Below are 72,089 nucleotides of genomic sequence, written 5' to 3'. Positions count from 1 at the left end.
ATGCATACATGAACTGAACAATGTGGTTCTCACAAATTTGAAGCATTTTTTGTGTTGTGTCTTTTGTGATACTACTGAAATAGGTATTTTCCTCTTAAAAAAGAGGAATTGTTGAGGTATTTTCCTCTACATATAACAAAGATATCAACTGAACACATCAATAGTGTTGCTTTCTTGCTTACTATGTACTGTTCTTCAATAGTATATTTGGTAACATGATAGTAATATGCAATATATAACTTCTGGGTAACCTGCCTAGTGCATCAAACCACACAACAGCAGGAGAAACATGTCATCTGCTAGAAACTGTTCAGTCTGAGCCTAAGGATTTTTTTACAGAGACCAGCTTTATCAGACAAACAACATTCTTTATTCTTGATTTGTCCTTTTCTGCGGTTTCCTGTGACTACCACTAAGAACACCAGCAGCATCCAAACAATGAAAGGAAAAGCAGTTTCTCCATTCTAGGTATTGCTGAAAACTTTGTTTAGTCACTTCCTTATCTTCTGCTGTTACTTGTTCCAGGTAACTTCTTAGGAAAAAGACAGATCTGATCTGACTTACCTCATAAAATATCAAGTTCTTGTATTTCAGCTGCTACCTAAAGTCACAACCAGGAAATATTTTAAATATTGTATGAGAGTTAACCAGCAATCCCCCCGGGTCTAAGGATTCCCTCTTGAAGCTGGATGCAGTGGGATTTTCCATGGCAGAAGAACATATCTTCTTTCTTTCTCTCATTTTCTTATCTCCCAAGAATGGAATAATAAAAATACTTCTGGATACTTACAAAATTCTTTGAACATTGCTCAGAGCCAATGGCTGGTATGATCTAAGACTCTGAGAAGAAGAGACAAAATGTCTGGTTTGCAAACATTGTGTCAAAGGCCCAGTTATATGCAGATTTTTGTCTCAGGTTGTCATGTATCTCTCTCTGATCATTTTTAATCAAACTAGCTCTGCACAATTGGTATACTATTTTTGCAAATATAGATTACAATCTAGTGAGGCATCACAGATAAATGTAAAAGTCTTTCACTTCGTTTATTAATGTATACAAAGCCATGATAGAACAAATTACATTATTGATTAAAAAAAAAAAAAAAAAAGGTGGGGGGGGGGGCAGGGAGAGAGGCAGGGGGACTTGGAAAAAAATGAAGATCTGTACAACTCTATTGAAATCTGACACTCAACACATTCAGTTCTGTCTCTGCAGCAGAACTCCTCTTAGATTATGAGAAAAAAATTTAAAAGTATCTTTTTTAACTCCTCGTTTCCCAAATATCTCTTATGAGTATTAGTAAAATACTGTAAATTGACAAAAACTGTCAGTAAAAGTGGTTTTGTTCCAGTGTCTATAATTGCTACCTCTACACACAAAGAATACACACAAAGAATAACACACATAATGAATAACACATTCACAAACACTGTGAAATAAGGCTGTCATACGTATATATACAGCCACCTGAGCTCTGCATTGCATACTGAATCAAGGGATTTCTGAAAACTCTCTGCTATCAATTTCATTTGCATGAAATTAGAGAATGATTAAAAGAGTGCTTAAGTGTAGAAGTTTATCCTATGTGCATGTACTAAGAAAATTTGTTAAACATACTAGTACTCATGCACAAATATGTATAAATTTTATGTATATATAAATTTTAAATATAAATATATGTGCATGTACACATATATATGTATATGTATGTTCATATGTATAAGCAAATAAAAAATAAACTACAATACATAAAAATTATCATTGTTTTTATGATGGATATCCCACTTAGAATACCCTTATATACTGTCTTTCTTAAACTCTCAGATTTCAACTCAAAGAAGACAAATGGAATTGTATTCATTTTCAGTTGTAGAAATTACTCAGCATTTTTGGTTACAGAGATAGGATTGGTACTTTGTCAGAGTAGTCATTTAATGTATGCCCTGACACAGAAATTCGGACCAAAAATGCTCTATCACCAATACAATATTCCCTCGTGCTGCTGTATAACTGAACTTCAATTCATTCAAGCATAAAGGTGATTCACTTGGAAAAGATAAGAAATTATCTTGACTTGAGAAATATTTATAACCTTAAAGATTTAGCATGAAATCCAAAGTGATCTTAAGAAACTAAAACAACATTCAAACGACTGAGCTACATATATCCGAAAATATTGCACTGCAGTCACTTCAGTTGGAAGTTCAGCATCCCCTCTGTGATACTTGAGAAATGTAAGGGTATTGAAAGCCTCCAATAGGGCTGAGTATTCTTTGAACTCCACTGACTATAATAATTCTTAAGATCTTCCACTGTCAGCAAGATTCGTTCTTCAGCACAAGAAAGCTTCACAGAATTACACAGAATTCCTACGTTATCTGAGCATCTTACTCAACAGTTCTTAGAGAGATGTGTATAAATGCATAGAGATCAGCCTGTAGTTAATTAAAAAAAAAAAAAAAAAATGTTTGGATAGGGTGAATCATAAAATGTAGCCCATGGGGAAAAAAAAAAAAAAAAAAAAAAAAAAAAAAAGACAGCTTTATATGGTTATTTCAGGACATTGATTAAAGAATCTTATTAGCACTTTGTTGTGAATACCCCACAACAGAAGACATGCACAGTAGACAAGTTGCCCAAACAGCTGCCAAATACCATCTAGGGCTATCCATTAATAAAAAGAAACTCTCCCACAATCCTCCTAATCTTCTCCCTGCACATATATATATACACATATAAATATATCCTTTGCTACTAACTCCATGTTGTGACATAACTGTTCAATACATTTTCCATGAACATATCTTGTGCCCACACATGAGTCCTAGTCCTCTGTTTAGGTGTGTACACGTTTCAGCTCAAGATCTCCAAGTCTCATGGCTCAAGGGAGCCTAAACTCTACTTAAAATTTGTGTCTGGTTCACATTGCTGCATTTCAAGAAGCTTGAACTCAGACTCATCTGTTACTGAAATCTCATTTTTGCAGGACTTTCGAAGGTCCTTTCAGCCTGAATCCCTTGCTGCCTATCACAGATGATGTCCAGCATCCTGCAAGATACTGTTTTTAGGAGATGCAAAAAATCTCCTCAGTAACTCATTACCTGAAGTGGCAGCTCAAAATTTGCCAGACATGCTGTCTACATACTTTATTCAGGTGCTAGGAACACCAGGCTCTTGGAAGAAATGAAGCTTTTCAACTCCTTGTAACCTGAACACAAGGATGGAAGAGTGTGTGTGTCCCTGTTTTTTTTTTGTCACTAATTCATGCAAACAATGTTGTAGCTACATATGAGCCTCCTCTTCCCTTCATCATGCATGCACTGCACTGAGGAAAGCTCAGTACCTAGTGGAAAATGTTCATCCTGCCAGCCTGGGACAAGGACTTGGCAGGAAAAGGCTCAGATTCATCTGTCTGCTAGAAGTGTGTTCGCTATTTAGTAAGAACTACTCACAAAAGTGAATATGTTCCAAGGTTAGATAGTACAACGGATGCTTGTCTGCACCTTCAATTAAAAAAGAATTAAAAGGGTAATGACAGAAGGGTTGCGAGAGCTCCCAAGCATAACGAGGTCCTCTATAAACAACATAACCTGGACAACATAACCTCTGATTGCTAATGATGTTGCTATACTTGCAGCCTGAGGCTGTATTCAAAGTACCTGGGATGGCTTATCTACCTTCTTACTTCTGCAACCAGCCATCAGCAAAATCTGTACCTATGTTCATAGAGCAGCTGTTTTTAGTGAGCTGTTTTCAGATACCAGCCAAAATGTGTGCAGCCCCAAAACACCCTTCAGAAGTGTCTAGGAGTCACGTATTGTACAGATTTATTTATTTTTTTTTTTATTTTTTTTTTCCAATGAGTCTCTTTTATGCTAAAAAGGGCAAGTTAGTTCTGTAAAGATCTGGTTTCCTTTCTAGGATCTTCAGGCTACCCAATCTGATATCAGAAATTCACCAGTAATAAGAGGATTGGTTTGCAGGACACTGAAGGAAATGGGATGCTCAGCATTAGGATAGAAAATGAACAGACTGTGAGGCTACAGCACCATCAGGGATTGTAGGAAGACCACGGATAAGTCAACAAAAACCAGTCTAATGCTGATCACCTACAATGCCTGCAGGACACCTACATGATCTTTCTGTCCCAAGCATTCCTAATTTATTTTTTTTTTCTGTCCACGGACACAGCTACAAAAGAGAGATGAATTTCAGATTAGGGCTGGCCTGGAAGCTGCATATTTGAACTCACTCTGGATAAAGGGTAGTTCAGACTTGGCTATCCTGCTTCCTACTGGAGCACTGTAAGCATTATATTATTAGTTGTAGTCAATTATCACAGAAAGACTGCAACCAGATTCCCCAGTTTTCCTGTCTAACAGCAAAGCTGTTACTGAGTTTTCAGAAAGAGTCCAATGTAGTTTATGTATTTTAAGTGTGTCCCATGAAATGAATTTCCTGAAAATACACAGAACTCCAGTAGAAGAAAACATCAGATGAATTTCAGTATCTTAAGCACCTGAATCACAGTATCGTATGATAGAAAATAAATTTAATGGCTTAATTATTGAAGGCACAGCAGATTTATTTATAATTCACATACAATTCACACAAAAAAAAAAATAATAACTTTGTCAGACACTGACCCTATAATAAATCACATATTGTGATCCTTCCTTTCTTTTTAGTAATGCCTTTTTTGCCTGTAATGTAAATATCATTTGTTAATGTAAGGGTCCCAGAATTTAACACAGGATTGTATTACTCTAGACCAAGTCATGTGGTTGATTTTACCTCGAGCCGTGAGATTAAAGATAGAAAATTCGCTAACAACCACAGAGAAAAAATACACAAAGAAAGAGTAATGTCAAAATTTTATTGGTGTTGAGGTAGCTTGCCTTACTGTGGAATAGTCAGCCAAGATATTTGCACAGTTTGACTACTGTTAATTTTCACTTTTATTGAGATTTTACACAAACAGAGCAAGAAAATAACAAGCAGTATCATTTACATATCATAACATATCCAGGTTACACAGTGGCAGCAGCAAATGCCAACAGGCACAGTATGGAGCACAGGACCCAAGAGCTCAGTCAATTATACGACTAGTGGGAGATGTGCAGGCATCAGATGAATTATGTTAAAAAAGTGATTGTTGAGGAGGAAGTGCTGGGTTTAATGTAAGCCTTCTCCTGACAAAGAGGAAGGATGCTTTTCAGTAGTGAAAGGGTGGTTATTGGGTGGTGAAATGGGAATTGGCAATAGGCTCTACTGGTGAATCTGGTGACAGGATCAAATCTGTCACCACTCTCCCCTTCATACAACTTATGGATTGTGATTGTTTCCATTAAACAGGCTTGTTGCACAGGCTTGTTGGCCATCTGAATAGAAAAGTGCTGCTTTATCCCTTCAGGAAATAAGGAAGATTTTGTCTGACTGACTTTATGGCCATGTCAAATCCAATCACAGATGAGTCCTCCAAGAAATTAAAGATGGTTGTTCTATGATGAAGACAAACACACCTTTAAAACAGAGGGCAGACATCTACAATTTAAAAACATAATTTATCTCACAGCTCCCATGACTTACTGGAGGACGAAAGTGAAAACAACTACAACATTTTACTTTCTTGTTTGTTTTTGTAGGTGTTTTGTCTGTTTGTTTGTTTGGTTTGGTTTTGGTTTTGTTTTATTTTTTTTGCAAAGGAAATGATGCAGCTCATGTTAGTTTAGTAAAATTAGAATGTACATTGTCTAAGCAGGAGAACAAGAATATGTAATTATATTTGACTGCAGAACAAGAACATACAATCGTGGTGTGTTTTTTCTTTTTCTTTTTTTTTTTTTTTAATCTCTTTTTACATTAAATAAACAGTTTTTTTTAATTTTATTTATTTATTTATTTTTACTGCCAGTGTATCTTCGCTGTTTGGAAAACTAAATAAATGGTTACAGATAAGCCATAACAGAACTTTTTTCAAACTAAGCTACAGAGAATAAACATTTAAATGTTCTCTAGGTACCAGTAGTAATTCTGGGTAAGACAGAGCATGGATGGCAACCTTTTGTTCCAAAATTTTCCTCTAAGAATTGCTATATTTCTAAAGCTCCTCTATTCTCCCTCCCTTCTGCACAAACTCCTTCCCCCTCTACATTCAGTTACATCACATGTTCATACATGTAAATACGCATATCAAACAGTTCATAAAACAAACACTGCAGAAGAGCTAGTGACTTCTATTTGTAAATCGTAACTGTAGAATGGGTTGGATTTTTTTTAAAGGGATATTAGCATTCTCTACTGATAATTCTGAAATAAATAAAATGATAAGAGGTGGAGGAAATTCTGAAAGGTTAAGTAGTTCTCATTTGATTACACATCTGAAAATCCATACTTAGATTACAACTTTAGAAACTGAACTGGAAATATCCCTATATTTACAGCAAATACTGATTACTCTTAGACTAGAATTAATAAAGAAGTAGTCATTTTTGTGTTTTGTTTTGTTTTGTTTTGTTTTTTTTCTGAACATCTATTTTTGATCCTTATCTGGACAAACAAATTTTTCACTGAGAAACAATGGAGCAAAGAAGTAGCATAGCCAGAGTTTTAAACGTCATTATTTCCTCCATTTCTTAGCTACTGCTATCCTACATTGATCTGTTCCTCTGCAAATAATGACAATTTTAGAACCTAGACACATTTTAAAGCTCTGGATGTGGGTTTTGCATAGGGATTATCTGAAGGACTCCAAGGGAAAGAGGATCTTCAGTATGCTGGTTGGTGCTTCAGCATGCTAAACAATTTACTGACCTATCCAGAAGTGTTCAGTCCATTACCATCCATGCAGGACATACAGACTTTCTGGAACACTTGTGTTCATATTTCAGCATCAAAAGTGTCCTTTGTATCCACACACATCTTTCATTACTTGGATTTGTTATTGCACACAACATATAAAAAACAGATAGAAATGATATGGCTTGCAAAGCTGGCAGAACACTACTCATAGGTGCACTGCCATCTTCTGGGAGAATCTATCCAGTTTTGAAGCCAGATGAATTAGTTACTTTGTCCAACTTCTGCCCACTGTAGTGAAAATGTTTTCCAAGCAGCTGACAGTACAGCTAAAAGCTTTGCATTTTAGCTTTATAATGTCTTGCTTCATTCAGGACCAAGAAACAAACATCATCACATCCTACAGTTATGAGTACTAGCACATCAAACTGCTTAAGAAAATCTCTTTTATGGCCAAAGAAGACAATATAACATTTGCAAAACATTATCTTCAAAGTAATCAAGATTTTTAACTACCATCTCTTTAAGTCCTACTCCTATTCAATAATCCAAAGGAAAACACAAAAATTGGTTGTGTTCCATTCACAGAGATTCATTATGAGTTTGAGATATATCAGCCAATCTTCAAATAATTAAAAAGTTACTTCTTATCTATTTTTCATCTACTGACGCACACTGACCCTTTGGACCAGGCTATTAATAACCTGATTTACGACATCTTCCATGTTTAGACAGATAAGCAGGAAATCAGCTTCAAGAACTTGCATGTCTCTCTAAAAATATTTTAATAGTTCTAACAAAAAGCTTGGATGTCTCAGATGAAAAGCTACCACTCCAATCATTTCAAATATTTTTCCATATAATAATTTTGTTGCTTTTTCATAGACTAGAAAAACACTGCCTGAAATCTCTTTCAGAAATTGCATCGAATTTAAGGGTAATATATACCAAATCTCCACTGCCTTTTGCAAGAGCAGAGGTAAGGAAGCAGAAAAACTGTTTATTCTGTGAGCAAATGTTATCAAATGAAACGTGGTTAAACTAAAACATCTGTCTAATTAAACCTCAAATTCCCAAGTAACAATATATTTTGCTGCTTGTATTGATAAGCCACTGCCATTGGCATTGACATGCCAATGATTATCAGCTATACCCAAGAAAAGAAAAAAAAAAAACACGTATTACTGTAATCACTTATAATCATCAAAGTCACCAGGTCTCTTAACTTATCCTCTTTCTATTCTACCTCTTTTTGTCATAGGCTAGAAGTATGTCAGAGAGAGAGGAGTTAAAAGGATTACCCATTAGTCACTACTGAGTCTCATATTTAATATTTATGCTAATAAGCTGTTCCCAAGCCAGTTTATCAGTTAATGCACTCAGACTGTCTGTCATCCTACAAGCAATAATACTCATCAAAGCAGATTTTAAAGCAAATGCTTTATGCTGAAATGAAACAAAACCACTACTAGCGCTGATAAATGCTGGTAAGCCCAGGACAGGATGCAAAGACTTCAGAGGTCAGCAATTCCTCCGCTGCCACCACCCTGTCACAGCTCAGACTGACTGCTACAGAACAATCAGTCAGTTTAGTGTATGGCTGCAACCAACAGCTTTTTGCATGTCCCATCTAACTCTGACCTCCAGGAGAGCTCAGCTGTGGCTCTCCACACAGTATTTGGAGGGCAAAAGTTAATTGAAACCAATTAGACTGCAACTGTGTTGTCTAATGAACTCAGACCAGTGATGTACAAAGACTACCAGGCTTTTTGTTACCATAAACATCCTTGGTGTTCAAAAGGATGTAAAATACAGGTATTTTCCAATCTCTGTTTACTCTGCAACTTGGTTTGACCATTTTTAGGAACATCTGAGAAGCTCACAAGTATGAGAGTTAATTAATGAAAAAGTGTGCCTGATCTAAGTAGCTGACTCTTGTCATAAAGCTTCTTATTCTCCTACTATTATCTACACAGCTGAAAGGACCCTGCAAAGAATGGCAGTTACTGGACAAAAAGAGAGGTTCACTGACATCAGTAATGCAATTCATCTTCAGTAATCCCATGAAAATCTTTTGCATACAAATAGGAGCTCACAGAAGGAGGCATGTGCTTCCCCTGCACAGTTCTTCCACACTGTAAATACTCTTTGGAAAGCTTACAACGGACAGACAGCTACAGTAGAGAGATATTGACATTTGTTTTGGGGCTGGGAGTGGACTGGTTGAGAGATTTCTTCTTGGACTGTGATGCATAGAAATGGAATTATGAGCTAAGTGTTCACACGCATTCACGTCAAGTAAAAATGAGGCAATTCAATTTGAAATTGGGACCAGATGCGCTTCCAAGATCCAGGCAAGTTTCTGGGGCTACAGATGGATGGAAATAATTTGCTGACCAGATAAAAGAAATCTATGATTTTGTCAAAACCAACAGTCACAAAATAACAAAGTAAAAGACAATAGTCTTTTAACAGTTGGTTGTTGTTTTTTTTTTTTTTTTTTTTTTTTTTTTTAATGCTGAATAGAGTCCTTCTATCCCATACTGTCTCAGGAGGAAAAAAAATAAAAAATAAGGGGTGGGGTGGGGGGTAGAAGGGGTTCAAGAAAATTTTCAGTACAAGAGAGACATATAGATATATACTATATAGACATAGTGGATCTGTCTTCCAGAAAAAATGAAGGTAAGCCATCACTCACCTCTCCTGAAAAAGCCAGAGTGCCCTGTGGACTAACTTTAATATAATTGTCTGTGTAGAAAAGATGCAGGAACATAACCTTGAACATGGGACGTATCCAAAAACAGGTTTACAAACATCTCCCATCCATGAGGACCAGAAACAGAAGAACTGGAGGGGCCTGTGGTACAGGGATTACTAAACCTCACTGAGCATAGCTGTGACTACACTCCATATTTTCCTTTGATGGCCCTTGCTTTCTTCTGTAAAGCTCTGATGATCTTTGGGAAAAGAAAAGACAATAGGAAAAAAAAAAAAAAAAAAAAAAAAAACTGTTCTACTGTAGATAGCAATAAGCAAGTGGAATTCCAGAAAGGCTGTAGGTCATAAATTTTTTACAAACTAATATTCTGTTCTATGGAGAAAATTAATTCAGGATGTCATCACTTGTTACACCTGTCATTCAAAATAGATAGTTCCCAGAGGAAGAAGTGCTTGAACAGCTCCTTCCACTTCCTTGCCCATGCACCTCACCCTCCTCACAGTCTGGGTTTAGCAGAGGCTTTCTTCTGGGCTTCCCAAAGTCATGTTGCAGCTTCCTAGCAAGACTCCCTCTGACCAGGAGCCACAAAAATGCTTGTGTTTGCTGGTAGCCTCCAAGGAACAAAGAGCTTTCCCCAGGCTCAGAGAAGAGCCTCTCACCTCTCTCCTATGCACATGCTCTTGCAGATGACTCAGACTGGGTCATGGATTTTGACTTTCTTCCAGCCCAAATCCATCTGAAGTCCATAGACATGTTGCAGACAGAAGCACATCTTTCTGTCCTCTGCAGCAGTCATAACTGCAGATTTCTAGCATGCTCATAGTAATAATTTTATGGAAGGGTTCAGAAGAAATAAAGATGATTTGATACAAGTTATTCTCAGTTATTCTAAAGCCCACAGTATTTTTTAAGGATGCATATTCAGTTTGGGACACAATAGAAACTCTAGCTTTTAAGAATTATTTGAACACCCTCTATTTCAATATGTCATGACATGAAAATGAAGCATTACAAATCATTGAGTATATCAGCAATGATAATTAAATATGTCAGCAAAAATATATTGCTGGCATTTGATTTTATATCGAAAGTATCCTTGAATGAATATTAGAGAGACAGGTCTTTTAGCTGAGTTGGGGAAAGTGCTGGAAATAAATGTTTCTCTATGCCCTCAGAATTCAGAAATGTTATTTCAAATGTTTACAAAGTCATATGTGTTAAAATACAGTTTCTAGTGAGCTAATCTATGAATCTCAAAATGAACAAAAATGATTGCTCACTTTCCCACAGGAAGAAATCATCAAGTTTCACTTGTGCTCCTTTTCCTGTATGATTAACTAATACTTCTGAAACAACAGATGACCTGCAGTAACCATTCACAAGGGGATAAAGTCATAAATAGATACAGTCTCAAAATATATTTATTTAAAATGTAAACAACTCTCAGATCAGCAGAGCAACATGATAGGTTTGCTCAGCACTTATAAAGATATAAGTATCAAATCAAATATTAATATCTATGCTAACAATGAATACAGGCTGTCTATGTTGCACTGACTGGAAAAAAAAAAAAAGTGTATCAGTTTTATTACAACTTGCAAACGAGCATTCAGAGACATAATTAAGCTCAGATCTCAACATCAATGGAAAACTCAATTGTATCAGCATCAACAAAGCCTTTCTGATATAAATATCTATAAATAATGAGAAGCAGCTACACCAAAGACATGGATAAATATAGAAAAAAAAAATCTATCAATAAAAAAGACTGCACTGCCGAAACAGAATCAAATAAAATGTTGTGGAAGATAATCTTATTAATGCTTTAATGATATTAAAGTTATCTTCTATCAGCAGACCATTTTCTAAAAGGTTAGGAGGCAGCTGGAAACACCTAGGGTACCAGCCATCCTCTGAAGATGCTATCTTCAGAAGCTATGCTCCACAGAACATCATCTCTTTCGATTCCTTTGTAGAGTTCTCCAACTGTTATGGTAAAGCAGAGTTCAAAGGTTTGAACTGCCCCATTAATTCATCCAGGGCTTTATCATGCCACCATTTTCTCACATGTCAGGGATGCCATTACTTTTCTCTTTTAATCAAAGAGAGGAAGGACTGAAGATCTGCACAGACAGTTGCTGTGAATGCTGCCTTATTTAGATTTGTGTCAAAGGGTCAAAGAGCAGGGGAAGCTGTGGGGACTAACAAGAAATGCATGTATATTCCCTCCAGTTAAGGAGTCATGTGCATAGCCAAGCTCAGCTGAAGGCAAGGATGAGAGAGAGAGAACTAGGCTGGGCTCAGAGAGTGGCTCAACAATATTTTTACTCTGATTGACAGGTGAAACACTTGCTATTGGGACACAGAGATGCCATTTTTCAACAATACTGATAGAAGCTAAAAAGGTAGGCAAGGAATAAGGCTGACTTTCTTTCATTTATTCTTTCACAACCAAATTTATGAGGCTGCTTGAATTTGAACTATGTATCTTGAAACTTTAGAGCATTTATAATAAATGATTTTGTGGCACATGTGAGGCCAGTGTTAAATACCATGAGATTTCATTGCTCATTCCATGAATGATCACAGAATCACAGAATTTCTAGGTTGGAAGAGACCTCAAGATCATTGAGTCCAACCTCTGACCTAGAAGTCTGACATCTATTCAGAAGTTGATTGAAATATTTTGTTCAAAATTACAGGAGACTTGGTACAAAGTTTAAATATTGTGTAGCCATTATATTATTCATAAGGCACTCTTTAAGCATACATGAACTGGCTGATCAGCATGTCAAACACAGGATATTAATGGAGACAAAACATAACAAAGAAAGGTAGATCCTGACTTTAAAATGATACAGTGAGGAGATTATATTCCACCACCTTGAAATGAAATCATATTTGAAAAATTAAGAAAATAAGGAAAATTTGTTTTGTCAAAGGAGAAACAGATAGGGTTTCAATGAACTAAACGGAGTTAAAGGGTTAAGGAAAGAGGTTCAATATACTAACAGGCGTAAAAATGTATGCTGATTTATTCAAAAGAGGCCAGGGAAATCAGGTTTTTTGTATGCAAAGCCTGTCAGAAAACAAAATTTCCTGTTGCTATGGAAATTGAAATGAAACCAAAAACTGTTCCCAATCACAATGGAAGGGTGGGATTTTGAAATTTCCTTTGGAAGAAACTTGTTTTGGGAAAACAATTAATTTAGAGCTATAAAAATATGTAGCTTCTGACATGTGAAATGCTTTGTGTAGATAAGGACCTGGATTTCTTTTCTATAGTTCAGCTCACTTCTGTTTACATAGTGAAAATGTTAATAGCTATATAATAACATATACACAAGATACAAGAAAAACTTTCTCACTACTACATGCAAATGTGTACATAACAAATCAAGCTGATCACAGAGCAGATGATTAAACATTTCTGCTTTACACTTTGACTTTTAAAATCAGAAATGAAATAGAATTATTAGCACTTCCTTACAAGGGAAGCTAGGAAGACAAATCAAATCTGTACAACACTCACATACATACTAAAATGAGCTCTATCAAAGAAAAGGAAGGCAAATGTGACAGAAACTGAGAGTAGCCCTAGAATTTTGCTTATGACAGACTGGCAATGTCTCCCCATCCTGTTCCCAAGGATCCGTTTACTGCATAAGAAAACATTTCAGTCTCTATTGAAACATATTCCTGGTCTCATCCCTGAAGACCCTTCCTATACTTCTGCCAGAGAGCATGGGAAATATTAGTTGACACCACAGAAGATATCAGCTTCTCCCCTTAAGCTCAAGACAGTGTCACAACAGCAATTCAAATGTGTGAGGCTAGGTCCCATACTTTGTTTTCTCCTCTTCATATTCCAATACTCGAGCCAGAGAAACTTTTGTTACACAGGTATCCAGCCCAATAGATTCCTTATTGAAACCACTGAACTGGGCCCTCACTGGAATGAATTCTCCCATCCCCGGCAAACTCACAAAAGTGTTGGGTTGTTACCACAACTATGGAGTCATGGAAAAAAAAGGGCTGGGTCTCTGTCAAGAAGACAATAATCCAGGGGGGTTTCAAATTGGCTCACAGCTCCCTTCCACCCACTCAGATTTTGGTGATTCAGGAGATAATTGCTTTATTTTTTAAAACCCAGCTGATTTGAAAAATATGTTTTATCTTTACAAAGATTTGTATCAGTGTCACTGAGATAATGACCAGCTGGAGCAGGGCCTGAGTAAGGGGCCACAAAGTAGCAGGAAGAATCCTCAAACATCAAACCTTCACTCTCCCCAGCTTGAACTCAGCACCCTTACTGCCTAAAGAAGAAAAAAATAATAAATAAATAAATAAATAAATAAATAAATAATAATAATAATAATAATAATAAAGCTTTTCCTTCTTGCAAGCCTTTCACATATATTAAGAATTATATATCTGTCCAAGTATTGTCTCCTGTAGACTAAAAAGCATAAATATTAAACAATAATATTAGAACAATTTCTCTCTTGAGCCCTTCTGTCTACTTTAGTACTCTACTTCTGCTTACCAGCCACTAAGCAGTTACTGGTTGATGCTAGTTTGTTTACTGGAAAGAGCTCTTTTTGAAACACATCCACCAATTATTCCAGAAGAACATAAATATCCATTTGTAAATACTATTTAAAACAAATAATTTTCTCTGTGATCAGATTTCAGGGCTAGATTCCCATCAAAGGAATCACATAAATTGATGGGGTCCACCAGGCTTTTCATGTGCTGGTTTGTTTGCTTTAAGTATACTTTAATAATGAAGCTCTCACTTGTAAATTTGTTAAAAAGGGCTCATTTCCTTTCTCAAGATATGATTTTCTTGCAACTACATTTTATTTTTCAACTCAAGCAAACTAGACCATTCGTTTTTCTTTACCAATCACAAGCTGAGTACCACACACAACAGAAGGCAACAGATTGGCTATAGCAACGATGGAAATGACATGGACTTTTGCTCTGAATTCTCCAGGGAACATAAGCATTTTCCAAAGAATACAGCTAAAATTGGATGAAAACTTTTTTTTTTTTTTTTTTTTTTTTTTTTTTTTTTTTTTTTGTGAATAGAGAATTCATTGAAAAGGGCTGTGACAGGGAGACCAACTTTATTTCTGAACCCAGCCCACAGTTGGTGGGAATTTTCCACAAAACAAACAAACCAAACAAAAACAAAACAAAAAAGGCAGGAGGGATTTTGGAACAGTGTACATTTCATTGTGAAATTTTCTAAGAGCATCTTGTTTCTGAGGATGCTGAAATATTGCATTTCGACATATTCTAAAAAAAAAACAAAAAAACAAAAAAACAACTTTTTTCATTGTGAAACATTTTATTTTTCTTATTTCAAACCAGCCTAAATTTAATTAGATGCAAAAAGGATTAACCCCTCAAAATCAAATGAAAAATTGAGCCACATAAAAAAAGTTCAAGGGGTCTTAAATTATGGACATTTTAGACAACTTGGTTCAGCAACCAAACAGAAAAATCTATTGTTAACTCTAATAAAATATAAAAATTTTACATAACTATGGCAGGACAGAACAGAGGATGATTCTTTTTTTTTTTTTTTTTTTCTTTGACATTTCATTAAAGACAGACCATTTTAAAGAGCTTGGCCAAAACTAAAATCAGTTTTTCCAGCAAGACCTCAACTTTTTCTACTTCCCCACAGCTGAAGTCACCATTTTCATGCTAACATGAGGTCTTCTGCAAGACCACCGCATTTTTGACCATCATGCTCGCCCTAGGGAAGGATTGTACAGATTGAGACAACTGTCGTCCTACACAATTTAAATGTTTGAAAAGAGAGGCAAAAGACGTGATGGAAACCAGAAGTGTTGGATGACAAAATGGCTGGCACGGGATCACATGAAACATTGATGAGAGCTGCAAGGGAAGATCCCAATCCTCTGTCACCCAAAGCTACAGCTCTCCACCATGACAGTGACACGCCTGAGCAAGCCCCAGTCTGTCCCTCCCAATCTGTGCCCACTCATATTGATATACCTGCAATTCAGGCTTCCCAATGGAAGCAGGATTGGCTTCCAGTATTGAAGCAATGACAGTAACAAAAAGCTTTGCTGTACATTCTCCCAGCACTTGAGTTTCCATCACCCTGCCAAAGATATCTCTTAATTAATGTGTCAGAACCAGAAAGGATTGATCACAGTGATGGCTTCCTCCATTCTGAGCTTTATCAGGTCCCAGATTCCTTTTTCAGCTACTTTTTGACCACTTAATTAACAAGTGATTCATCATCTGACTAGCCAAGAGAAAGAGGTATCTCAATCTTCATGAAAGGAATCAGAGATAGGAAAAAGTCAGCAATTTTTTTTTTTTAATGCTCATGTATAGTTTCTTGTTGATGATTAAATCCAACAAAGATCATGCTCTGATAACTGTGGAAATATCTGTCCATGAAAGTTATTCTTCAGATACCTTTTTCTGCTTTTTTTTCACTACATGAACAGCCGTACATTTTTATTCTTTTTTTCTCCTCTGTCCAATAAAAAAGAATCAGCCCTTGTAAGGTTTATTGTAAATAATTTGTGTGCTGAACTGCATTTGTGATGATGAAGTCAGTGGCATTTCAAAGGAAGTGGATACTGGAATTATATGTACAGGGAGAACAGGATCTTGGCAATCCAAAAATTACATTCACCCTTTTTTTAAGCTTGCTGAATAGCTGGGGACATTGCATGGGCTATATATCCTAACACATGCCATATACCTAAAAGGGGAGTATGTGTTACCAAAGCCCTCCTAGGCCATAAAGTACAGAGTCAAAAGGGAAAGAGACACCATGCAGTGAGCTAGGCTGTTGTATTCCCACTACAGACTTATATTCCAGGTTACTTTTGCTGTGCTTTATCCAGTTTTAAATGACCACAAGAAGGGAAACTGCACTTAGTAAAAGTCATGATATAGCACAGTCCTTTTCCATTGAATATTTTTATTTTTTTTTTCTGTAAGAGTGGAGGAGAAGAAAAGCTTCAAGACATGGGGGCAACATTTTCCAACAAAGCATCATTGCAGTATGTCCTCTCTATAGACACAACTCTTTCCATCACCCCCTTTCTCCTGCTCCATTACACTCCTCCAGCTGCTCTCATTGCCTCTGCCCTGATTTCAAGACTGCAGAAGCATTAAAACTTTGGAAAATATTCTATCAGATTGAGAAAAACATTGTGGATAGGGCACAGAAGGCTGCAGTCAATGTGGTGCAGCTATGCAACAGAAAACTGCTGGTGCAGAGACATAATCTTCTTTCCACCCAGCACCCCAAGCACAGTGTACAGAAAAGCTGCATGGCGTATCCCTGCTGTGTGCATATTCCCTACCCCAGTCCACAGATTCCTCCAACACTTATTTTCATATGGACTCACAGTGGCCCTAAACTGACTCTCCTAACGCTGAATTTTCACCAACATTTTTTTATCCTATTCCCATTGCTGTTCTGACATTACTCCTACACTAGGGCAGAAAATCCAGGGGAAAATAAAATAAAATAAAATAAAATAAAATAAAATAAAATAAAATAAAATAAAATAAAATAAAATAAAATAAAATAAAATAAATAAGTATTTGAGCCACCTTTTCTCCCTCATTTCACTGTTAGCTTTCAAAGAAACTGGATTTTCAAAGCCCTTTCTGGATACCCTAAATCATATTGGGATGATTTTAAACATTAAGTGGTGCACATACAGATTTTCAGCTGGTGATAATACAGTGAAAGGAAGCCAACAAAAATTGACGTTCCAGCTCAAAGCACCCTTGGCAAGGACCCACATTGCACCTTGCGTGCTCTCACTGCATTGCCTAACGAGATCACTCTGCATGCACCGCACTCCCCTGTAACGCAGCAACTCTTCAGCAAGTGCCAGCACAGTAGATGAAGAGATGTTACCTTTGGTGCCAGACTTCTAAAAGCCCACACAATAATGCTTTGACAGCTGTCCGATCAGTATGTATATGTCTAGATATATAAAATACTCAAAGAACTAGTCTCCCATTTGCAGAGGCAGTCTAAAAGCCAAAAGCACATTATAGTACCAAAAGCTGCAACTAGACAGAACTAGTTTCATCCTTTCTCTTAACCTTTCATTCACTGAACGTACATTTTGTGACTTAAGATGCATTAAATATACCATACCTCTGTGTGAATCCATATGTTGGTTAGGAATGCTTCAGATGAGATTACAATTCATCCTCAAAACTTGTAACAATATAGATGATGTACCATATTTTCTCCTCCAGGTTCAATTGTGTAAACAAACAAACAAACAAACAAACAAACAAAACCTCCAGAAAATAATATATTCATTTTATATTTATATATATTTATAAATAAAATTTATAAATATTTATAAAAAATATATTTATTTTAATTTTTCAGTTACTACCAAAATAAAAAATAAATAAAAAATAAATAAAATTGTGTGGTGCCAAAGGCAAAAGAACAGAATTGCAAAATAAATTCTAATAAATTCCATGCACCCCAACATCCTGCCCACCAGCCATTTCTCTTTCCACACCTATAACTACAGCTAATTTAGTCTTTAAAAAAAAAAACTGCAAGGAAAAATATTGCTGTGCTTTTTTTATGTTATGCTTTTGTGTTCAAAAAAAAAGTTGGAACAACATAAAAAGTGATTGACCCAGGGGAGGGGGGTGTTTACAAAAAAGTCATGTTGGTTTTTAACAGCCTTAACTTCAATGTACCCATCATTTCATTCAACACTCTCAGTCACCACAGCACAGCAAGATTGTTACTCCATATCCTCCTGAACTATTCAGAGAAAAAGAATGAAAAATAATAAATAAATAAAATCTGTTTTTCCTTCCACCCAGGAGGCTTGTGAAGCTATGCTGTCAGACACCAACGTCCTCCTGCTTCATACAAAATCTCTGTGAACTTCTGAGCATTACGCTGGCTCTTTGTACAGTTATTCACCACACTTTTTTCCAAAGATACACAGTCCAAACACAGAATATTGAAACCTCATTAAAAAAAAAAAAAAAAAAAGAGAGAGAGAGAGGAAGGAAGAGAGGGAGGGAGGGAGAGGGAGAGGAGAGAAGAAGAGAGGAAGAAATGGATATTTGTGTACTTGGGGTTACATCTCCTGGAATTAAATGCCAGAATTATCTATCTCCATGCTGTAGGGCCTAAGCTGATCTTCAAATAATTGATAAAAAAAATATCCCAAAGTCCTAAATTTCACTAAAATCTAATGTTCAGGAGCAGAGAAGATTGCTTTCTCTGAAATGCATGACATTTGACTCTGTCAAAAAGTAATTCTGGACAGACAAACTTATTGAACTCTTTAATGCTTGCAGTTTTGAGGTTTCTGGGAAATGCTGTAGAAGCTGCAAGGATAATTTATAGCATGTGTAACACTTCAGAAGCATCCAACCTCCAGTCAGCGTGAAAGGCAGATACAGCGTCATGGCTAGAAACTGGCCTAGAGAAAAGGACACATTGTACCCTGCAACAAAAAGCCTATGGGAAGAAAATACATTATTGCATCTAATGGAACAGGTTCAAGGTTATATATAAATCTCTACCTGTGATTCCATAAAAGCACATGGATCAACACAACACAGAGTAGCCCCCAAATGGCTGTAGCTAAATATCTGGACCTTGAACTTCTCCCTTGCATCTGCTTTCTCTCCCAGGTAGCTTCCTAGGGGTGTAGGAGTGTGGTGACATCAAATTCAAAGATATTATTCCACCTCCTGAAAGTCTGTTTATTCCACACAGACCTCATTATACTCTCACCCATACCCATTCCTTCCTAGGACCACAAGCATAGTAGCCCCATGAAGGGACTTTGGAGTGGTTCCCAGGGCCATACAGGTCCCTCAGCCTCTATGCACTACCAAGAAGAGCTCAGTACTAACTGTGCAAAGGGAGAAATGGAAACCCAAGTACCAGCACCTGTGTTTGGTCCCTTGACCTCCCCACAACTAAGGCAGGTACAACCTTAATATTGCAGTTGTAGCCAATGTTTTTGCGGTTTCTCCAAGCTTGGATATTTTTTCTGGCTTCACAGCTGTAATACCAGGAGTTGGCTCCATTATAATATTTATATTAATGTACAGAGACAGACTTTAAAACACATGGCACAGTCAGAATATTTCATATAGCTTACAGGAAGCCAAGAAATAATGCAAATTTGGGTCACAAAAGTACTGTCAGCATACTGTGCCTGCCTCTGCCAGCACTGTTTTGCTCCCTCTGGTACTTTATTATGTGTATTTTTTAATTACTAGAGGAAACTGAAGTTCAACTTGCAGGTTATTCCAGACTTTAACAGACAGCTAGCAAGGCTTTTTGGGAAAGTCCAGATTTTCTTGTACAGGAAGCTGTTTTTAGCAATATTATGCCAAATTAATTCCTACCCAGCAGCCATCACTGAGCAACATTAAGGTAACAGAATAAATTCCTGTGTCTGTCTTCATGTCACTCATGTCCAAAGACCTACATCAGAAACATGACCCTTCCTACATATACGTTGTTCAGGGGATGGCACCACCGTAGTCAAGTGCCTACACCTTGTGTTGTCACACCCATCACATCTAACTTTATCTACCTAAAGGCCAGGCATCTAACCGAACTAAACCATACCAGCTTGCTACATAGCCAATGGACGTGTGTCCCATCTTCTGACAGGACCTTTGTGTACATAGGATGTGCTGTTTCCTGAAGAGGTCTGTTTTTTCTCAGTTGACAGAGATAGTCCAGACAATCAGCCACACAATAGCTGAAGTTAGGGGACACAAATAATGCCCAGGATGCCCTTCTCTCTGTGCTGATTCATAAAAAATCCTAAGACAATAAGAGCGAATTATACCATAACAATGTCCAGAATACTTGTGTGTGAGTTATAATAGGATTTGAGTGGAAATACTGTTGAATATCATAATGAAATAGGAAAATTAGACAGTATATATGTCATTAAATAGTAGAGACTAACTAAAGATTAAACCATTGTAATGCCTTCTTGAGCTCTGACTTGAAAGTCTTGAAGAAACAGTGAAAGATTATCTTAACAAATCACTGCTGGAAACCATATAATATTGCTTTTAATCAACAAAATACTGAAATAGTTGAGTTCCTCATTCATGGCACCACATTGTCATGGCTGAAACAAGAAAGGCTCTTTCCAGCCAGATGCCAGAAATGGGTTTTCCTCCTCAACCAGCCCTCAATTTGGAAACTCTTTGGCCAGGAGGTTCATGGTCACGTTAGGGGTGGTACAAAGTCTTTCCTTCCCACTGATATGAGATCTGCGGGAATCAGACGTGGGTTTGGGTGAGAGAGCCATTGACTTGCTTTTCTTCCTATATCCCAAGCAAAGACTACCCCCTTCAATATATTCATTAAAAATAAATGAGATGTAGATCATTTCCCAATGAAGCAGTCACATTTTTATTTAATCTAATTATTACACCTAAAGGAACTCTGCCTTTTGCTTCTTAACTATGAATTACTGCTGTTTGTCCTTCCTTAGCTGTGCCAGTGGAAGAGCAACTTCCAGAGTGGAAATAAATGCCAACATTTTGTAACCTGTCTATAGGCACACAATGGCTCTTCCTTCTGCTAGATCATGTTTGGACCATAGGCCCATCATGAAAAATTAACTCCAACCACAGAAGAAATTAAAAGAAAAAAAAAAGTCTCAGTGAGTTGTGACATTTTGCTGTGCTTAGAAGAGATGTTGCAATTATGGTGCAGCAGAAAGTGCTGAGATTGTTTATTGGCATCTGCTCTTGCCTCTTGATTGACAGAGCATAAACATCTCAGAAATATAAGCAGCAGCACTGCAGCTATAGAGCACCAGACAATAATATTTACTGACTGCAACTGAGCTACTGCTATTAGACACAAATTGCACATCTAGCACAGGGTTATTTTGATTTTGTTTCAGAAATGTTCTTTTTTGGATGAAGAGGTATTAGCAGCTTCACAAATACTGTCAGCTAATCAAAAAATATCAGAGAAGCTCTCCATAGCTTAGCGGCTTTCTGTCACTTGTTCAACTTGTTAGGGATATGTGGAAATGAATAAATGCATTAATACACAGCATCCCAGCCTGGGTGAGACTGTATGCTGCATTTACCAGTTAAAGCTGCCTGACACTTTCAGCATTCCCTGACAGCAACCTGTTTGCATGGAAACCAGACCAGGCTCTGCTTTTAAATGGTAATATTTCGCATTACAGTGCCTGACACTAGTTTCTACCTAACCGATAAGTTATATTTTGTTTCCTTGCCTAACACAGATGTGCTATCACTTATTTAGCTTATGTTTATGCTTTGCCACTGATTTGCAACACATACTGACTTTTCCTACACAAAAAAGCACAGCCCATAAGAGTGTCCATATGCACAACAAGACTATTCACTAATTTCACCCCAGCTAAGCTCTGTCTGTTGCCAGCCAGGCAAATGAAAGACGCCCTTCTGGACTCAGAAAGACCTCCCTCTTGTTCCTCTACATTTGCCTTTTAAAGTCTCCTGACACACACCAAAAGGCAACAGTGACAGAGCCTGCTCCCGGCAGGGCATAAACTGGGACAAGCTGGGCGATACCCCATCCTACATCACACTGGGGGAGAACTCTGCTAGCACAACTGCTACTGTGGAAATACTGAATATCAAAAGGGAAGTGCTTGCCATCAAGACAAAGAAACTAATAATGTGCCAGAAAACTGTTTTGTATAAAGACAAGCAAATTGCTCCCATACAAAATGGGATGCATATCCGAACGTAACCTCTTCTGTGTTTTGGTATCTGAAACAGAGCAGATGAGTGAAGAGAATTTAGGCAGCATTTTAAAAGAGAAAAGCATGTGGTACAGGAATAAAATAGCAATAAAGACAATCTGCCTTCCATTGATACTGTGTTGATGTTATATAACTCTAGACCAGGAAAGAAGACGAAATAAATAAGAAACAAATCTCCTCTTACACTCACTTCTTAACAGTAAATTCTACTAAAACTACCACTAGCAGAAAGAGTATGCAGTATTTCTGTATTTACTCTCATCTGCTATTTGCTGGCACTCAAGTCTTGTGTCACTTTTCCGTACTGCTGCATGTTACAGGATCGAAGTTCTGCTTTGAGGGCAGAACTTTTGGCATGAAACAGGGCTCACATCCTGCTCCATGTCATGTCAAATTGAGGAGCTGGATTTATTCCAGCAAAGGAAACAGATAACAACAAAGCCTTTTTTTTTTTTTTTTTTTTTTTAAAGGTGCAACTGATATGAACAGAGCTCTGGTCTCATCCCAGAATAACACATTGCATAACACATGGATATGTACTCTACCTTCTGATATGGTCCAAAAGATATACCTCACTGTGTTGCAAGATTTATCTACACATTAAAAAAAAAGTCAGAGTAACTTAGTGTCAAATTTTTAAGATTGATTAATGTGATCAATCAAGAACTTATGAATTTTATGATAAATTACCATTTAGTGCAATTTTTCTGTGATCTTTGGGTAATGTTTAATACACAAAATGAGATTTTTCAATAGCATGTGTTTTTTCAATGATTTAATACAAATTTCTTGCAGTTTTTCTTGCATTACAATATTTTTCATTCCTTTTGAACTTCAACAGCAATGTGATTTATCTTTATGTGGAAACTGCCAAGAGAGTTTCTTTGGACAGAGCAATTTTTATGCGGTTATTCTGCTGGTTCTTATTACATTCACATGCACATACATATTTAGCATTTTATATCATTGCATCTTTGTAATGCTAATTGTTCACTAAGAACAAAACACATCTAGGCTAACTTTCCCTTTGGTTTTCCTGCATTAACAATGGGAAGAATTAACCTAAATTATCTGTGAAGCATCACATACACTTATGATACTCAGCAACTAATAAACCAAATTCTGAAGTTTCTCCAAAGCTCAGAGTATTCCCACAATACTATGTTGGTGCACAACAGTCCTGAGGGACACCTCTCTCCAAGGTATAGGTTGATCCACCCCATTCTTTTTTTCTCATTCTCCTGGGAAGAGGTTGGAGCTCTGTGCCTCAGCAAGTACAAGTGCACTTCAGCTATTCACTCAGTGTACTTTGCAGTAGAAATTCTGGCACACACATGAAAAATCAGCCTTCTGGGTTATTCTGCAGAGTAATTGATTCCCATCTGGGTTTACTCAGTCTTGAAGTCAACTCCTATTGAGTTTGATCTGCCTGAGTAGAAACTGATTCAGCCCAATAGGAATTACAAAAAAAAAAAAAAAAAAAAAAAAAAAAGCCTCTCTTTAAGGAAAATATCAATATCACAGTAGCTTGGATTCTCCATTTCCCAGCATCTAATTTAGTCACCAGAAAAATAACCCAAACAAAAACCTAAAAAACCCCTATGTTCACAAATATTAACTACTATAATGTCCTCAAGTTTCTCCTGCACTCCTTCTTGCTAGGCTCAAGGGCCAGCTTCCCTTTTAAATAGCTCTAGAAGATACAGTTTGAACCAGAGCAGGATTAGCTAGCTGCATAAGAAATCCCTGGAGAAGAGAGGGTTGCACAGTGCTGCAGCACTCTGCCAGGCAATGAGAGCTGCTCCAGTCCATAGCACAAGCCAGGAAGGCTGCTGTCATCAACAGAAAATCTTTAGAAAAATGAGCTGCAACAGTTTTACTTATGCCCACATGCATTGCACACTCTACCTCTCAGATGGTCAATATATGGTAGAAGAGAGCACGTCCATGCATCTCCATTCCTTGGCATTACAGTCCTGGACTGAGAACCAGTGCAGTTGAGATGCTGCTCACATTTTCTTCTAACCTCCAGCAAGGAAGCAGAGCTGACAGCAGGGAGCAATAACTTCTAAAGACCACCAGAGATGTTTGCTTCAGTACCCATAAAACAAAGCCTCTGGGGAAGCCACTAGGGTGGTCTTAATAACAGCAGGATCCTCTCCAGGCGCCAGAATTGCTCAGGTTTGCAATGACAGAAAAGGTGGTTAAAAGGTACAATACTCTCCTTTCCAGCCCTAGGCCACATGCTTCATCCCAGGACTCATGATTTAGACCCTTTGGGACCTGACAGAGCTTGGCCATACTGGATGTGGAACACTGGGAAAAATACAGGCACAATGGGATTAATTTATTTCAACAAACTAAAAATGTATTGTGCTTTTGGAAAGAAATTCATAAATATTATGCTTCCATGGAGTAAAAACAGTATGTACCAATACATTTTCTGTCCCAGCTTAGGAAGCTGCTTCCCAACTCCAGTATTAGATAAATGTTTTACAGTTTTACATGTACATAATTCCTTCTTTCTTCTGATGTGTTTGGAGGTAAAGACTTTACTGATGTGCCATAATTTTTATATGTTTGCAATATATGTCTGCCTGAACATATAAGCTATCAGATTTCTACAGGAAAAAAATAAAATAAAATAAACGCCAATCTCACATTTAAATCTGTTTTCCTGCCTTTTTTTTTTCTCCCCAAAATGCATATCACTAGTTGTGTAAAAGCTAAACCACCATATGAGGCATATTTTAAAACCTCATATAAACAATGAAGCCTGTATGGCATCCTCAGAGCAAAGAATGTCCAAATATGGCTGAGAGTTAAGTACCCTGAGAATTAACTGCTCTTAATAAATTCACTGAAGTTTCTAAGTCCACATTTACTAAGGATCAGAAGAGAGAAATAAAGGAAGGAGAAAGTAATTCAACTCATTTTCCTGTACCATTATCTAAAGATGTTGTGTTATAAACATCCTCCATATCTTGAATGCTGGAGGCATCTGTTGAATCTTGGTCACTGACTACAATTCCTACTGAAGAAAGGCTAGAAATGAATGAGTGCATCTTTTTTGCATAAATATCCCTAATATTAAAATAAGGTAGGTCATTACATTTCTCTTTGCGATCATTGTTGCATTGGTCTGGATCAATATCTTTTTGCTTTTGATAGTACTTAGAAAACTTATTGAAAATAATGGTGATTGGAAGTGCTACCACTAATATCCCACAGATAATGCATAGGGTGCCAAGCAGCTTTCCAGCAAGCGTGACTGGGTAAGTGTCCCCATAACCAACAGTGGTCATGCTGATGGTTGCCCACCACCAGCAAACGGGGATGCTGTGCAGTTCTGATGAGTCATCATCCTTCTCCACTGAGTAGACAAGAACTGAAAAAATAGAAATCCCAACAGACAAAAACAAAAGGAGAAGTCCAACTTCCTGGTAGCTATGTCTCAAAGTAGCGCCTAAAGACCTCAGTCCTACAGAATGCCTGGCCAGTTTCAGGATGCGAAATATCCTCATTAACCGCAGGATCTGAACCACTTTCCCCATGTTTTCAATATCTTCACTTTCTTCTTCCTTTGTGTCCACAGCCAAGGTGGCATAAAATGGGATAATAGAGACAAAATCAATGATATTCAGTGGTTTCTTCCAGAACTTCTTTTGACTTGGGGCAGTGATGAGCCTGATCACTAGCTCAGCAGTGAACCAAATAATGCACGCAATCTCCACAGCTTCCAGCACAGGGTCTTCAATCTCCCTGTCGTTGGCATCCAGCCTTTGAAACTCAGGCATGCTGTGAATACACATTGCCACGATTGACGCCAGGACAACACTTAGGGAGGACACCGCAATTAACTTGGCAGACAAGCAGTATGCAGGATTTTCCATTCTGACCCAGATCTTCTTTCTTATGTCACCAAAACACAGATTATCAAACTTTTCCAACTCCTTATCAAATATGGATGATTCTTCGTTAGAGGAGTCAATGCTTCTGTCATTGCTTTTCTGATCCCAGTCTTTCTCGGGACCTTCTTCTTTCCTTTCCTGGTACCGATTGCTGCAGCAGGAATCAATAAACAGCTCATTTATCCCCCAGTATTCTATTTCCTGGCAGAAGGAAAAGACACAAAGCTCCTCCATGACATGAAGTTTACCGGTGTAGTAAAAATTCAGAACATATCGGAACAAGGAAGGGTTCCTGTCAAAGTAATATTCCTTATCTGCAACACTATAATCATCACATAGTTCCAGAATAGCCTCTTCTGAATGGCATTTGAGAAGTTTCCCAAGTCTGGTATGAGGAAACCGGAGCAAAGTGCTTTGATCCACTGATTGTTTAAAGCCACCAACATTCAAATTGATAAGTTCTGCATCTTTGCCGGGTCTGCGGAAAAATTCACCATAAACCATTTTGAACAGAACAGTTCCACTGCTAGTGCCCAATGAGATTACATTGAACCTAAAAAGAACATAAAATATTATTAGAGCACTTAATTCTGTTTTGCTCTTCTGACACATTCTTTTTTCTCCAGTTACTGTGTAATGTTGTAACAAAAAAAAAAAAAAAAAAAAAAGGATTATTATTATTTAGAAGTCCACAGAAATAGGTTTAAATTAATTTGACAGTTTAACTCAGCTTTACCAAAATTTGAGAACTATAGACACTGTTTTAGCTCCCCTTAATTTTCTAGTGTGCAGGAAGAATGCCTAATTTATCGATAAATCAGTCTCTGTATTACTATCACATTGAAATTAATACTTAATAGATACTGCAATGAAGCTGGAAATCTTTGGTTTAAAGAGAGAAAACTTGATAATCCATCAAAACATTTAGGACAATGCTTAAGAGCAAGTATCTCAATTATGGTGTCGGGAGAGCTGTATTGATTTATATGAACTGGCAATTTATAATCCACTACTTTCGACATTATCTGCATGAGTGCGAACTGCAATTACTTCCATTGTAATACCAATTCATTTCTTTCTGGAGTCATTTACAGAAAAGCGTTCTGTATTCTTGAAAACATCAAATGTGCATTTGAAGCTTTCCAGTTTCTGACTTTAGAATTTTGCCCGGTCCATATTTGGACATCTACACTCCCTCCTCAAGGTACTTTGCTCACTGGTTTCCTACTCACCTGGAGTGTCTCAACCCTCTCACGACCTTGGTCAGTTCCAGAAGCTCTTCCTATTCTGCCACAGCATGGATACAATCACTATGGTAATGCTGAGAAGCTGGTGTTCAATTGTCATTTCTGGAAACAGAAGCTTCCAGACATGGAACTTCCAGAAAAATTTTGCCTTAGCACATAACTGTGGATACCTGCAGATAGACAGAAGGACATTTAAATGCTTCCACATTTTCCTGTAAATTATTCAGCTGCAACTGAATTCAAAAAGGCAGATATAGTTACCAGAAAATAAGTTAATTTCTTTTTTTTCAGGATAATTTAGCGCTTGCTTTCCTTCTAAGAAACCATTGTTTTCAAGCCTAAACTGGCAGTTCTTACACTTTTCATGAAATTATATCACTTCTGATCATACAGAGAGCAAAATCTCTTGATCTCTGACACTAAAACATTAATTGATGTATACTAAACTAATTGATTTCAATTTAATAGGGAAGTTAATTAATTTTAATTGTGGCAAGAGAGCATTGTAATCCTCCAGTGCTACTGGGTGGATTCACATATATAAGTATATTGTTCTAGTGCTCTTTAATGGCATGGGCAAGTTACTCAAGGAACACACAATATTTTCTATACCTGTCTATTTTTCAGTGCCTCCTATAGTAGTACCAACTCTGATTCAGAGTCTGGATCTGTTAGAGTTTGAATATTTTCTGCTGCACCTCAAGGTCTCCTGGCTCAGTTAATGAAGGTCACTAGAGTTCTATCTATTTCCCTGTTCGCAGTGTGTGCAACATGGTTACGCCCCTGCTGTACATTAACATGAGACAGGAGCATCAGCACTTATGTATGTAGAAAAAACCTAGACACTTTCTCAAACAGGAGTCACTGTAGATGGCTGGAATACCAGCCCTGAAGAGTGAGTCCTGCATCAGCACCAGAACAAGTAAGAAGCAAAAATAAAAATAAAAATAAAAATAATTAAAAAAAATCTGCAATCTTTATTCATTGTCAACTAAAAGAATTCAGCTTTCATTCTGCCTTGGGCATTTGTATTAATAGACCAGTTCCTCAAAGCCATCTAGCCCCACTCCGTCAATCCATAAAGATATCAAGTGTTTTCTTGCTGTAGCTCCAAATAAAAGATGAGATCCACAGAGTCTTGTGGAGAAGGGAAGACTTGACTGAAATGAACTAACTGACCTCTTGGTACGAAACAACTGTGAATAACGTGAACAGAGATAAGCCTGCATCTCAGTTACTGCCAGCTACAGCTTCATCAATCACCCCAAGTAACTTGTCATACAATTCTTCGGCACATCTGTCTAATGCAGAACAGACCTCATATTTTTAAAACAGACTGACTTTAAACTGGATGCATTGTGGAGATGGAGACATTTTCCAGCTCATTTTCAAATCTATCACCCCAAGTGGGTGATACCCCTGCAAGGCTGCTTGCTTCAGAGGGAGGGATCCACTCCGCTGCAGAACTCCCAATCCCCTTTTACTGCAGTGGGACCTAAATGGAGGTCCAATCCTGCTCCATTGTACGGTCAACCTTCATGCACAGTGCTGTCCTGGTCACTTGTTGACTGTAGCAAAAGACAGAAATGGGAAAAACTCTACAAAACTGGGTTCAAACTTCTTATTAAATGCCAAGGAGAGGAGAAGGAAATTGAGATACAGATCCATGCTCGGAGGCAAAGCACCAAACTGCTTTGAAAAGTCTATCAGTGAGAAGCTGAATCTCTCCGAAACTATTCTGTAGTATCTGTGAGATGCAATGATATATTTGCTCTGTGGTGCAGAACACCTGTTATTTAGAACAGTAACTCCCTGCAACTGCCATGACAGAAAGAACTACTCTTGTCTTTTTGCCACTCTGGTGCATTCCAGCCAGAGAGAGAACAGAGAAAATAGACCACCAGGAGCTCAGTGTTTTAGTGAATAAGTTAAGACACCCGGGGTTTAACTGCAGATCCACTTCTCTGTTTAGGGGAACTTTACAAAGGACATTCTGAGCCATGAACTTCTCATTCTCTTTACCTTTAACCTCCCTACATGCAATTTTGCTGTTGTTTTTCTATAGTTGTTTCTTTGGTGTTGTGTTTTTTTGTTGTTGTTACTTTTTTTATTTGTTTGTTTTAAGATAGCCACAAACATCAATACAGATCTATTCAGTACTGTTCTCTTTTCAGTATTTCCCTTGCTCTGTTTTTCTGTAGTTCCTCGTGCAAGTAGGAACACAGAGTGTAATGCTACAAGCATGTATTTACTAATTTTTGTTCAGAAGACTCTTTCAAACCAAAGCTACTAGACATCTCAGTTATCTTCTTGTGTGTAATTACTGACACCTATAAGACTTCAACAACTAGGCCCTGAAGATGGTGCAGATAAATATATGCTCTGGTAATTAATTTTGAAAAAACATATTTGTATCCAGAGTAAGATTTATTTATGTAGTCAAAGAAATGTTATTTTTGAAAATGGAAAAGGGTACTACAAACTCCTTTAAACAACTTATCTTAAATCCAAACTAGTTGGAAACATTAATTTTACTGTGTGCATAGACTACCATACAATCAAGATAAGTTCTCATTCTGTTAAAACACAAGGGGGGGGGGGGGGGGGGGAATACTGCTTTCTAAACAAGAAAGACAGAGAATGGTTATTTTTTACAGGATGATAAACTGAGTATATAGAAGTGATTTTACACCTTAAGATGTAGTTAGAAGACAGGTATTTACTAGCTAACAGAATGACTGTAAAACACCATTGCTCAAAGTATTTCCCAAGGCTCAGCTTTTAAAAATGATTAAGACATAAAATAAAAGCACTGATCTCTGCTCACAGATGAAGGGCAGCAGGACTCAACCGATAAACAGTAAAGCACTTCACTCAGGATCAAGAGGCAAGCCATGATTTTACAACAGCATAAATTCCGCCTAACGTTTCTCAGAGTCTGGAGCAACTGGAGGTCAAAGTATATTCAAAATCAAACTAACTCTGTTTATTGATTAATTTCAGTGAGTAAAACTCTACTTCATTTTCAACAACTCATTAAGATGAACAATTCACTAGAAATGTACGCTAATGTTATAAAAAACAGGCAAGATCTAAGATTATTGGGAGTGGGTGGAAACTATGACAAAAAGAAAATAAGTTTTACTTAGAAATAGCAAAACAAGAACTTTAGTGCACAGCATTCCTTTGAATACTAGACAGACTTATTGTTGAGACAGCAATATAAACCCATATTGGTTATGCAGATGATACTCATAATGGTATCCATGTAATTACACTGTATAATAAATTTGGTGAACAACAATTTACTGCTTTATTTTGAGGGCACTGTATTCATAATTTGTGCAAGATACAAAGAGGAAATGGATCCTGCTTAGGAAGGCCATCATCTGGAACCTGCTATAATCCTACTGTTAACTGACTTTTAGATAGAACCAGGAATGCACAAGAGAGTTTCAAGAAAACTAGGTCAAGAGGAGCTTCAGGATCTGAAGAATTTCTTGTTTCACTTGCAGTGACCTTGATCCCTGAGACATAGACCAGGATATTCATAGAATCATGGAATGGTTTGAGTGGGAAGGGACCCAAAAATCATCTAATTCCAACCCCCCTGCCATAGGCGGAGACACCTCCCACCAGATGGGGTTGTTCAAAGCCCTGTCCAGCCTAAATTAGGAACACTTCAAGGGATGGGGCATCCACAGATTCTCTGAGCAATCTGTTCCAGTGCCTCACCACCTTCAGAGTAAAGAATTTCCTCCTTGTATCTAATCTAAACCTACCCTCTTTCAGGTTAAAGCCATTATGCTTTGTCCTATTCTACACTCCCTGAAAAGGAGTCCCTCCCCAGCTTTTCTGTAGGCCCCCTTTAGGTACAGAAAGGCTGATGTAATGTTCCCTGGAGTCTTCTCTTCTCCAGGATGACTAACCCCAACTCCCTAAGCCTGTCCTCATAGGAGAAATGCTCCAGCCCTTTGATCATCCTTGTGGCTCTCCTCTGGACTCATTCTAATATTTCCGTGATATTGTGCCAGGCACCACCAGGACAATTTGTGGCATTTAAACAAGTGGCTCCAACCCCTGGGCAAAGACCACAGATGACAAGTTCTCTTTCAGCACAAGGGAGCCCTTTACTTACACAGTGGACTGTTTTATTCAACGGTAAAACTGTGCTCAGCTTGAAATGATGCTTTCCTGGAGTGCCAAAGCCTGCATCATGAACATCCTAACACAGAGCTTCCATAAACTTTGCAACTCTTAACTTAAAGTACCATCAGCTTCTTTGATCTTGCCTTCTGTAAACAACAAGTATTCATATATACCATAATAGACTGCTAACTATTCCAAAGCACACACTTCTTGCCCTGGAGAGAGTATAAGAATGGAAGCAAACACATAGCAGATGTTAGTTACTTGGTTGCTTTAATTGATTCAGTTTGTTTGATGAGCTACTGGATAAGAGCTCATATAGAATAGAATAGAAAATGAAACAAAACACAAAAGAAAGATGTTTACTGCAAGAATCAACATTATTTTCTGAGTTGCCAAAAAAAACATTCAATAGAAGTTCCAAATGTTAAGCTTGAGGGCCAAATAAAAGCCAGTCATAAGGAAAGCTGTGTGAAAAGGATATAAACATTAGAATAAAAATCAAAACAACAGGATCCAAGTCTTCCCAGTCCAAATTGGAGATGGGTTTTAGCCAGCACTTCTGCAGTCGTTCATTGTTGGTGAGGCCACAGACCCATTGTCTGGCTTGGAAAGGAGATAGCAAATTTCTGGGCTTTTAGCATACTGTGAAATCCCTAAAGCTCACAAAAGGAGAGACACAGAGACAGAGTTTGTATATATAGTCCCTTTGAGAGAGCTTCACGATGGATGTATAATGTGGCAAAAAGAGGTTTCCATCCTCTTCTGGAACATCCCTGTAAAAGTTTTTTAGTGAGGATGTGAACTCCACACCAAAAAGTTATATGTTGAGAAAGTTTCTCTTTTTCAGTTATCACTCCCATATTCTCTATATAAAGTCCCCCTACTCAGTGAGGTCCTACATCACAAGCTACAGTACATCTTTTTTGACATCTTTTTGTTGCACATTTAACTATGGTAGTTCCTCAACTACTGGTTCCAAATTGGGACAGCTTCAGCTTTTGTTAGCATAAATCTGTCTGTGATTATCCAGGCACAATGGAAAGGAAGCTGAACAGATTTATGGTTGGATAGACTATGCTGTGCTTTGCTACTTAAAATATTTGAAGACAGCATGTCCCCACAGATTTTCTACTAGTTTATTTCATGGCTAAATTGCCTATAGCCTCACCTTCTGCTTGTTACACTGCAGCACTTCATAAGCCTCTCAAGATTAAGAAACACATTTCATGACGTTTTCCTGTAAGTAGAAAGTTTATAAATATAAAAGTCCTTAGTCCTGTTCACACTGAAATCAAAAGAGTTACAATACTGACCTGAGCTTGGAAGGACAGGGAAATCTTTATAACTCTGAAAATTCTTCAAGATCTCAGGGATTTGTATTATTTTTTTTTCCCCAAAGAATATAATAATTTCCATTTAAAGTTCCCCAGTTCAAAAATCTGTGTATTAAGCAAATTCACTCTCAGGTGTCTTGTTTGGGTACCCAGCTATCACCAGGCATCAGATTTTTCCTCCTCATGATGCAAATGACCACATAGGTTCTAACTTCTGCTAATTTCCTGAGAAACCACCCTAGCTACATACGTGGAGCTTTAGACATCTAGCTACTTCAAAAAACTATGGATATGACCCTAACTACTTCAGTTCAGAATCAAAACTTTAACCAGTTTTGAAAGTGTTTGGATTTGGAACCACACAAAATAGGGCAAATGCTTGTCTAATGCACCACCTAAGAGTATTGTGTATGCTTTCTGGCTCACTGAGCATAGTAAAACAGCTAAATGCATATATAGTTTACTTAATCAATCACATTTAATGATTTGGACTGAAATCCAGTCGGTATGACTGAAGTTACTACCTGTCATCTAGGCAGTTGTTACTACCTGAGCGCATATGATTAAGCCTGAAAATATGCAAGGTAATATTATTTGTTGCAACTTCTCTTATTATGATACTAGCTGTAACCAGCCCTATTTTGTAATATTTGACACTGTCAAATTCACTCCAAAACCATTTGCAGTCTGTGGTGACACAGGCTAACCTAAAAGAAAAAAAAAAAAAAAAGTAATCTAGAACAAATAGCAAGACCATCTGAAACTGTTCTGTGGTTATGGATATCCTGTGAGGCAAAGATGATAAGTTCATTAGCTAAATTATTTGCTCAGTTGTTATTTACTTTAAATGCTGTATTAGCAGTGACATCCTTTATCCAGAATAATATAGTAAAATGGTATGAGAATTAAAGAATCATGCAACTACACTTCTCTTGAAATTGATTCAGTACAGCCTTCAAGGTCAAATTTTGTTCTGATGTTACCTCCACATAAACCTATTTGGTCAAATTCATCCCTGGTACAATACTGTTGATGTCAACAGACTTTCAGAAATTAAACTAGTACCAAATGCTTGTACATCTTTTCAATAATATGGAAAATTGAAAGAAATGATAGTCATTTGGAAACAACAGCAGCTGTTAGAAACACTGCTGGCAATAAAATACAAAATTATTTAAACAGCTGTACCTGTGGAAGATCAGTCTTCAAAGCAAAATGCATTTTCTTTAAAATATCACATGCCCCAAAAGACTGCATTGATGAAGGAAGGAATAGAACTATTATAACTCAGAGTGAAAGGACACAAGCAAGAAGTAAGAGGAGTAAGCCCCTCAGGCACATGGCTCATACCATTTTTCTTGGGCACATATTTCCAGGTGGGGTGAATCACCTGTTAGAGAAGTCCTTCTCTAAATTAACTAGATAAGCAGCCTAGATGACACATCCCATAAGGTCCCTAACTTGCATATGGTTAATATTAGGTAAAATAAATCCTCTCAGAAAGTGGAATTCTGCTATGAGGATGCTGGCAAGAACAGAGTATATGCCAAAGGGTGGGAATAAGAAAGGGGCAAAGAAAAACTACCAGCTGTAGCATCTACATCACAGAAGCTTCTTTGGAACCATGGTCTGTGGTCTGAATTACTTTCTCATATACATAAAAGAAAGGGAGCAAAATCTAATACCACCCAATTATCAGAATGTCATCTTATGATAGAAAGAGAAAAAGAGAGAAAGAAAAGAAGGAAGGAAGGAAGGAAGGAAGGAAGGAAGGAAGGAAGGAAGGAAGGGAGGGAGGGAGGGAGGGAGGGAGGGAGGGAGGAAGGAGGGAAGGAAGGAAAGAAGGAAGGAAGGAAGGAAGGAAGGAAGGAAGGAAGGAAGGAAGGAAGGAAGGAAGGAAGGAAGGAAACCTGAAATGTTCCTTGCAATAACACACATTTTGACAGGTAACAAGTCTGGCACCTTGCAACATTCCCAATGGCTCTGCAATTTATAGTCTGTTCAGATAAAATTAAACGATCATTATCCACTTTAACTAAGTGGAATTGACAGATTGACATACATTTGCTTGACAATCTACCTGTAAAACCCCAGCAATCAAGCACAGTTGCAATGCTGTCATTATGACACCTGTCAGTTTTCAAGACAGCAGAAGTCATTAAGCATTTCCTTGAGACGTATTGTCCCAATTGCTGAAATTCACAGAAAAAAAAAAAAAAAAAGAAAAGAAAAAAAAAAAAAAAGATACAAAGATCCCCAAGGCATTATTACAACCAGGTCAACACTGTTATAGTTTGATGGTAAAAGAAATTCTTTCTCTCCAGGTTAACTTTTTGACAATAATCTTCTTTGACAAGTCATCTTAATGACACCCTGTTTCCATCAAAAGTACAATTTCAAAACAAAAAATTTTTGAAGTGAACGTTTAACTTGCAGGTCAAAGGACCTCTGAAACAAGGACAATTTCTATAGATTCCCTTCCTTAAAACAATATTCTCTACTTTATTTTGTACCAAGTCCTACATTGTTACCGTTCTTGTATTTCTCCAACAAGCACAATGAACATAGATCCTATTGCTACACTTGTTCTGGTAGTTTGTGTTACCACTATCAGTCAAAAGCATCTGATACTTGATCCCAGTATCAGACATTTTTCCACAAAGGAAAAATGGCACAGAATAATGGTACATTCATCTATTTCTTAAAAATAATTCCTCATTCTCATTTTGATCATTGTCTATTTAGAGATGAAACTCTATTTTACTCATAAACATATGGTTAAGGTTATGAGATAAAGGTTAATTGCCTAAGCAACTAAGATGATGCAGATACCCAGGTAGGGAAAACAGCATGCCTGAAGTCACACAGCAGATCAGCTGTCCATGAATAACTGCAGCCCAAGTCACCTCACTCCAGTGTTCACTTCACAATCTCCTCCATAGCTGCCATACACCAAACTAAGTAGTGGAAACACAGGATTGGGTACCTGGGCCTAGAACCCATAGTCAAATGCAGTCTGATAGCAGGGCATTCGTTTTTCCTGAAGTATGTTGTATTTAAATATTTCTTCATTAAAAAAAAAAAAAAAAAAAAAAAAAAAAAGGAGAGAGGGAGAAGAAAATCTAAATATTAGTCCTGTACTTATAGTGCAGTGCAATTTCAGGAGTCAGCAAATGCATTGGCAGGGTATGTTGACAGAGATAAGAAACTGTACAATCTATCCAGCCACTATAACCTCTCCAAGCCTAACATAAAGGGATAAACAATTAAATATAATGCTTTTTTTCTGTATTACAGAAGCCAATGTACTACTTACGACTCTCCCGAGTTTTCAAGCTGAGTGTTAACAGTTCACAAGCCTCCACACAGAGGCTAGTTATACCCACAATTAACCATTATAACTTTTCCATGTTAAGGAAAGGAAGTAAGAGTTTGGTGAAATTCATAACATTTTTACCTCCTGTGGAAAGGGAACAGAGTTAAAAATAAGATTTAACTCACTACCAGGATGATTGACCTGATATTCAAAAATTCCCATTCATTAGTTCATCCTAGATTTTGCAATTGTAAAGGAAAATTATTTATTTTTTTCCTCACTTTGGAGTGTGAGGAATTGTCTTCCATTTCATACCACAGAAGACTCCTGATGCTGCAGGACTGTTGATCTTTTCTGCTCCAAGATTCTCTTTTTCTCCCCCTCATAATTGGTTGTTTGTTCTTCTTTTTTTTTTCTTTTTTTTTCAGTAGTAGCACTAGTACTAGCAGTAATAGTATTTATTTTTTTAGAAGCAAGATAATATTTCTGAAGCACACAAAGTCAAATTGCAAAACTCAGTTTGATTGGATGAAACGGTTGTTCTGAACAAGGACAAATCAGTACACACAAAAAGCAAGTTTCTCCCACCTTATGCTGGGAGGAGACACCTATGAACATAAAACACAGGACTCTGCTGTAGAACATTATAGCAGAAAAACTTTTTATGAGACATCGATGATCTTGAGGTCTCTTCCAACCTAAAAATTCTGTGATTCTGTGATTCTGTGATCTGAAATCAGTCCTGCCTGTGCTAGTAATCACACCTTCACTTGCACTTGGACACGGAACCAAAATATCTAAAAGGACAATTCAGCCATGGATGGCACAGTGTTAAACCACTGAATTGGCTACACATAACTTTTGAATCCATGCTAGTTTTATTCTGTAAATCTCTAGCTTTGGGATAAACTGCTTTAAAAATCCTCTCTCTACAATATTATTATGGGTGCATCTCAATCACTTAACTTTTTGTTATTATTATTTATAAATAAAATTGTTGTGTTAGTAATATACCAGTGACTGCAGAAATTAAGTTGGGAATGAATCCTGAAGAGTTAGCTAATTCAAACCCTCCCTTTCTTCAAGGCAGGATCAGTTATTCCTAAACAAATTTTGACAGATGTTTATTTAATCTCTCATGATAAAGACTGCCCAGAGAGGTTGTGGGATCTAGTCCAGTGCTTGAATGCCTTTGTCCCCTCAAAGTTGTTTTCCTAACTTCTACTAACCATCCTGTGCTGCAGTTCAAGCCCATGGATATATAAACAGAGTAGATTTGGAATGAAATGGAGTCACTGAGGACAGACAGTAGAAACAGGGTATCTCCAAAATCTTCTTAATGATTCATTTTCTTCCTTTGTTACATATCTAATTTTACTTGGCAGTCTGAGTAGCTAAAGTGACATTTTTTTATATATATCTATATTTTTATATGTTTTGAGGAAAATCTATTAATCTTAGTGATAAAGAAAGGTTTTCTTTACCCAGGGGAAATTCTCCAACATATTTGCTGTCTCTTAGGCAACAGGAACACAAGCAATTGTTATTGTGGAAATTCTGGGTGAAACCTGCAGCTGAAAAACTGTAAAAACCTTTGTGTTTGAGGTATTTCACTAAAGGAGTCACTGTGTTGTTCAGAAAATAAAATAAAATAAAATAAAATAAAATAAAATAAAATAAAATAAAATAAAATAAAATAAAATAAAATAAAATAAAATAAAATAAAATAAATAAAAATCTCTTGACCCAAGACTACTCTGAAGCAAAGCTCCAGATCTCACTGATGTAAGTTCTGCTGTCTGCTTGGATCTGACAATTGTTTTCAAATCATTCAAGTAACTTTTACAATGTGTGAATGTGTGAGTATGCATGACATGAGGCCACATGCTAAGGGAGGGTATGTTGAGACAGCCAGAGACAATACCTTCAAGAGAGATATTTTTTGAGTATAGAAACCTCTGGATGCAACAAATTATTTGGGCCCAGACTTCCAGCCAGCACTGGGAGCAGCACGCTACAGACCAAGCCAACTGGCTCTAACCATCATGTGCCATCTCAGAGTGGCAGAAGGAGGGTAGCTTGGTGTTACAGAAGCATTAGGTACAGACCAAGCTCTGCGGACATACCATTCAGAAACAGTCTGTAAATTTTACCCATACTTAGGCTTCATTTTCTTGCAGTGCACAGATTTTTGGGTACATGCCCATCACTCAAATACTGGACATCACTTTGTTCCACTCCTCTCCTTGACTTTCCAGGTAGCATCACAAACTAATCTGTTTTGAAATGGTCTTCTGGAGACTATCTTGTCCAATGCAATGATCAGAGCAGGTCCAGTTATAGCAGGCTGCACAGGGCCAATTGAATTTTGAATGTTTGCAGAGATGGAGAATTCTCAAACCCTCTGGGCAACTGGCCAGTGTATGACCCCTCTTATAATGAAAATATTTTCCTAATGTCTAATCAGAAGCTCTTACATTCCAACTTGAGTACACTGGCTCTCATCCCATTGCTGCACACCTCTGAGAAAAGTTTATCTTTGTCTCCTATGTACTCACCCATCAGGTAAATATTGGCCACAGTAAAGTTGCCTCAAGCCTTCTATTCTCCAGGTTGAATAAGCACATCTCTGTCAGTCTCCCCCTGTATGCTGTGTCCTCCATCCCCTGACCATTTTGATGGCCCTCTGTGGGACTCACTCCAGTATGTCAATATCCTTCTTGTAATGGGGAGCCCAAGGCCAGACATAGTCCAGATACTGTCAGATACTTCTGATACTTTCTCACAGTGCCAAGCAGAGGGAAATACATGTAACTGCTGGCTACAGCCGTGTTTTTAAGTCCTATCCTTTCACTGCAAGAGCACACTGCTGAGTCTTGTTGTCTACCAGGACACTCACATTCTTCTCTTCAGAGCTGCTTTCCATTCAGTCAGTCCCATAGCCTGTACTGTTGGATGGGGTTGTTGCAGCCTGGGTGATTATCCCAGGACATTGAAATCCCTTTTAGCAGCATCCCTTCAGCATACCAATGTAGTATTAGCCATCTCAGCCTCACTAACCTCCCCGATTACTTCAACTTGGCTGTTCTCACAAAGCATTTAGCAAGAAAGGACATTTGCCAGAAAAGGTGTGAAGCAGGTATCTTCACTGCACAAGTGTTCAATAGAATGTTCACAGAAATAGCTGAGGCATTGTCCTTCTATGCAAAATAGAACAGCCAGCAAATAAGTTTTTCACTGAATAAGCATTAACCTACGAGTGCAATTCATCTCAGCACCGTTCAGTATTATTAACCATACCTTTTTTTCAGGAAGTGTTGAGTAGCTGCTAACACCTGGATTTACAGAGGCAAAATAATACTTCACATTGGCATAATTTGTGAGGTGGCTGAGGTGTTACATGAGTGGACGGTATTCTGGCAAAACTAATAAATGTGTTTGCACAGTCCACAACAATACAGCCATTTACTCAATCCAGGACTCAATGTCAAGCCCTCTAAAGTTACTTAGGGGTAATTCTTACCATTGCCTTTCAATGACAGAAAGTTTGGTAATGGAGTATCAAAATAAACCAAATTAGAAGGAATTTCAGAAGGTGGAAACAGCTCTTTCCCTCCATCCTTCTCCCAACCTACCTCTACAAACATGGTCTTGTAATGTCTAAGATGAATGTCCAGAGAAGAAAAATGAGGACAGTTGGCTAGGTAAAATTTTAATCCCATAAAGGGAAAGCAAAGGTTTTGCTGTACGTTTTAACAGGGCAATGGATTTCTTAGGCTTTTGCCTGGGGTAAATTTCAGCTAGACAGATTCAGAAACTCCCACAAAGAGCCCCAGGTATTTCAAAAGAGACACAGCAGGGAGGCAGTCTGCTACCAATGGGTCCAGAGAGACACCTGAGAACCTGACTACTTATCCACCAAAAAGGAGATAAATCCGACAGTGTTTTCCTTACTGCAATTTTTGGTGTTAAATTGAGCACTGTTATGTTCCTGCTTCACTACCCACAATCATGAGTACCAATGGCCACAAGGCTTCATGGGCTAAGAACTTTGCAAATCTCATTCTGAGCTGAAAGAAGTTATGTTTCAGAGACTTTCCTTAGCCTTGAAGTAGGGAATAGCTTCAGAGCAGGAATTAGATTTAATTAAGCATATTCAGTACATCAGAAGAAACTAATTTAAGAACAGCACATATTTGTTGTCAGTTGGTAGTTTCCCTTTAGAAGCTGCTGCTTAAAGCAAAGTATCACTAAGCACCACTTCAAGCAAAAAAAAAAAAAAACAAAAAAAACATTTCACCTTAGCAGCAGAGCTAATCTACAATTCACTGGAATAAAGAAGACACCTGAAATTACATTACTTTCTTCTGGTCTACATATAAATGAAGTACCTCAGTATGTGCTCAATAAAAGCTTGGAGAGAAACAGAATGATGATACAAGGAGGGCAAGGCTACAAGTTTCAGTGAAAAGAGCCAGCATTGAACAGTGCATCACAGCAGGATGCCGAAGGACAACTCATTCTGCAGGGAACGAAGAGGTGCGAAGACTCTTGCCTCTTGCTTCATTTGTGCAGCAGTGTTGTGGTGTAACCCAGCAGGCAGCTCAGCACCACACAGCTCTTCACTCACTTCCCCTTCCCCACAGTGGGATGGGGGAGAGAATCAAAAAAAAAAAAAAAAAGATAAAATGCATGGGCTGAAGTAAGGACAGTTTAATCGGACAGAAAAGGAAGGAAATGAAAATAATAATAATGATAATGACAGAAGCATATTTAAAAAAAAAAAAAAAAGTGATGCACAATGCAACTGCTCAACACTCATCAACCAATGCTCAACCAGCTCCCTGTTTTATTTTACATCATGATGTCCTATGGCATGAAATATCCCTTTGGCCTCGTTGTGTCCCCTCCCAGCTTCTTGTGCACCCACAGGCTACTTGCTCGCAGGGTGGTATGAGAAGCTGAAAAGTCCTTGACTTAATGTGGGCATTCCTCAGCCACAACCAAAACAGTGGCATGTTATCAACATTAATTTTCTCCTAAATCCAAAACATAGCACCACAGCAGACACTATGAAGAAAATTAACTCTATTTCAGCTGAAATCAGGACAAGCAGTTCCCCAGAAGCCTCTGGGAAGCCCTTTAACATTAAGACTTTGTATGCGAATGCAAAAACACTTGCTACCAGCTGTAATCACTAGGATTTATCACTGAGGGAAAAATGTCTGAATGCCTCTGAGATCCATGTCACAGGTCTAGGGCCAGGAACTGCTGGAGAAGCCAGCAGAGACACATGTGCTTGTACATTAGGCTCTTCTCATTTATGAGCTTCACAGTTTTCCATGTATCCCACAAACTTCTCATGAGCGTCAGATGTACTGTTGAGACACAAAGGACTGGATCGTCCTTAGTTATGCACCTTTTTCTCATTCTAACAAATTAATAAAATTAAGGGGGGGAAACTGTTCATTGCCTGGTATAACAGACAGAAAATGGTAAGACAAAAAAGCACAAGTCCCTAAGAAGAACAACTTACAAAGAATGAGACCGTAAACGCCATTACTGTTTCCAGACTAAAGGCATTGAGCTAAAATACCAGTGAGGACCCTTGTTATCCTTTTTCCACAGCACAAGCTTTTACCGTTTTCACGGATGAATTAAAAGAGCAGTATTGATCCACACTGGCTGTCCTTTTCAGTGCAAACATTGCACTGGACAGGCAGGCACACAGTGTTTCTTAGCTTCAGAAGAATATACAAGGCAGCATCCTTTTCTGCAGTTTATTCAGGGAAAAGGTGCTACTAAAATGTCATGCTGAAACCATCATTCAATGCTTGTCACAAGCTAAGGCTAAAACACCAAGAACTAACTTAAATTTGGGCTGCAGTAATGAGTTGGTTATTTTCAAAATCAAAATCTGACTTATGGCTCTATTTGTTCTTCTTTCAATTGGCAATAAACTGAGTTCATAAAATTACAAAGGAGCTTTGGAATTGTAATCCAGTTAAATCAGCACTTACAGGGATTCAGATAAGTGAAGAATTTTCATTAAAAAAAAAAAAAAAAAAAAAGTACTGTAATAAAAGTCTTCTTTGGGACATCCTCCCCACCACTATCCTTTAAACATACTGATATACTGACTGACAGCAATTATACACTAAGTTTATATTGTACATTTATCATCTCACAAACTACAAGGTCGATTCGTTTCCCACTAAAGTAAGAAGTGAGAATCCTCTTTCCCTTTGCAGCACTTTTTGCCCCTGTATCAGGGAGATGTCTGTGCAGAAGTCTGCATGGCAGTTAACACCACTGGAAACAGCCTCAGCTCTTCTCAGCACAAGGGGAGGAGGTAGAAGAGAAGCAAGGAGCAGCATGAAGCTATCAGAAGCACCTCCAATTTTTGGCAAACTATCCAGGCTGTGTCTTAACTCCTCCATGCAAATCAAAACTGTTCATAGATTTTTCCTGAGTTGGTTATCTACCTCCAACAGGTAACTTGCTTGTAGTTACATCAACATCAGCAATCAATTTGTTAGGCTCAGAGAAAAATAAAATGCAGAGAAATATAAAATGCCCCCTATATGGGGCAGCAAATTGCTAATATAAAGTTGTACAACACTGTTACATACAAGACACTTTTTTGTCCATAAATCTTTTATCTTTTTATTAACTTTAAACTGCCATGAGGCAGATGCCTTCAGCTCCGTGCTTTGGAAGCAGAACCTGAGACTTGAGGGGTGACCCGTTCAGCATCACACAGCAGGCCAACATGTTCTACTTCAACATCTCCAAATCTATAAAGTCTCTGTCTTCGCTTTGCTTTTTGTGAGAACTGAAAGAGGAGAGAGACCAGCAACCCTCTGCACAGGTTGAGCCCCAAGCCTGTCATTAGAACAGCACTGGGCTGGAATGAATAAGCACATTGAAGAATTAACCAGTTCTTAAGATATCAGCTGGCATCTAAATTGCTTGTCCACACTGATGAACAAATGACAGAAATGTGCAAAAGTGGAGGAAAGAATAGGGAAGCAAAATTCTTTCTAACTCAGATGATAAGTAATCTGTCCTCCTTAAACCCGCCACACGTTGTTCTCTCCACGTGCAGTTAGTTGGTTCCCTCCCCATCCCCCACCCAGAAAAAAAAAAAAAAAAAAAAAAAAAAGTCATCTATTAGTCTTTTTAGTCTTTACCCCAAGACAACCTTCTTCAGAGCACATGCGACTCCAACAAAGTATCACAGAATCACAGAATTTCTAGGTTGGAAGAGACCTCAAGATCATCGAGTCCAACCTCTGACCTAACACTAACAGTCCCCACTAAACCATATCCCTAAGCTCTACATCTAAACGTCTTTTAAAGACTTCCAGGGATGGTGACTCCACCACTTCCCTGGGCAGCCTGTTCCAATGCCTAACAACCCTTTCAGTAAAGAAGTTCTTTGTAAGATCCGAACTAAAACTCCCCTGGTGCAACTTAAGCCCATTCCCCCTCGTCCTGTCACCAGGCACGTGGGCGAACAGACCAACCCCCACCTCACTACAGCCTCCTTTAAGGTACCTGTAGAGAGCAGTAAGGTCATAGTAGACGTATCTTCAGAGCACACACACCTTGCCAGCACAACCTGCTGGGCAAGAGGGGACAACTACATTTCATTTCTTGCTGCTGCTGAATCAGAAATATGTGGCAGAACAGATATCAGTGAGGGAAACAATTTAGAGGAATTAAACTGAGTGAAGCCTTCCACTTCCAGTCCTCTACACAAATTTTACCAAGAACTTACCCACATAGATGATCATGCTTGCTTCAGACTTATCCTAGCTCCTTGCAGAGCAGTGCTTGAAGTTCAAGGTCTCAGGCTTTATCTGTAACACTGCAAATGACCAGATTCCAGAGCAAAGAAAGCTCCAGAACAAGAACATTGGCCACATTGGATTTAAGGTAAAAACCTCATCTTTCCAGAAGACAAATCTATTTTGAAAATAAGATGAGTGTAGAATGAGCTCTCTCAGAAACTAAGGACCAACACAGTCAACTCCATCTTCCTTTCCAAGCAAGATACATGTTTTAAAGGCATCTCTTGTAGAGCAGAACAATAAATAAAAATAAATATAATAATAATAAATTCAAGCATCAGATACAGAATTTATTTTCAAGAAAAAGAAAAAAAAAAAAAACAAGTTATCCACAAATAAGAGATGACAGCAGTTTAACACACTATTGTTAGGACTCTAGATATATTATGAATGATAGGAAGACAAGACAGAATAGAACAGATTCAAATAAAATGGGAATAGAGTATAAAGGGCAGTGTTATTAAAATATGGATAAAATGAAAGGGCCCAGAGGGAAATGATGGAAAAGAACAAATGGTGGAGAAGCAAACTGGGGTCATGGCTTGGAGCAGCTGAACACCTGGCATCATCTGGTGCAGAACCATTGACTGTAACAGGTCAAGGACTGCTGCTCTCAGCTGAGGGTTTGGCCCACTGCACTGAACCAGACAGAGGCAATCAAACAGGCCTGGCCTTCTGGGGGTGTTCTCCCCTCAGGAAATAAAGAGGCGACACAGGAAGAGAATAAGGATGATTCCACAAATGACAAAGGAGAAAGCAAAGTCTAGACAAGGAGAAAGAAGCTAAACAGAAAAGAATGAAAGGAGAACAAGAAAGAAGAACAAAGAGATGGGGCAAAAGCAAGATAAGAAGCAAATATCCACAGGTTAGTGGAATACATTTCATTTATTCATGAGCACTGTTTTATTATGTGTCCTTGGCAGACATCCCATAACTGAAAATTTGCAAGGCAGAGAATGATGCGAGTTTAGAGACTTGAGCCTCGTTTCTAGTCATTAGCCTTGGGCAGGTCTTTTTAATATACGCACCCCAGTAGCAAGTAAACAAGTTCTTTAAATCAAGAGCCTTTTGACAGGAGGCACACGGTAAACAAATGGACTTAGCCACAGCCAGAGAGGGATTCCGGGAGAAAAGGCAATAAACAAGCCTGGCCACAACCTGTTCATGAGTAACCAAGAGGACAGACAGGCTGTTGGGAAAGACATTGCCCAACAGGCTGTACTCTGCTGCTCACTCTGACCCTAGCTTGTGTCAGAGCATCTGTCTTTCATGCATGCTCCTGGCTAACTGGCATTTATTTTACCTGGGAGTGTGCAGAGCTCAGCATGCCCAGCTGGCACGGAGGAGGGATGCTTGCAGTGCGCAGCCCAGGAATGGTGGCAGCGGTGTTTGGCAGCTGTCCCAGCACAGAGGCAGGCACCGTGTCCAACACCAGCTTCGCTGGGGGCTCCGTCAGAAAAAAGTGCTCACCCCTGGCACATGCATCAAGGCTGAATGGGGAAAGACCAGCCATCTCCATTCCCCATATGGGTATAAGGTGCCTCCACAGCTTGGTTCAGTCGCTGCTGAACTTCGCTTTGCATTAAGGCTGAGCCTGCCCCATAGTCCTGGCACTAACAGTTAATGGCGGGTTTTACTTTGCCTGTAGCTGTAGTTCCGGAACTAAGGTGATATCAGTGCCTTAATACTGATTTATCATCTGTTCAGGTTTGAGGTGCTTATATTCTTCTTGCCCTGGGGAATTTGCTAAGTCCTAGAGAGGATGAGCAAAGAAATACTTTACTTAGAACCTCTCTGTTTGTTCAAAGGACAAGATGTTTTAAGAAAATATGCAACCCCACCAGCCTCTGGAATAACTCTAGGGGTAACACCAGAGTTTGCATCAGTGCAACTGAAAACCTCTATTTGTGCTTTTTCCTTTGCCGTTTGCTTTTACAAATGGGGAGCTGAAGGGCTCCTGCCATTTTTGTGGGTTGTCTTAGTGCTAAGCCTGGTAAGACACAGATCTTTAGATATTATGTTCAAGGAGAAAAGTCACTTCAAAAATAGCATTGATGTCTTCTGCTATAAAAACATATAGGTTTTGCTTATTTTAAGATCAATATAAACAAATCATTTCAGCCTGTATAAAGAATGCCTAACAGAAAAAGTTAGGAACCAGGAAATTTAGATATTATTTCTGTACCTTTCCGATTTTTTCAACTCCTGCAATTGAAAAAAAAAAAAAAAAAAAAAAAAAGGAAAAAATGTTAGTGTCTCTTTATAAAAAATAAATGTTTTGAAATTGACAGATAACAAGCACTACACAGAAGCTAGGTATGAATATTGTCAGTTAAAGCTTTTTTATCATCATTTAGCTACCTACTTATATATAAATCATTTACCCAATTTCAGAATATAAAATCCTCTTTGCCTATCCACAGTGCTGTCTCAGCAGAAGTTTGGATACAGAATCCACAAAGTTTTTTCATCGTTAACCAATTGTCTCCCATTGCCCCAAGTACTACTTTTATGAGTGGAATTTAGAAAAGTAGAGGGCAACAAGAAGGGGATGAAGTTGTCTATTTAAACCAACCAAACAAACAACAACAACAAACAGTCTCATCACAAATGATTACAGATCTCAACATCACTGCAATTGGCAACTTCCACCTAGTAGTGAATAACAAATATAGCCCACAAAGTTTAAGCTAATAACAAATACAGCCCACAGTATATAGCCCACCTCTGCTACCATTTAAACCTAGGACATCAACACAAATCAAGTCCTACCAAAACTGGGGTTAACCCTAACTGCTTTGAGCAGAGAAAGATTTTGGAAAATGCTAACTGAGGAAAGTAAGAAAGCATGACTCAGGACATGCCTCTGAAAATGAGACCTTCTCAAGATATCATAGACTCCCAGGATTTGACTCGCACACACCCCCCAAAACCTCTGGCTCCTGCACAAAGTGTACTCCTGCCTCCTCGATCCTCCTAGGATGTTAGTCTGAATAACTTATGCCATCTATTGGCCTAGACCTGCGACAGATGCTCTGAGGAGAACTTTAATTCTGGGAAAGTGACTGTGTTAAAAGGGATCTGACAGTAGATCTGTAAATTCTGCTAATGGAATCAATACAATGCTGCTGCTCAGATCTTGAGGTCTACCTTCTCCAGCAGACGTGCTGCTTCAGAGCCCAGCTCCCAGAAAAAACAGCAGTTGTGGTCTGGTTCAGGCAAAAAAAAAAAAAAAAAAGAGATGGTATTGGCATAGGACTAGCACACACTGCCAAGAAAAGCCAGAAAATTAGCAGTGAGGATTTTCACTGTCTTACAGAAGCATGTAAGAAAAGTCTTTATTATAAGAGAAAGGCCCTTCAAAATTCCCTTGGATCTAAAACCAGGGAAACTATCTCCAACTTACTAAGTCTGCTTTAAACCAGCCACGCAGTGAGAAGCCACTTCTCTCGCCTTTCTGTACCCACAGTGGCTACCGCAGTGATTTAGGGCTCCTCCAAGAGAGTTTACTTTTTTATCTAAATGTGTTTTTAAAAGGCAAGGCAGAGCTCTGCAATGCGAAAGGGACGCAGAGCCATCTCTATTGATCCACTCCCTCGCAAGCCATTAGGAAGCACCCGCGGAGAAGTCGGCGAGGAAACACGCGGCCGCCCCGGCATCGCCTCGTCCCTTCCGCGGCTCCAGAGTGGTCCCCACCTCCGGGGCTGCTTCTTTTGGGGGGCACGGATTGCTCCGGGAGCGACTTCGGAGGAGCCGGGGCTCCCCAGTACCAAGCTGCAGCATCCTTCCTTCTCATCCTCCTCCTCCTTCTCCTCCCCCGGCTGTTTGCCCCGCAAAGCGCAAGGAGAACCCGTCGCACCTCCGGCACTGATCTGTGCCATGCCATGCCATGCCATGCCATGCCATGCTGTGCCATGCCGTGCCGTGCCGTGCGGAGCCGTGCGGAGCCGTGCCATGCTGCCTACCTGGAGCTGCCCGGCTCCTCTGCCTGCCCCGCCGGGCTCCGCCGGGCTCCGCGCAGCGGGCGGTGGGAGGGGAAGGGAGGCGGCAGCGGGCGGGATCAGGCGAGTCCCCACCCCGGCCCCAGGCACCCCCCAGCCCCCCCCTCCGGAGTCCGGTTCCCGTCCCGGAGCCGCAAAGGGACCGGCACCTTCCTGGCGGGGCAGCTGGAGCCGCGCTGCTGCCGGCTACGGGGGTCCCGGGGTGGGGGGGGCAGCACTGAGAGCGGGGGGCATAAATTGAGGCCGGGGGGGTCCCGAACTGAGGCTGGGGGGTCTACACTGAGACCAGGGGGTCTCGCACAGCACCCCAGGAGTCCCGCACTGAGCCCCAGGGGTCCCGCATTGAGACTGGGAGATCCCGCACTGAGATCGGGGGGTCCTGCTTTGCACCCAGAGAGTTCCTGCTTTTTCCCCGTGTGCCACACCGCACCCGTGGGGTCCCGTCCCTGAGGCACGCGTGGGGACCTGCCCGTGCCACATACCGAGCAGTGCCCCCCGCTCCCACAGCCCAGGAGCGGGGAGAGGGGCAGCCAGTACGGCAAAGGGGACAACGCCGAGGCTGCCCCTGGAGTCCCTCCAGTATGGGCTGCGGGGCTCCCACCTTCCTGCTTTTGGGCACCGATGGTGCTGACAGCACCCCGACAGCGCAAACGGCATCGATCTGCTATCGATTTTCTGCCACCGATGTGCTCAAGGGGAGAATGGGTGGCTTCGCCTCAAGGTTTTGCAGGGGTTTCTCTTGGTGTCCTGTCCCCAAATCTGTGTTCGGTCTCATTTCTGCCTTAGTGAAAGCCAAAGCGTAACAAGAAGTCAGGCCTGCTCGGACCATACACAACAGAATATTTGGGCAACCCCACCAGTGTTCCTTGGATTGAGGAGATTGTGCCTTCACTTTCTGTACTTTTCATAAACTTTTCCAAACTTTTCATTAAAAAGAACCTTGAAGACGTCAACATTACCATAACCTACTTCAGGATTTGGGGTAAAAAAAAAAAAAAAAAAAAAAAAAAAAAACACTCCATATGTTTGGTTTGTTTTGCTTTTTTTTTTAATTAGTCCCTCTTTAAAATTAAAAAATAATAATAATAATAATAATGTGATTATAGCAAACTTTTTTTTTTTTTTTTTTTTTTTTTTTTTTTTAGAATTCATTACATGTTTTAAATATTTTAAGCCAAAGAATTCAATTTAACAAGGTTGTTCAAGAATAACCTCTTGCTGTCAAGTGAACATAAATACTCACCATGTTATTGTGTTCCTGGTGATAATTTTGAAGTCTTACAAGTGCCCTGAGCTGTGAAGACTGAGGAGAGTGGGGATCCTAAGACAATGTATTTTTCTCTGGTTGTGTTTTCTGGTGTTCTCTTAAGTTGCTATTGCTGTGCAGAAAGGGTTCTTTTTCTTCCATGTCATGGTATATATTTGCATTAATAAAAACTTGTTTATCATCTTCCTGTTCCATTAATCAGAGAAGCTTTAATCACCGCAGAATATGGCTTGCCCAGAAATTATATGAACCCGTCAGTGCTATGCACAGCAATCTGCATTTCTGCTATATGTTGGTTTTTTTGTTTGTTTGTTTGTTTGTTTGTTTGTTTGTTTTTTTGAAAAACCTAATTCACCAGCAGTATATTAAGATCAAAAGCAATGACCTGCACAGAATTACATTTAGTTACAGAAAGTTTGCAAGAAATTAAGGAGCTGAGTGCTTAGTGACTTTCTCAGAATTATCCAAATACAAGAATATGAATGGAATTCTTCTTGAAGGCAAATGAGGTCATCTCAGTGGATCATTTAGAGATCTCAGCATAAAATTTGAAAGATTGTGCAGAAATACTGTCACTGACTTTTGAAATGATACTGCAGCACAGCAGCCCATCAGATGGTTATAAAACCTGAGTCATCACAGGTAAGATGCTAGAAACTGCCCAGGAAGGGGACCAGCTGCTCTCTGGGCAGCAGGGGCATCTAACACCTTCTGAGATCTGTGATAGTAAAGGGGGATGTGGTGGGCTCATTGTTCAGGTCTACAGTCCTGGTGATCCCTGCCCTTAGCCACCATTGTAGCCATTGGATACCTCTCATGGTTTTGGTCTGCCCACCACAGAGGGCAGAAATGTGCTGCCTTGGCATCTCACCCAGCCTGCCAAGCCTGAACCTGCATTGCCATAAGTTGCAGCTCCTTACATCAGCATGATCTTGCACTGCTCTTTTCTGGATGACAGGCCCAGCCCCTGGGGGCAGCACATCTAGAAATGTCAATTCTCTCCTCCCAGTGTTCTGCAGATCCAGACATCTTCTCTTCAAGAAGCATCACAAGACTAAGGAATCACATTTATTTTTGTATTTGATGCATCATGGCTTATTTCCACATAAACAGTGCTTGAGCACTGATCTGTCTGAAGGAGCATCTTCCCTTAAAGAGAAGTTTTTTCATGTGCTTCCACTAAACCACGGCAACTCCCCTAAACTCTGATCATGCTGTTACATAGAGGGCTGATTTGAGGTTTTTGGCAGGTTTCTGCATCTTCATTTGAAAACATGCCTTGGAATTTGTTTGTCTTGCTCATCTGGAAAAGGAGAGAGGTCATTTCTAGTTTCCTGATGCAGGGAAATTTATTGGCAGCTGATGGTGGTGGTGGGCATGAACTCAACTGCTAGCAATGAGGAAAAGAGACAGAGGGAAATCCAGGCTGTTAACACTGTCATCGTTGTTGCTCTGCAGAGGTTTATAATATTGGAAAACGGGGTTAATTGTTGTTTTCTTGCTTAAAAGGATTGATTGTATGATGAAAACTGCTAGGATAAGTGGCATATATAAAGCTGGCCCACATTATCTTGTAATCTAGCCAACGGTCAAACAGAAAGATTTGTATTCTGAAACAAATCATTCTGAAGTGCCCAGGCTAGTTTTTACAAGTTTTAACTCCTTCAAAGCTACTGGTAATAAGTTAACTTAAGTTAACTTATTAATTATTAAGTTAACTTAATAAGTACTGGTAATAAGTTAACTGTTGTTTTAAATCCTTATTAAGATGAGAAGACTTTCACCAGTGGGGGGAATGGAGTGAAAAGTTTGCACTAGTGAACATATGGTTGCACACTGGAAGCAATTGTGACCCCTGTAAAATGGCTTACATCTTTTTTATGGCTCTCTAAAGCATGCAGTGATCCTGTTCACAGTCAGGCTGCCACTGGCTAATCTGAACTGGAAACAGCAATGCCTTGAGCACTGTTGTGCAGGGGTTTGTGGTGTTTATGTAATTCTGCCATCCCTAGGGGCTGGCCATTTTTTCCCCTATTTGTTTTCTTCCCTGAATTGCCTTCATTCAACCAAATTCTGTCAACACTTACACCAGTGGGACCCTATTAAAGGCAAATGGGCTCAATGTTCTTCCTTCACAAATGCTCATAATTTAAACTGCACAGCTGTGGGACAAAGTAGGAGTCACTCTGCCTTAGGTACTTTCTTGGGGAGAAAAAAAATAAATTACAATGGCAATTCCTCTGTCAGCAAGAGCTGAATTTGATCTGTTCTGCTCACTACAATCCTACCCACTCTGCTCCAGCCTCCAAGGGGACACGTGGGACAGGGACTGTGATGTTTCTTCCACACCCTGCAGCACTTGCTGATGCACAGCCACAGCCACCACACCAGTCAGCACAGGAAATTGTCACTTGCTGCAGAAGAACCCCTATGAATCACAACTTTTCACTTTCCCATTGACTTACACGTTTTTGAGTGCAGGATTTCAGGTTTCTGGCTGGATGCAAATTGTTTCCTTCAGTTCAGTTTTACTTGTGGTTTGCACCACTCCACATAGTTTTTGTCCTCCCACCCACAAAAATCAGAGGAACTACTTCTATAAGATCATGTTTTTACATTGTCACAAGTGAGAGGTAGATTAGGAAAAGAGCATTTCTATACTTGTGTTTGTGGCTTCAGTCTGGGGACTATGATCCTTTGAATTAAGTAAATTGGTATGTATTTATTTTGTTTGCTATTGAGTTCAGGCAGACAAACTTTCTTCATAAATGTGTGGAGTTCCTCCTTATTTAGCTAGAGAAAATATCTTCATATAGTACAACACAGAACTTTCAAACCACTAAATTGCATATTTCCAAGATGAGGAAGTATTTCCAAAAAGATATTTTAAAGGGTTTGTTAAACTGTGACTGGATGAAAAGTTACATCTGCTGCAGAAGCAGAATTTGGAGCTCAAGAGTTTTTACTGTTTTTTTTTTTTTTTTTTTTTTTTTTTTTTTTGTGAGTTTTTGTTTTTTTGTTTGTTTGTTTTAGTGCTGAGTTTGCTAGTAAACTCAGAGGAGAATACTGCTAGTATTTGAATTTAAAAGCATCTGTAATTGTTTCTAGGAATATATGAAGAATCCCAGACCTTCAATCAAGCAGAAATTCATCTATGCAAGTTATTCACTGGTTACTGGGTTATTGGCATATTCCTTAGGTAGACAAGTCAAAGGTATGTGTGCATGGAGCATCTTGCATTTGTGGAAAGTATGTCTTCCATTTATTCTGAAAACATATTAATGCAGAAGCTTGTTTAATAAAAGGTGATGAACTGCAAGTTACTGAATTCACTGAGATAGATAGGAAGTTGCTGGTACTGTTCCTAACTCAACCTAATCTGAAATTACAATGTGACATCCAGTAGAATAGGTCAAAAGTAGGACCATGACAGCACAATATATAAATGACAACTCGTGGAAATGTTGAATGCAGCAGCTATCATTACACAGGCTACTAATACAGAAATTACACACTGGATATATAATCTGGCTTGCTTGTCATAACTGATTTTTTGCTTAACAAGAAATTCACTGGGCTTTACAATATTTTTCCTTTCTTAAAGGAATAGTGTGAAAGAATAGCTATAGAGATAAAAGAAGATGGGATCTACCAGTGAGAGAAACACATGTTAAGAATGGTGAAGGACCTTATGCAATCTTTTATTTCTCCTACAGGTTTATAGAGGGTTTGGGGGTTGTTGTTTTATTTGGGCAGTGGCAGTGGTATTTTCTGTTTGTTTTTGTTGCTATTTTTGGGGTTGGGATTTTATTGTTGTTTCTGTTTTTTTGTTTTGTTTTGTTTTGTTTTTTAATTGCTGTTTCTGATTGTTTTTGTTTGTTTGTTTGTTTGTTTTTTGTTTTTCCTTAGGAAGATGAAACAAACCAGGTTACCCAGGGAAGTGATGAGCTTCGTCTCTGGGGGTGTTTAAGGAACATTTGAAAGTGGTGCTTAGGGACATGGTTTAGTGGGTGACATTGGCGGTAGGGGGACAGTTGGATGAGATGATCTTGGAGATCTCTTCCAACCTTAATTATTTTATGATTCTATATTAATAAAAGGACACTGGGGCCTTTTCTCTTCAATATTCTTTCTCTTTCCTTCTTTATTTCTCCTTTACTGTCTTTCTTGGTTTTCAACTGTATTGTTATTCAGTGTTACTAAGGCAGTCCCTTAGGAGTCTCAGTCTAGGCACATAACTTCATTTTGGTAGATGTGATACAATCAAGTACAAAGGAAAAAATTCCTAAAGATTGGATAATACAGACAGGTCTATAGAGAGAAGAAACTGAAAATCAGAGTTTGGAAGCTGAGGTAATACTAAAATGAATGGAACAATATGAAAGTTATAGTGGTGTTTCCGTTTCCTTATCTGATATTTTAAACCTTTTCTTCTATTTCTTTTCAAATCTATAATAGTTTTTCTCTTCTATTTCAACTTTCTTACCTTTTGGGGATTTGTCCTTATTTTACATTTCTGATCACTTCTGAAGTCCTTTAAATGTCCATTTCTCTGTCTGGCCATCAGTCACCAGCTGTGTGGGTGAAAGATAGAATTGCAAAGATTTTCTTCAACATTTAAGGCCAGGAATCAATATTGCTATATAGGCATATAGCTCAGATTATTGAGATGTAAGGGTATTTACATCTGAAAGCATTCCACCATGTTCTTCTAATGAATAATGAAGGCAGCTGTATAATTATTGTGGGTCTGGGTCAGCCAAATAAAATCTTTGGATTGTATGAAACAACTACTACTTCTTCATTACTATCCTGTGTTTACTTAACGTGTTTGGGAAAAAAAAAAAAAAAAAAAAAAAAAAAAAAAAAAAAAAGAGCACTAAAAGCTTAGAATTTGATCACAAACACATATTTGATCAGAGGAATTGCTTTTCAGGGAGGCTTGTCTCATCTGATTGACTACAGGAAAAACTTCAGCCTAGCAGGCTAAAAAACTAAAATTGTTTTAATGTGTTATTAAAGTATATGAAAACCTCTCTGTGGTTAAGATGGGATATTTACGTGATATTTTGTTGTTTTTGTTGTTGTTGTTGTTTTATGATTTAACAGTTATTGAGAAGGTACTGACCAAAATTACACCACTAAAATAATTGCACAGTCCATTGAAGGTGAGACACTAACCCATTCCAGTGATGATGCAACCAAAAAGAAACATCAATGTTGGAAAAGGATGTTTGCTGTGCTTTTGAAATAATTTATGACCATCCTCATTAATACATCTATAAACTAAGTAAAAATGTAGACCCTGAATTAAGAGAGTGGATGAAATAGAACATTTTACCCTGTTTTGCTGTTAACTGTAAATCATAGTTTTGCCATAGACTTTTTTGTTTGTTCTGTAATTTTATTTTATTTGTCAAAGAGCAATATTCTCTGTTGCATTATTATACTTGGGAATCTCTACCCCAAAATCTGTCTGAGTCCAAAACATTAAGATCTTTGAAAACCCATCTTAGAACTATCTCAGGTCCAATGACCAAGATAAATTATTAAGTAGGACATAGGCTGTGGTGATGGTTAAAAGTACGTAACTGGCTTACTTTTCACACTGAATGTACCTTTTTGTGGAGCTTTTCTGCCTTTTCCTGAAGTTTTTTGGATGCAAGCAAACTCTATTTCATATAGTTGTATTAACAGGGCATAACATGATAAAGTTTTATGCTGCTTAAAGTTGGGAGCCATTTCACATCCAACAGTTCAGATGCACCAAGGAGATAAGCCTTGTGTTGAATCCACCTGCTCATAGTTATCAGTAGTAAGAATAGAGAGAGATCATCATAATAATTGGTCACAGCATGATGATGAGCCATCAGCAGAACATGGTCATAAAAAAATAACCACAATATTTTCAATAGAAATAGAGAAGCACTTGCATCACCATATATATTCCAGTGAAACCTCATCTGTATTCAGCTCTGATAACCCATATTACATAAAAATACATCAAACTGGAATAGATGTTATTTGAATGTTCACAGGAGTGGAAAGTCAAGCCTAATAGATGGCACGAGAAAGACTCAGTTGCTTCACTCTATAAAATGAAGAGTAATAGTGAGAATGCTTTCTCTCTTTAAAAATGAGGAATAAAATCAACAAATAAGAATAATTTAGGTTCAAGAGCTGTACTGGTACAAGAACAAATCAATATAAACTGCTCAAGAACACAATCTGGATAAAAATTAGAACATCCCCAAACATATAAGAAATAAAGATCTGGAACATTCTCTCACTGGGGAGTCTGATGAGCAAAAATGGGATTGTTTTGGAGTAGGTTTTAATCACTTCATGAAAATGATCGTATAGAGGATTGCCTGTTATAGTGGAAGAGAAAGTACATGGATTTATGGACTCATAAACTTCTTCCCAGACCTGAGATTTTCAGGACACTGCTGCAAGCAAATGTGGAAATCAACTAAATCAAAATAGTAACATTTAACATTTGCATAAAGGAAGCTGTGAATAGTTATCCTGATCAAAAACCCTTTTAATACTATCTCTATTTTCTGACAGTGATTAGAATCTGATGCTTTAAGACCTGCTTCCTTTAGAGACAAACATCTATTTATATGTCCAGTTTGAATGTAGAAATACTAGATGAACACAGATGCAAGCAGTGCATCTGATGAAGCAGGGATTACCAAAGTAAAAACAGATGGGCCAATTATAAATCAGCTGTGGAGCAACCTGATTGCTTAATGGAAAGATATATGAAATCCACAGCGAGTTTAGGTTTAATGGCACTGTAACATCTCTTTGTACAAATGAAATAAATGTACAGGACCTGGTAAAATACATATATGGATGAATTATGAAATTTCTAACACAGTACCAAAACCTGATATCTTTGACCCCTAAAGGTATATTTGCTGGATGATCCTTATAACACTCAGATTTTTCCAGATATATGAGTTAAAGTAGTTGCAGCAGAATCTGTTACTTTATTAATACTTCCTTGAACACCAGCCACTGTTCTTTGCCTTGCAAGAGGAAAAAACAACAGTCATTGTCTTAAGGAGCCGAAGACATTCAAAGCTCATAGTGCTTTCTCAAAAGAAAATCAACTTAACATCACTGTTGATTTCCAGTCCTGTGCTTTAAAGAGACTGCAAAGGACTTTAAAGCAAACTGCTTTACAGGATTCACTCGCTACATGGAGGAGCTCTAAAAGCAGTCCTGGGACATCCTGTGGACTAAGCTGTAGCATTATCAGGCTGACAAATAGTTTTAAGAGCTTCATCTGTACTTCTATACAGTGCTTCTATGTTAGAGTGCTGCTCTTTAATTTAAAAATAACATTGGAACATAAAAATAACAATCCCTTCAACTTACGTAAAATAAAAACTTATTACTAAGTTTACCACAGTTTTATTCTCAAGCCATAGTAGTCCTGTCTATAATATGTCTAAATTCTGGAATAGCATATGTTGCTTATGGTATGGCAATTGCACCATAACAAAAAAAAAAAAAAAAAAAAGTCAAGCCACTATTTGACAACTCTTCCACTTGCTTTTCACCTGCTGTTAGAGTCAGGACTCAGGACTCTCTTGATAGTCTTGCTTGTGCTGGGTAATATCAGAAAGTTAGGTTTGCAAATGGACCTGCAATTTCGGCACAGTAACATAGCTATTTTATGAACATGCAACGATATGAAAAATCTAAACCATAATTTTCAGGCCCCTCTCACAGTTGCATGCCATGCTCAAATCACAATTTATAAGTATCTCATGTAAGCATTCTGACTGCACCCATGTTGCCTAAGTTTGAGAAAGGTGTAAACCACACTCTGTACTCTTCAAGGCTGCCAGAGCCTGCCTCTCTGCAGTAACTGGAAGTAACTGAAGTAACTGGTCAAAACATCTATTGTGCTGAAATGCATTGTCTGACAATCTGTTGAAAGTAGCAATATGTCTTCTCCATACATGATCCCTCCCCCATGTCAAAATAGCCCACCTCCTCTCCTTGTGTATGGTTGTGCCAGCACTAATTAAGAACTGTAAACATATATGTTTCTTTCTAATGGTGGTGCAGTTATTCATTCCATGACATTATCCCATAAATAGTTGAAATGATGCTCCTGTGGAGGCAGCACCTTGCAGCATGAGGACACTAAAGTTCACCCAGAACTGGGAAGACATAGAAGCAATGTTGCCCCTGTGAGCAACGCATAGTCAAACCATAGCCTAATCTGAAAGCTGTTAAATAACTTTTCTAACTAAGCTACACTAAAAGAACCCCTGAACTCCACAAGAACCTCTGATTTTGCATACATTCTGCAATCTAATGAATGAAATTACAGGTAGAACATATACAAAGATAATTGGACATGTGATACTAATCTTGTCCTGAAACACCAAAAAGATGTTAGCAGTATCTACTTATGCCATAAGTTTGTCTTCTTTGTAAAATACTTAATCTAGGGCCAATTCTCCCTGCAGTTACCAAAGGCTATATAAATACAGACTGATTATATTTAAAATAATGCAGCTACGGTAAAGCACAAGTGATCTTCCATGATCTTCCATCTTCTGTAGTGTATGAGCAATTTACATTTTTTTTTTTTTTGTATCTTGCCTAACACTTCTATGAAGCATTATTAACCCTGTTTTATGAATGGAAGACACAGATGCATGTTTTACGAGACTTCCAAAAACATTTGAAAATTTGAAGTAGACATTCCTAATCTATGAGAGACTGATTGGTATTTATTCACACAATTCATCACACAAAATGGGGATATACCAAGTGACCATCTGCATATCTTTCATGGTCCTAAGTAAAGATCACTGGACTCTTTATGGTTAGAATCTGTTTCCGCAAAAGACATTATTTCTGGCAAAAAAACAGGGCTGTCCCCAAACCATTATGAAAAGTGCTGTGAGACCTTTAACTTAACATTGGATGCCTGCCAGTTCTGGATAGAGATGTGTCATCTGAATTTGAACTTATCTTCTTCCCCAGAGGCAATAAGAAGTTCTACCTGCAGAGCAAAATAGATAAACACTGGTGCAATTGAATACATTTCCAAATTTCTAAATAAACCAATCAATAACAATAAAAAAATAAGCTTCAATGTTTACAATGTGCTGGGAACACAGAGAACGTCTTCCTCCAAGTTTGGAGAACCTTCTCCATAGGTCACTGAAATCAAATACGAAAAAGTTATCCATTCAAGACTACAACACAAAAAATGTTGAGATGTCAATAAACAAGTATAGAACCATATTTAAATAAATTACAATTAGATTTACAAATTAGTTATAAGGATGCCTGCAAAGATCATTCTTCTCTTGGTTCTATATCACTTCATTTGGACTACTAATAAGACTATTGGAATATGGAATTACTTAACAGACAGAAAAAAATCTGTTTATTTGCTGGAGATTACATGGCATTTTCACTTGCTATTTCTGTTGCTACATATTCTAATTTGGACTGGTGCATGGACTTGCACCAAAGAAAATTTCCTCTTCCTTATAACACTGAAGACTTACTTTCAGATAAATAAAAGATGTTGTAGGATATTGTACGCTTTACATAAATAAGAGAACATATAGGATTACAAATGAGTAAAATAGTGACTATAAAACCAGAGAAATGTTTGAAGTGGCCAAAGAAAAGTGGTCTGTATGCCTGTAGGAAGAGAAGAAGCATGGCTTCTGACCATAGTCCTGGTCAGGTTCTTCAGGATCACAGGAAACATCACTGAAACTAAAGATGAGCTAAAAATACAAGAAGATTATATCTGTGTGACCTATCTGCATGGCAGGATCTACTTTGTGTGCCCATTACTTTGAGGGATATAAATGTACAACAGCAACTTCAAATACAGACAAAGGGAAAGAATGGGAGTGAAGACTAAAATCTCTTGTATATATTTGAAACAGAACTAGATCACAGATTGTATTTTCAATTTAAGAACAAGTAATTCTTTCCTTGTTTATTACAGACATCAAGTATCCATATATAACAACATATAGACAAAGACAGGGTTGTACAGGGGCAGCAATTATTAATGGACATTATGGAATGACAAATAAAGAGCTAGCTCAAAAATGGTATTCATTGCACACAGATGTCTGGACCATGGGCAGATGTCTTAAATTGTCTCCACAAAGCGCTTTTGTACTATCACAGTAATCTAAATTGCTTTGCATTTGGTTCCAGATATTTCCACAGATTGTTCTCCACTGCATATAAATTCCTACTCTGAAATTCTAACTGGACTTTAAGGGCCAGATTACTTCCTGGTGTAACTCTTTTGGCTTAGTTTGTCTTAGTTTTATTGAGCCAAGTTGATGCAGCCAAACTTTCAAAATGGTACTCCTAATTATAGGAAATCTCATAACTAACTCCATAGGTTATGGTCCTGGTTCAGAAGAGGGCTTCCACTGCCCTTGAAACACCACATTGAAGGAGATAACACAGAAAGCACAAGCAGAAAGAAGATGGAGTGGAAGCATAGCCTCGTGTGTGCTTTGTGTGCAAACCACCATGTACTTCACAACTCAGTATGCTCATGGTTGACACTCCTTGTGGGGAGGCTTGCCTCAAGTCTCCTTCTGCACCCTATTCAGAGAAGAAAGAACTGTCATAGCATGACTTAAAAAAACCTTAGCTCAGGACATTTGTCCTCTTAAACCTGTTGGTCCCCAATTTTATCTGTGAGTTGCAAGTTAAAATGAAAATAATTACTGCCCCTAAATATGGGAGAGCCCCAGGGAAGCCACCCATGCCACCCATCTCTAAGACAGATGGCTTTCTGACTCTCCAGGGATCTTAGCTGTACTGTACTCCGAGAGCAGGACTGTACCTAGCTGAAAATCAAGTCGGTGATTATTTAGGAAATCATTCTTATCCCCAGAGGAGTCATATCTTGCAGCAGAGACAGCCCAGACTAAGTTGCTGAGTTCTAGTTAATGGCTTCATTCTATCTAATGTGTCTGTTCTTGTAGATATTGCTTACAGATAAAGTGTGTGTTTTCTGTCTTCCCATTTATTTATTTATTTATTTTTCTTGGAAAATATTTGAATTAGTTGAGCATATAAACATACTGTCTAGGAACAGATTCATGGGAGAAGGAGGATATAGAGTGAGACAGATAGGATAGTTCATTTAATAACTATTATTCTGTATTGCAACCCTGCGAAGAAAATGAATAATAAATTTTCCAGTGGGCATTTTACAAGGGTCAATTTACAAGGGTGCGACTGCAAAATCTCTCTCAGTTTTATTCTTCCTATTAACAATGAGTTATCTATCACTTAATCTGAGAAGCACTGTGACTTGAATTTCATTTCTCATGCAGTTTTGCCTTCAAAATATGCAAAATAGTTTTTAATGTTTAGATATAGCCGTACTAGATTGTGCAGACTTCCTTTTTTTTCCTAATACAATGGTAACGACTCTACATGATCTGACCCTACGACTCAGTTGCTACTTGTTGTGGGAGAACTATCAGTTACCAGACAAAAAACTGGAAATATGCAGACATGCTGATCCTAGTAAATTAAAGAGCACATACATCCACACAACTGTTAGCCATGAAAGTGTGTCAAATACTACATCATTTCTTCCTCTTCTTACCCTAATGCAAATAAAAAGTCCAGAAGGAAAATTTTGTCATCCTTGGCATTTTTGGCCATAGAGTTTGAATAAAGTCTTATTGATTTAAAAATTCTTTAGAAATTAGAACTGTGACAGAAAAACAACTTCTTGCTTTTTACTTAAGTCAGTTGATAACTTTGGTTTGACTATAAATCACAGAATCACAGAATCGTCTAGGTTGGAAGAGACCTCAAGATCATCGAGTCCAACCTCTGACCTAACACTAACAAGTCCTCCACTAAACCATATTGCTAAGTTCAACATCTAAACATCTTTTAAAGACCTCCAGGGATGGTGACTCCACCACTTCCCTGGGCAACCCATTCCAATGCCTAACAACCCTTTTGGTAAAGAAGGTCTTCCTAATATCCAACCTGAAACTCCCCTGGTGCAACTTTAGTCCATTCCCCCTCGTCCTGTCACCAGGCACGTGGAAGAACAGACCAACCCCCACCTCGCTACAGCCTCCTTTAAGGTACCTATAGAGAGCGGTAAGGTCACCCCTGAGCCTCCTCTTCTCCAGGCTGAACAAGCCCAGCTCCCTCAGCCGCTCTTCATAAAACATGTTCTCCAGACCCCTCACCAGCTTTGTTGCCCTTCTCTGGACTCACTCGAGAACCTCGATGTCCTTCTTGTACATAAATATATATAAATTATATAAACCTTGGATTAATTTGTGTTATTTTATTGCCCAGAGTCATAATTATGGTCCAAGACATGCTACATAACAAAAGAAATTCAAACAAAGAAACAAACAAGCCAGAAAAATTAAGGTATCTAGGAATTAATCTACAATTGCCTGGTAAAAAGTGGAAAAATAAGAAAACATGCAGACAGTGTCCATGCAGGTAAACTAAACGGGTAATGCTTTCAGTACTGCTGTGATAAGGCTGAGTTTTAGCAGGACCACTGTAATTCTCCTTCCTCTTCAGCATGTAGTTGTTAGTTGCCATGACCCTGCTCAAACTGCAAAAACTGAACAAGTCACCACCAGGATGCTGCTTTGCCCCATAACCTCAACATGCATGTAAGTATTGGTAGGCTGAAGAGAAATATGAGTAGAGACTGTTTAGGGTAGAAAAGCATAAGCAATCTGGACACCTAACACAGAACTGAGGTGATGGTTTTGCCAACAGCGTAGATCTAGTTTAAATGTCAGGTAGAGCCCATGCAGTCTAGAGGAAATCTCAGGTACTTCCCTAGAGGTACTTAAAATCAAGTTCTGGAAAAGTGTAATAACCTTTTTGTAGTAATGTAAATAATAACTGCACAGAGAAAGTAGGCATAATTTTAATGGCCATCTATCCAGAAATAATAAATACAGTATGTTATGCAATACTGAAGCTCTGACTTCCTGATCATCATTCTATTTATTATTACAATCAATAGTGGATTCTATATAAATAACGGTGCTTTTCAGAAACAACAACAACAAAATGTAAAGTTGAAAATTTAACAGATAAAAGTATTTCAAAAAGAAATAATGGGAAAACAAGCTAGCTGAGGATAAAACTTGTTTCTTGGTTAAAAAAAAAAAAAAAGGTATCTATGAACATAGTAAACTTTGTTTTTACTTTTTGTATGTGTGTATATATATATTATATATATTATATATATATAAAAAAAATATATATTATATATATAAAAATTTAAAAAAATAATTAAAAATTAAAAAATTAAAAAATTATATATATATAAAATATATATTATATATATTATATAATATATATATATAATATATATAAAATATATATATATTATATATATATAAAATATATATATTATATATATATTATATATATATATATATATAATTTTTTAAAGATGCCAGAGTGACACAGTAAGGTTAGCTGTAATAAATAACTTCAGAATTAATGCATATGTTTGCCTAAAACGACCTTGGTGTAACATTTGTTAGATTTAAGAACAAACACTGAATAAAAGTTGAAAAGGTGCAGCTGGCTGGCAGAGCAGGCAAGAGCATCCCGATAGGAGGGTGTCAGGCTCCCTCTCCAGGACATTGTTGTTAACTACAATTCCTTCAGCTCTACTCTCATATGCCTTCGAGTGTGCAGAGGAAGGAGCAAAGCCAGATTGTCACAGACATAAGCCTAGGCCAAAAAAGATCCCCAATATAAAGAGTCTAAACATGAAATATATAACAGAGAGACTAGAATATATGACCACTCAGTGATGACATGCACCAATACACACAAAGTGAAAATTCATTATTCCTGGTAAAGTTGTTAGAAAACACAGAAAGAAAATGTGGAAATATTGCTCAAAGAAACAGGGAAACCAAAACAATGTTTTGGCCATGAAAGGGAAGAAATGAGAATTGCCACGGTGGAACTCTGTCTCTGGTGTTAAGGACCTATTGGCACAGAATAACTGACAATTGCACTAAATGATGACCAAGACAAGGAATACTATTTTTGCATGCTTTGTTATATACAGTAATAAAAAAAATATTGAATCTATTATTTTTTGTGCTATTATATTTTCTACAGCTACATACAAACAATGCTCAGCTCAATATTTACAGAAAAAGCAAACAGACATCACACCAACACCTTCACTCACTAAGTGACCTGACTACAGTCTAGCCATGAGCATCTCAGCTCATCAGCTCCATGAGTATGATGGTCACATGCATCACACATGGTTGCATAACCCAGGTTAATAATGTATATTGTATTAACCCATGTTAATAACGGTGGGAAGCCATCACTGATCTGGACCTAGGGCCACAGAGTAACCTCTCTACATTCAACAAGCAGCAAAAGCAGGGTCTTTATCTCTGATCTGCTTGTATTCAGGGCAGATCTCTTACTTTTCCACAGTTTTTGAGAAAGTTTTCCTGAAATGTTTAGTGGGTGACACTGGTAGTAGGGTGATTATTAGACAAGATGATCTTGAAGGTCTTTTCCAACCCTAATGATTCTATGAAATAGGCTGGCCATGACCAACAAGGATCATTTCTGTTCTAGAGTCCCACAGGCCACCCAATCAGACACTTCTTCACTTGGTTTGAGATGTCCAGCAGTCTCCAGTATATATCACCTTCAACATTAGTTGTAATCAATTACCTCAAACATCAACAGTTTCTTCCTTTCTTATTACACCACTTGCTCTAAAGCTGCAGACACACATCTGCCTGTGAAACACTTCAGCTCTCCAGAGAAGACCATAGACACTTCTCTACATGGAGAAACAAAGATAACTCAGAAACAATGAATTGCCACATGCTTTACCAAAACAGCACCATTTATCCTATTGCCTTTACACAACAGCCACCTGCTGGTCAGGAGCTGATGGGATGTGGATAGGTGCAGATTTAATCAGTAAAACAAATGAGCAGGTGACATGAATTATCAGTTTGTAGCTAGGAGGATAAACAGCTGAAAATGGGTTTCATCACTATAAAGGTGACAGCCTTTCCCCATAACCCAAATTTCTGAGAAGATAGAAAGGGTTTATTTTTTTATAGAAATTTCATGAAGGAAGCTTGCATTTCTATGTAGCTCTAAGGGGAAAAGCAGTGCAGGCAAATAAATACATAATGGAGCTGGGTCTGGTGCTGAGGTGAGAATTTCATGGTGATTAATGCTGTTATCTTTCTAGAGGCATCAGATATGTTAACTTCTCTACTTTACTGTGCCTAACGTTCCAGTGGTAACCAAGGAATTCTCATTTTGCAGTTTCCAAATCTAGATCTGTAGCTGAAACATCTGGACTAGAACTTCTAGTGCAAAAATCAGTTAGCAAGCTGTTGTTACAGTAGGAGTTACTGTTAATCCGTGTTTTCTCATACAGGTTCTTAGTGACAGGAATATTTATTTCTGAAACATGGACCCATGGGAGACCAGGTAAAGCTGTTGTGAACTGTCCTCACACAGAAATTTTTTTCTTCATTATTATTGTTGTTATTATCATTTTTCCATTTCCTTTCAATAGTTTAGAGGAGGATTTCTTTCTTTTTTTTTTTTTTTTCTTCTTGTTTTGTTCTATTCTAATAAAGATGTTCAGCTTGGGCCACCCAATTCAGTGGCTTCTTGAACCTCTTTCACAATCCTGTTTCTGTTGCTACAGGTAGTAATGTTGGCTGGTGGCTGGCCAGGCATGGTTACAGTCATTACACTACTACATTTTCTCTTGGAAGTGCTTCTGGATTTTTTTGTTTGTTTGTTTATATTATGTATTTGTACTCTCTAACATCCCTTGACAAGAGATTCTGAAGTATAAATATTATGGTATTGTTATTTACGAAGCAGAATATGAAGTTGCAGGTTTCTCTTTATGTTACTGTTAATTCTTAACTTACTGATTTTTTGACACAGGACCCATGAGTTCAGAGTGCATGGAAAACTTTTTGCGTATAACACTGAGGGTGGAATACTTTGAGGACAAATACTTATCTTTTTCTGCTGTTGGTAAGTAGATAAAGAAGATCTTGGAGACAAAATTGCACAAGGTGATGTCTTGAAAATCTTTTGAGGTCTTTCTATACTAGAATTCCCTGGATCTCATGAAATGTATAGAGCTATTGGAAGTATGTTACACCTCATTGTTATTATTATCTTTAAAAATGTCTTTATTTCTGTTTAATCTATTCTTTAGTTTTATTAAGTTATAACTTAGCTTTATCAAGTCTAATCATGGCTGTCTTTGCACTCAAACTAAAATGCACAATGTAGGAAGATATGGTAGTTGTTAGACATGTTGGTGGATTTCCCTCCTGGTAAAAATATGCCCCAGTAACCACACATACTATTTGGAAAGCACAAAAGCTGAAGCTGATGCTACACTACTGGTTTTGCATAGATGATTCCCCACTTCTTTGCTTATAACTAAGGGGCCTAGTGGATTATTAAATTATCTGGGGCCTCTGACTACAGAATCAATGAGTGGTGTGTTTCTGTGGAAAAAACACCACAGAGTGCCCTTGAAGGGTGAAATGAGTTAACTTTGCTCAATAAACATAATCAGATATAAAGATATAAAAATGCAAACTCAGTTTTGAACTAGCTCTTCATGTTGGTTGTCTGACTAGATATGATCTGCTGTACTGCACCCATCTTCCTAGAACTTTAAACTTGTCTTACCCCTCTTAATATATGTTTCTGTTTGAGAACCTTTACCCATACATCAGTAGACTCTGCAATTGAGATATGTATGGCTTGAAAATGTAAAGCAATTATTTTGGGCTTAAAATCAATGATAATTTTGTAGTTTAAATTCAAGCTAAGCTTTAGTGTGCTTATCATCCTGATAAGACTCCTAAAGGGTCTCCATTGGCCAGCCAGGCATTAGAGAGAAACGTGAGTTTATGCCAGTCCCAGAACTAAAGCCCCTGTGTTGTGAGTTGTTATCATTAATCACCCATGACAGCTTTGACACTGATCTGTGTCTGGTCTGTACTTACTGGGGCTTCCTCCCCAATCCTTCAGGATTTTACATCTTCCCATATTGAATATTCCCATATTGAATATTCCCATATTGAATATTCCCATATTGAATATTCCCATATTGAATATTCCCATATTGAATATTCCCATATTGAATATTCCCATATTGAATATTCCCATATTGAATATTCCCATATTGAATATTCCCATATTGAATATTCCCATTTATCATCTTAGCCTTTCAGTTGCTATGTTTCCTGTCACAGTCTGTTTGTAGCTTTACCTTTATCTTTCTATTTATTTTGATACATAGCTTTATCTCTTTGCAATTTTACCTTAAGTTTGACCTCAAGGTATACTGCTGGGCCATAAAAGAACCTGGGCCAGCTGAACTCTAGGGACAAGGGAAGACTGCTGGGGGAGTTTGCAGAGCAGGAGTCGTACTTATTAATACTAATCTTAACTAATTTCCTATAGATCAATCTGGCATAGCCTGGGAGCTAGATGAGGCCCTGGCATCACAGTGTGGCTATACAGTAACTTACAGCAGCTGGAATAACATTGAGTTTCGTGCTTCTGCACTAAGCTGCCATTCTTACTTGGAGGTAAGTCTAATTAATATAGTTTTTTTTTTTTTTTTTTTAGTACTGATGCTGTGTATGACCTTTACACAAAAGATTAAAAAAATTATTGACAGGTATTAACTGAGGGGTCATAATATCTTGAACATCTACTAGCAGAATGTTTAGTTCTCTTCAAATGTTTCCGGATATCTGAGAATACACCATGGTATTGACACTTCAATGCCCTACAGAATAGGACAGATGAGCATATGAAGAAGCATATTACATATGTGTCCTAGAAGTGCAAGTGCCTTCTACTGGATAAGAATATGAAACATTTTTGTGTTATGTAGATAGATTCTTACAGGCTAGTTAACCAAGGAAAAAACAATAACAGTATGGAGGTGCTTTTCTGTGCAAAGTCTCATGGGTGGATTTCTTAAGTTAGGTCACAAGGATAGCTGATGTCCTACTAGGAAAAATGTGTCTAATGAATGTTTCCCATGTCCGTGCAGAAAGACACATTCACAGTAACTATACAAGTCAAAGCATCTCATACCCCTGATATGAAAAATGCTTCAATTCACCTAAAAAGTGCAAGTTGTCGTTATGGCCCATGGAGTCTGAGAGAGTTACTATGTGAAACTAACTACATGGAGGTAAGCACTGGAAGACTTCATCTTTGTAATCAGATTAAATGCTAGGAGTGGGAATTGGAACAGACTTTGAATATCACACTATGAAAGACTTATTGGTGAAGCTACAGCAGCATCTTGAGCTTAGTGATATATTTATTTTTTTATAGATATCTGAATAGTGTTAATAGCCAGTAAAGTTGTGAAATAATTTTCAAAAGGTTAAGGTTGAATGGCATCTCAACAAATGTTGAGATAACAAAGAAACCTTCCTTCAGAAAGCACACCTACTGAACTTTCTGGGAAGAACTGTAGAGAGAAAAAGAACAATTCCTCTTTGAAGCAGACATGTTTGTAAGAATGAAGCCCTGACACTAACTGGAAGTGAAAATGCTGAAACTAGAGAATGCTTAAAAAAAAAAAAAAAAGCTGAAATGAAGTCGACTATGGATAATACACTATTATGGAATAAAATATCATGAGTTCTTGACTTGAAGAGAGAAATGAAAGATTTCCCTTAGGGAAATGCTGGTCTCTATTCTTAATCTCCTACTGTCCTGAAAGTACTTTTTTAAAAAAAAAAAAAAAAAATTGTGAGATGTTCAAGACAAGGGGGTTGATGGTGACGCTAAGAAGAAGAGTGACTTTTTTCTTCAGGTTTCTGTCAGAAGGGATGTTCCACAGACTGTAAAGGACTTAATTAAAGAAGAGTCTGAAGACTGGACTCTTGCCTTTCCAGAGGTAAAATTACAGTTTTTCTTCCTAATAAGAACGAGTACTACTTCCAACACAACCATCCTATGTCCACACAGTATAAATTGTCTTTCCAAAAACTACATTTAAGTAGGAAGAGCAGAACTTCTTTACAAAGTTATAGAGATTTTAATATATATTCAAAATACAGGCAACCTGTAAGCCTTATCTCCAAGGAAGAAGTAGGGATGTATTTCTCAGACAACCTAAAACTCAGGCCTTCCCCAGGCAAAAGGGTACGCAACAAAAATTCTAAGAACCCATGGCCTAAGAATGAACTCCAGAATGCCTTTTTTTTTTTTTCTTGGACCCTATATTTTTAGTGTAGCATTGCAGTTAATCTCTTTCCCCATAACTTATCTCCATACAGGAAGAGGTGTATCTTTTTTTTTTTCAGTTCAATATCTGTTTGCTTTCAATATGGAAAGCTTCCTCTGTGTGATAGGCTGAGCAGGGCAAAGCTTGAGAAGTATCACAGTAGTATTTGCAATAAATAAACAAAATTTCTGTGTAGTTCAATACATAAATCATCCAATATAGTAAGTCACTTTGAACAGCTTGTTTAAACTGTTAATGAATTTCTATGGGCAGGCTAAGTCAGGAGAAGCCTCAATATGGCAAATAGTGTTTCATCAACCAGAAGAGAAAAGGGCTCTGCTTGTGAGTGATGCCTGGAGTGCTGGCTATGGACTCAACACCACAGACACCAGGATTCTGCTGCGAGTACCGTATAATGCTGCACAAACTCAGCTGGTAAAGGTTGGTACACTCAGTCTAACCCAACAAGTTGTCAGATTATATAGGTCTAAACAGATCTGTTCCTGCAGGCTCAGGGAATTACTTTTTCTGCAGTGAGATCAAGTACATTTTACAAACAGCAGTGGATGATCCTGATGGTGGATACTGCTGTGGCGTGTCCTGTAGGTAAGGAATATGGTACCTCACCCCAATGTTTAAATGTAGGGAATGTCTGGTAACTACTGTAATGAGCTGACAGTTTTCCTTTCTGGTCCCTAAGATGGTGTGGATTATGCTAACAAAACGATCATCTGGACAGTTCCAAAATATATTCAAGCACTCTGTACTGGAGCAACTAGCTTTAAGGATGTTCTTGTTGAAGCTGGTGTGAATCTACACAAACTCTCTGTTGAAGAAATGGCTTCCAGGAAATACGTGTTATCTAATGATTTTGATGTGATTACAATGAAGGTACCAATAGGTGCAGAAGGTGGCTATTACAAGGTTAGTTGGTTATATTGGATGGCAGGTAAATTATTTTCTGTTGTAACTGTGTGGTGGTGGTGTGTTGTTTTCCTGGGGAGGAATAATTTTTCATTCTGGTCATTACAAAGGAGGGGAAACGGTTGGGGAGGAGGAGAGGAGGGAAAGGGAGGGAGAAGGGAAAGAAAACATATATCAAACATCCCCAAAACCCTGACCAAAGGGTTCTTTTAAACATCACTTTGTGAAAACTTTTTTCTGATAAATGGAGATGGACAGAATCCTATAAAGAACTATGATTTCTATCTTTCCTCAGATTAACACAGATTTGTTTACCTTTCAATCCTGATGTCATCTTCCTTGAAGACAATCCTAGCTGGTCTATAAAACATGCATAGATTGTCATATTTTCCACAAAATATTTAAGATCGAGAACATATGCCATTTGTCCTCAAGACCACATATCAGGATGCTTTGAGACTACACCTCTAAATCGAGTCCCTTGGAATGAACTCAGTCCTAGGCAAACATCATAGCTGAACTTCAAAAGGAGAATGCAAGAGGAGTTATTTCACTGATAAAAAATTCCCTGTTTTGAAACTAGGAGGTGGGGAACAACCTTCAAAAGGTAGTCTCCTGAGTATCCTGAGATAATATAAACTCTTTAAAAAAAAAAAAAAAATACAGCCTATTATAGTGATACAGTAAGTATGACACGAGTGCATGATTCCTCACAGGTGCTGGTTTTTCAGACTTCCTTCCCAGCATAAAAGCAGAGCCACAGAGATGAGGAGGACAATTGTTTGGAACTGTAGCTCTATCTGACCCTGTAATGCTGTGATACAGTTTGTACTTCATATATGTCATGTTATGTTAAAGGATGCTGGTTATAAAATTCCAGACTTCTGTGAACAGTGGACAGCATGGGGCAAGATACTGCATCAACCTGTTCTTGGAACACCAGTGGGAGGATAACAAATGGGGACTAACCAAACATACCATCATCAAGGAAATAGAAACACCATTTGAACTAGTAGAACTCACTGTAACCAACAGTAAGTATCCTAACATTGAGTTTACTGAAGGTTTTGGTACTGACAGGATATTGATGCTAGTATGTTCCTTTTCAGATTCTAATCTGAGTGCAAGGATAATGAATGTGACAGTGGGAATGTTCCTCTTGGATGTGGAGCTTGTGAACTTGACCATTGAGGGGGCAACTGTCACAGTACCTGAGGCTGTTCAGCATGGGTATCGAACATATGAGATTAAATATGCTAATCAAAGCAAAGCCTATGTAATACATGTGTCATTTGATGCCCAAAGCATTAAGAAAGAGGTGTGTACTAAGAAAGAGCAGCATACCATGGTGTAGAAATGATATCACTCAGTATTTTTTTTATTTCTAAAAATGTTTTATTTCAGTATTTGAGAGATGACATAAGAACATACACACTGAATGTCACACTGGAGTTCATCGTTCATCCAACAAGTGAGACCTTCTCTGTCCCCATTGTTACACTATCTGCTATTAAAGATGCTGGTAAGCTAGAGAAATCTATGCAAAACTGTATTTATCTGGCTGCAATTTACCTGACTGTGAACTCAGCTGCTAACTGGGTGAAGTTCAGCTAGTGATGCTGTCAGTATCAAATAGTGCTATTAAACTCTGATGACACCTAGCATGTTGGCTGACCCTTAGCTGTATTACAGTACTGCCCAGTGCAAGGGGGTTTTGTGATGAGAACAGCCTCCATCTCCACATCATTCATGGGAATGTGGACCAGAACTGGATGCCCTTCATCTCAGGCCGACACCTGACACCAGGGGCTGCACAGAAGTACAACTACAGTCTGAGTGATAATGGTACTCACTTGGCCATCTCTGTCCCTTTCCTTTCTTCCCTCCTGGACTATGAGGTAAGGATACCAGTCTGTATCAACTAAAAGATGTGCTAGCTATGAGATGTACATGATATACTACACCCTTGTAGATAAAATGAAGCTTTCAAAATAGTTTCCATTTGGATAGACTTAAAAGGCTTAAAGAAGGACTTTTTTTCCTTGGAAGAACATTTATTTCCCTTGGCTAATGTTGGCAGTACTAAAGGGCTGAAGAACCAATTAATGGTAATTGCACAGGCAATCACACTTGTTGTATTGTGAATCTACTGAAGAAGTTCTGCATCTGCTTCTAGGTTAAGAGGAAAAATCTCTTGTGGGTTTAGTTTTGGTCAAAGACAATTACCTCTGGCTTGTGATAACCTCCTCCTAGTTCTTTAGTTTTTCTAGAAGAGTAGTGGATCTTCATTTAACCTGTGATAATCCTCTCTAGGAAATTCATACCTCTGGAGTATTGGCTTCACTCCATTTAACCTTAAAAGATGGAGTCACCTTGGCTAATAAGGACTTCTCAGTTTCCTGCAGA

General features: G+C 38.2%; 2 protein-coding genes across 10 annotated transcripts in view; one reads left to right on the top strand and one right to left on the bottom strand.

Moving 5' to 3' along the window:
* Positions 1–14,854: 14,854 nt before the first annotated feature.
* On the bottom strand, positions 14,855–48,177 carry KCNS3 (potassium voltage-gated channel modifier subfamily S member 3). Of its 7 annotated transcripts, XM_084513407.1 has the most exons (7): positions 48,115–48,177; positions 47,300–47,358; positions 46,335–46,354; positions 44,077–44,264; positions 32,812–32,880; positions 27,477–27,661; positions 14,855–26,797 (listed from the first exon to the last, which is right to left on the bottom strand). In XM_084513407.1, the coding sequence occupies exon 7, from the start codon at positions 26,746–26,748 to the stop codon at positions 25,264–25,266; it is 1,485 nt and encodes a 494-aa protein (XP_084369533.1). In that variant the 5' UTR covers positions 26,749–26,797; positions 27,477–27,661; positions 32,812–32,880; positions 44,077–44,264; positions 46,335–46,354; positions 47,300–47,358; positions 48,115–48,177; the 3' UTR covers positions 14,855–25,263. The 7 variants fall into 7 exon arrangements, with proteins under 7 accessions (XP_084369533.1, XP_084369532.1, XP_084369534.1 ...); XM_084513406.1 differs by lacking the exons at positions 32,812–32,880; positions 44,077–44,264; XM_084513408.1 differs by lacking the exons at positions 32,812–32,880; positions 44,077–44,264; positions 47,300–47,358 and having other exon boundaries at positions 48,115–48,163.
* Positions 48,178–64,477: 16,300 nt separating this feature from the next.
* The window catches only part of LOC311433476 (uncharacterized protein), a 16,723-nt gene continuing 9,111 nt past the window's right edge, over positions 64,478–72,089 (top strand). For all 3 annotated transcript variants that reach the window (XM_084512645.1, XM_084512644.1, XM_084512646.1), the window contains exons 1-14: positions 64,478–64,667; positions 64,899–64,951; positions 65,423–65,515; positions 66,968–67,095; positions 67,569–67,712; positions 68,346–68,429; positions 69,033–69,200; positions 69,269–69,365; positions 69,460–69,683; positions 70,564–70,717; positions 70,793–71,001; positions 71,088–71,205; positions 71,376–71,581; positions 71,997–72,089. The exon at positions 71,997–72,089 is cut by the window's right edge and continues 22 nt beyond it. In XM_084512645.1, the coding sequence (XP_084368771.1) occupies positions 64,645–64,667; positions 64,899–64,951; positions 65,423–65,515; positions 66,968–67,095; positions 67,569–67,712; positions 68,346–68,429; positions 69,033–69,200; positions 69,269–69,365; positions 69,460–69,683; positions 70,564–70,717; positions 70,793–71,001; positions 71,088–71,205; positions 71,376–71,581; positions 71,997–72,089 (1,794 nt within the window). In that variant the 5' untranslated portion in view covers positions 64,478–64,644. The remainder of the gene's footprint in view (positions 64,668–64,898; positions 64,952–65,422; positions 65,516–66,967; positions 67,096–67,568; positions 67,713–68,345; positions 68,430–69,032; positions 69,201–69,268; positions 69,366–69,459; positions 69,684–70,563; positions 70,718–70,792; positions 71,002–71,087; positions 71,206–71,375; positions 71,582–71,996) is intronic.

This window comes from Aythya ferina (assembly GCF_964211825.1).
Source record: "Aythya ferina genome assembly, chromosome: 3".
Lineage (NCBI taxonomy): Eukaryota > Metazoa > Chordata > Aves > Anseriformes > Anatidae > Aythya > Aythya ferina.
The sequence above is the reverse complement of the archived record's forward strand: the minus strand, read 5'-3'. Positions and strand labels throughout refer to the sequence as shown.

Bases quoted from the DNA above. Each gene is read 5' to 3' on its own strand.
- KCNS3 (XM_084513407.1), bottom strand. From the start codon at position 26,748: ATGGTTTATGGTGAATTTTTCCGCAGACCCGGCAAAGATGCAGAACTT.